Raw genomic sequence first — 72,089 nt, forward strand, 5'->3', positions numbered from 1 at the left:
TTCATTTTTCCTCATTTTTCCTCTATGGCTAGTGACGAAATTCTCATTCCGGGCCCTGCCGTCGATATTGGTGCTATCCTTGGTGAGGACATGGCGGTTGAGGGTGTTCTCTCTCTTGTCCCTGAGCTTGAGTTGCTTCCTCTTGCTGATAGACCTTTTGATGCGGCCACCTACCAGCCATGCACACACACCTTGACCCTTGGTGGAATTCTGAGATTGGAGGGCCTTATTCTCAGGACTAATGATGAGGTCATGTTGTGAGAGCCTATGAAAAACTTGTTTGTCGATGCCTCCATGGTAAGAAACCATTTTTCTCTGTTTTGAACATATTTTGAATATCGTAAGCACATCCTTTATTGTCCTTTAATGTAAATACTGACAACATTCCCACGCCATAGGTGATAGCCAGGAGGATAGGCAGCTACGGGACTATTTTTGGCCCCCGACATTGGTACGAAAGGCTCCTTGATGAGGTCCACACACTAATTGACACCGTCGGTTGTGGTCCCTTCTGCTCAGGACTCATATAGATGAGGGTCGAGCCATTACTATACGAGTCCCTAGTGGAGAGGTGGTGGGACCCCACCAACTCCTTCCATTCCTCTTTTGATCGAGGAGCTGACTCTGACCCTATATAACTTTTCGATGTTCACAGGCTTGCAGGTAGGGGTTGGCAACCGAATCCCATCCGATCCTGATATGATACAGTGAAGAGCTACACAGCTTCATCTTCTTAGGGCGACCCCAGATATTGCTAGCCACGAGATGGTACGCTACAGCTGGTTCTTGGACCACTTCTCCGGCCTTCAACCAGCTACCCTAGAGGAGGTCGCTCAGTACACTTACAGTTTCCTCATGTATCTCCTCAGTACTACCCTATTTGCGAACAGGGAAAATACCATGGGGTTATACATCTTGGGTGCACCAAAATACCACGGGGTTATACATTTTGGGTGCGCTGGTGCATTTACCACGAGTGGTGGAGTACGACTGGGGTGGCGCTAGCCGGGCCACCCTATATTTCTACATGAGTTCCGTATCTCACTGAAAGACGGATTCACTTGGCAGTTGCTGGAGAGTTTGGGAGGTACACCTCAAACTTCCTTTTCTATCTTGCTTTGCATTTCTTGTTTATATTTGCTTTATTTGTTCACTTGGTTCCTCAACTTATTCTCGTTTTGCAGCTGTGGGTTTACACAGCTACAAAAGACAGATTCACTTGGCGGTTACTGGAGAGTTTGGGAGGTACATCTCAAACTTCCTTTTCTGTCTTGCTTTGCATTTCTTGTTTGTATTTGCTTTATTTGTTCACTTGGTTCCTCAACTTATTCCCCTTCTGCAGCTGTGGGTTTACACAGCTGCAAAAGATAGATTCACTTGGCGGTTACTGAAAAGTTTGGGAGGTACACCTCGCACTTCCTTTTCTGTCTTGTTTGCATTTATTGTTTATATTTGCTTTATCTGTTCACTTGGTTCCTCAACTTATTCCCCTTTTGCAGTTGTGGGTTTACACATACTTCACTTCCCTTGCCCCAATCCTAGTGCGACCGATCAAGTTGTCTATACCCCGCTCTCGGCATTATAACTTCCGGTTTGAGTAGCGTCGACGCGTAGATCGTGACTTTCCTTACTTCCGTCGCTTCTTTGACATTGTCACCGCAAAGAGGATAACAAAACCTGATACTAGTCTTTCTCATTTACTGCTTTTACTGTTCCATACTGTTTAACCCTTGTGATCTGATACTTGCCTTACATCTTCTACTCGCAAATTGACTGGCACCCCTGGACAGGCATTCCTCAGGCATCGGGGATGACCTATGTAGCTGCATGGGAGGCTTCGTCTATGCGAATTCTGTTCGAGGGCCCCTTTGGCAGGGCATATCATTTAGGGGAGTGATTCATTCGTCAGACTCAAGGCCAAGCCGACCCTAATCTTCCATATCTCCCTCTTTTAGGTATAAGAATCGTTAATGATCTCAGGGCCCCTGATTCATCATCTTATGCAGGAAGAGGATAGTGATTAGTACCACAGAGCCGGTGATTTCATCACCTTCCTACAGACTCGTGTGATGGCTTCTCTTACTAGGGGTGTGGTCCGTGCACTTCTTGAGGTTGCTACTGCCGCTACTAGAGATGTTACTACTGTAGCTCCCATTCCTGGGCTTCCTACGATATCGACCAAGGTTGTATACATGCGACTAGATGGGGTGATTAAGTAGATCTCTCTTGAGCATATTGAGGAGAAAGACCGCAGGTCGGTAGTTGCTCCTGGCGTCGAGCAAGTATACACTTCCTCTGTATTTCTGCCCACTGTGCTTTACCATTTTGTTCCACATTCTCAAGTTATCTCTCTTTTGCAAGTGCTTGTAGGGTATGTGGATGACCTTTTTTGGACGGTTGACCCACTGCTTCTCACGGTGCGGAGGAGACAGACTGCTCTGGTCACTCACAGGATTGAGGTACACTTTGTCCAAAGTTTACTACTGTTGTGATCTTGTTCACCATGCTGTTGATTTATTCTATTATCTTTACTCTTTTTAGCTTGAGCCGACACCAGCTTCACCTGCAAGACCTCCTCCAGTTGGGAAAAGGAGAGAGAGACGGGCTCTGGAGAGAGGTAGAGGATGGGTTAATCGTGGGAGAGGCAGAGTGAGACAACAATCATCCTCCGAGTATACCTTTGACGAGTATGCGACCCTTGAGGATGAGGGGGATGATATTGACATCCAGTCCAGCAGTGTTAACAATGACAGTAATGCACCTCTCCTACGACTGAGGATGAAGAGGACCAAGTTGGGTTGATTTATTTCCTTTTCCCTCTTTTTTCATCGTAGTTAGTCACTATGCAGTTTCAAATAGACCTTTGTTTTGGTTTTTGGAAGACTTTTCTTTTGCTTTGTTTTTGTAAAACAATGATCTATGTTAGACCCACAAGTTTATGAAAAGAAAGATTTTGGATGGTTTCCTTTGCATAGCATGTGATGGATGGCATAACCTTTGTATAACAACACTTCACAAGATTTTAAAGCTGCGAATACTCGCTTTGAATTCATTCCTGAATCGAATAATAACCTACAGCTAGACAAAATGCAAAATACAACTCGATAACAGATAAATAAAATGAAAACAATCTAAAAACATGAAAAAACACTTACTGGAACTAAGACTAAACTCAAAACAAAACAACAAAATGCCTCACCAAAGCTGATCTTCCTTGCAAACACTGTTGTTTAAGCCATACAATGAGACACAACCAGGTCAAAAAGACACAACTAGGCCCTAATAAGGCACATCTGGGTCCAAAAATGACGTCGGAGTTCAATCTAGCTATCCTACACTGCACTTTCTCAAACTCTATAAAAGGTGTTCCCATGTGATTTTTTTGGCAGAATAGCAAGTCTTTGATATTTTGCTCTCAAGATGGAGATTTTACTTAACAATAGGCTCAAAGATTGGGTAGCCACTTTGGATGGCTCGGAAAAGGTGAATTTTTTGCGTTTTGGCATCAACGCCCTTTTTCCTTTAAGCCGTACTTAGCTTTGTTTTCCGTTCCTTCATGCCGCTGTTCAAAGCTGGAACTTGGTTACGCATGTATTTCTCTTCGGAGCACAAGAAATGTGTCCGACTCTTGAAGAGTTTCAAGCTTTAATGGATTCCTGACGTGATGAGGAGATTATGCCCCAGCCCAGCTTTGACCATGCGCGGGCGCTTAGACGAATGTGTGGGCTCACTTTACATGAGGCTCAATCCTTGGCTCATGACAAAGAGCTGGATATACCTAGCCTGATTCATCAATTTTCGATATTAGAGACAGAGGTGACCTTCTCTGGTGAGGTTGTTGTCAACATGCCCTCTACTTATGCCTACTCGCGTACTTCCTTCTTGCCCCTAGTTATGGTGAAGCTAGCATTAGGTTGATTGAAGTGGCCCAATGCTTGATGGAGGGTAAGAGTAGCATTGGTTTGGCACTGGTCGGGACTTTGATGGGTTTCGACACTTTCCATAGGCGGGAGACCACTTGGTTTACAAGGAGTCCATTGATTCTTCAGGTATTGTTTCCCATCCTTCTTTATTTATGATGCTCACATCACTCGGCACACATTCTCTATTTTTACGTGATGCCCTTTTCTTACTTTTCTCTCAATGCACATCTCTCTATTCTTTAATCTCTCTTATTTTTCATCATTTTCCAGGTGTGGTTGATGGATAAGCTAAAAGTGGTGAACCCTTGTCCTGCATATTTGGCCAGAGCCTACTTCTTCCACCAGTGGTTAATGGACTTCCCTTCAGAGGGATTTTGGTGCGACTGGATGTGTAGCAGATTTGCGAATGACATTACCTGGCGTTGCCTTTGGCTAAATTTGACTGAGATGAGCTACAACATGTCCTGACAGCCAGGTATACAGTTGATTGGCCTTACTCACTGCGTGTTCTATTTCCTATTTAGGTTCAGACTCTAGTTTGGATATGATTAGACCTACCCATAGGAAGGGGTGGAATACCCGGCTCCATTTCCCGCTCGTGGTTCACACTTGCCTCGGTACCTTACTGCTTAGAGGACGAGAGAATTTCTGGCCTCTGCCCCTAGCTTCAGTTACACCATTTCTAGCGAGTGCTTGGCTTGGCTTGAAGATGAGGCACAGGTTAGGCCATCTTTGGCTATAGAGACCTCCACGAGTGCGAGCAGAAGACATAGGACCACCTGACTTATCTGTGCCCCTAGTTTATTACTTTGTCTTTTTTTTTTTTTTTCAAGTTTGTAAAAGCAACTTTGATTTAATCAGAGAGTTAGAGAATGTACTTGTGTTGAAATTAATGGAATTAAAGTTGCGAGCACTGAAAATTTTCCTTTTTGGTCTAAAATGGTCTGTGTTGTAAAATGTAAAATTTTGAGAAAAATCAACTTTTATTAAAACTTTTCAAAACAATTTTTGAAAACGGTCACTACCTGACACACATGGAATCAATCCTCAAGATGTACAACCCTAGATCAAAAGATTATCACTGTTCAGAACTGCATGTAGCATCACTGCTTTCTCTTGTAACTGACCCTTCTGCCAAATAGAGGTAACACGACCCAGAGAACAAATGATGGAAAAAGATGGCCCAATCAAACAAATGAATAGGACAGTCGAGTTGGAGATGGTTATGGCCGAACTTCGCGATGAAGTTGCCTACATATCCCAAAGATGGGAATCAGGCCTTGCGTATTTCGGTTCGGGTTCACTCGAGTATTAACTCTCTCCTTTTGCACTCTAACTTTTGTCAAAGCCGCCATTTCGGGCTTTCAACCTTGCGAACTCATTTTTTCTTTGTTTCTAATTTTTCATGCTATAACTTTTTCCTAGGTTGCTCTTTTGGATTTTCGGCCTAGTGAGCCTCTTAGGGATAATATTTTTTCAACTTGTCCATGTTGATCGGCTGTGAAAACTCTAGGCTGTCTAAATCAATAAGAATAATCACTCCTCTTGACCAGATAAATTTGATAATATAAGGACCAGTCCAAATGGGTCTAAACTTGCCCCTAGAGTCATGGATGGGGGCTCGGTTGTCCTTGAACACCATCTCTCTTTTTTTGAGATTTCTAGATTTACTTTCTTGTTAAAGGCCCTGGCAATTTTGTGCTGATATCCTTGGATGTGATATAATGCCTTCAACTTCCTTTCGTCAAATAACATCAATTTTTCGAACCTGCTCTACTGCCAATCTGCCTCCCCTATTCGACACTTGGCCGTGAGGCTGTCTCCTCTAGTGATTGGTTTCAAAACTAGATTAAACAAGTCCTGGATGATGATGTATTAATTCATTTTGTCTCGTTGTTATGGGCAACTTGGATTCATCGTAAAAAAACAAACTTTTGTAATGACCTTCCTACTACGCAAACTATTTTGATGGCCTATAAACTTTGTCATTGGAATGTGATTCCTAATCTATGGTTATGAATCAACCTATAGCTCTAACTGCAATATCCTAATTGTGTTGAAAGTTGGATCAAGACTCTCGCATTCTTTCTTTACTTTTGATATTGCAGATTTACAGCTATGGACCTTGTGATTGATGGATCTTGGAAGCAGGAATCTTTACAAGCTGGTGTTGTGTGGGTCACCTTTGATCTCCACAGAAAAGAAACTATTCCAATTTGTGGAGGCCTTAAAGTTGTCCTCCCCAATAGTTGAGAAAGTCCAAGCATGCCTAGTTACTCTATATTTCCACACCGCTAAGACTTATAGTCAATTTTTTTTTTTTTTTTGGCTAAAAAATTGCCTTTCAATGAGAAATATATTTTTCCAACACATACTTCTTTAGAAGGGTGAACTTCTTTAGTAGAGCAAAATCACTATCAAGAATGCAAGCTTTAGATTGCAAAGATTGAGCTTACAAAACATTGAGGTTCCAATCAAATGAATTTTGCCATCCCTTCTTCAAATATTTATGATTTGAATGACGAATCATATTGTGCCTATGTTTGATGATTAGGTGTGGGCAAAAGGTCATGATTTATGAACATTTATATTAGACGGAGAGATGAACTTATCCAACTTAACTTTTAGCTTTTCTTTTAAGGCTCATTATATGTCCATAAAATCTTTGATGACTATGATGACAAATGGACATGTTTGAGTGGGTTTTAATTGGGTTAATTTAAATTGTTGCTTTTGGAAAGCCAAACCAAACCTGCACAACAAGTAATAGGGCTTAATTGAGTTGACTTGTCCTAGGGAAATTTGGCAAAGAAAAAACTAAACGAATAAAAGGCATAATTAATACAAATACAAACTAAAGAATTAAGTATAACAGACATTTTGTTCTTGGAGTTTATAATTGCATTTTGATTGAATATTGACATAAGTAAAAATGAAGAGTAAGGTAGACAAAGAAGAAGTCATTTTCTTTTGAATATATAGTATCAATCATTGAGAAACAAATCCTTGGAAATGTGGTAGATACTCAATTCTAAGCTTTTCGCATTGTGATACACATCAACGCTCTAATCTTTTTGCGGATGCTTCTCAATTCATACACGCTTTTAGTGGCATCAAGGCTTTCATATTGATTCTTAGCAATTCAATTGCAATTAAAAAATATATATATTTAGTGTCAAATTAAGGAAAAGTTAAAAATTTTAACATGCCTAGGGATTGTTTTAAGAATTATACATATGAATTAAGATACAATGTAACTAATTGCCTCTAATCTTATATAATAACAAGCAAGTGCATAAATTATTGGGAATTAAGCATTGTTTTCTTGCATTATATTCTCGATACAACTTCTCTACATGATAAGTTTCGATGCTCTATATTTGTTGTTCTCCCTCACATGATTAGCTTGAAACAAACTAATGTGATGATATTATTTTCTTTACAAATTTATTTGTCATTCCTCCATAGTTCGACAATCTTCAAAAGCCATTACAGTATACAACTAAGAGGTTATTTGGGATGTTCTAAATAAGTGTACTTTTTTACTTTTTATAAAAACATGTGTAGAAAAGTAGAGAGGAGATGTTAATTGACGTGACCCAAAAAAGATAACAAGATAAAAAGTGTGGACTAATTTGTCTTCCCAAACTTGGCCTAAATTGATAGCAGCAAAGACTTATTACCATGTTCACCCATAAAACATCTTATTAGCAAAACTTGTCTATATAATACTAAAGAGCATGAAGCTTGACTTGAACCCCATATTGCGGACGAACTGTTAAAACTTGAACTGGTGAGTGACTATAGGTTGGGGATAAAGTGAAGGCATAGCGTTGCAGAATCATTGACAAAGCAATTTTTGTTTCATTGATTGCAAAGCTCGTGCCAACACAACTTCGTTGTCCAAAACCAAATGGAAGAAACACTGCTGGGTTGTTGTTGGTAGCTTTAGCAACTCCTTCTGAAAATCGTCCTGGTTTGAAAAGATACACATCATCTCCCCATATTTGAGGATCACGATGAAGTGCCAATGTCAAAATAGTCACATTTATATTGGCCGGAAGAATGAATTGTCCCAGTTTGACTTTTCGTTGAACTTTCCTTGTAATGTTGATGATAGGAGGATATAGTCTCAGAGACTCATTAATGATCATGTTCATCTATACAAAAAGGAATAGAAAAGTCCAGTTAATGTTGAATGATATGTGTTCTTCAGTGTATTTGTACAAAAGGATAAATAATCTGATTTTGTGATCACTAGTGTTAATGTACCTTTTTCATTCTTGGAATGCCTTCTGCATGTGGATCTTGTTGGCCAAACAATTCAAGGACCTCCTTTCTTGCTTCCTCTTGCCAATCTGTATGGATTGCTAGAAGAAGAACAGACCATGCAAGCAAGGTGGTTGTAGTTTCCTGTCCAGCAATGTAAAAGGCCTTACACTCATCAACCACATTTTCCACTGTAATCCTCTAATTCTCATCTGCATCGTTACTTTGCCTTCACAAGTAGCCCAAGAAGATCAGCCCCATAGTTGTCTACTTCTATCATTGTGTTTTCTCTTTTCTTTATAATCTCTAAAATTGAATCTCGTGTCCCGTGTTCAAGTTTTTCTGATTCTATATCATCGGTACTTTTCTAAATTTGACTGCACAAATATAAAATGATCAATCAAAATTAGGATGAGAAAGACAACCCACGCTTCTTGTAAGGGAAATAGTTTAGTACAATTGAATAGATCAACTAATTATATTTTACAACATCAATTGTTAGATAATGTCTCAATGGGACCGCATAATTAAATGTGGTGTTATCATTTATAAGATGCCTACAATTTAAGTGATTCAATTTAGTTAATAGGCTTAAGGGTATATGTGTTATGGACCTAATGTGTAGATACAAGTTATATAATTTCTATTTTTATGAGGGGCAGAAATAGAAATTAAAACATATTGGTTAAAGTTGGTTTTCATTCTTTTTGAACTTCCACAACCTTTCAGTTTTGAAAACCAATAAATAGAAATTAAAACCAATAATGGTTAAAGTTGGTTTTCATTCCTTTTGAACTTCCACAACCTTTCAGTTTTGAAAACCAATTACAACCTTAAAAGGTTATGGTCCCTATTCCTTCCCAAGTGGGAAAAAAAAAAAAGAACACTGCCATTTTTCTTTCTAAATCCTCTCAAGGAGAAACATAAGGCACCAAAGGGGAAAGGATTAGAAGGCAATAACATAATCAATAACAAAGAGTTCATTGATAATCACGCTTCCGTTTAACCGTTCATCAATGGATTCAGGTATGTCATTTTGTCTTGATTTATTGATAATACACATGGTAAATTATCCAAAGTGTAAGGTTTATGTTCTGAAATTTATGTTGACAATTGGTATCAGAGCATGCATATCATGTGTCTTATCAGAATTGATATGCTTTATTTTCCTTGAATCAGATTCTGAATTTTCTTATGGATGTAAATTCTGTTTTTTCCTGTTTTGTTCTGTGAAAATGGCAATCTGTTTTCTGGAATTGTAAAATGATTCGGTGGGCAGTTTTTTTTTTCTCTCTCAAATGGATGAACATCATGTATTTATATATATATAGATATATCTTGCGATTTGATCGGTTTAATTTTGAACATCATAAAAAAAAAAAAAAAAAAAAAAACTATTTATTTTTTGGACCCGTCAATTCTATTTATATATGTATATATATAATTGGAATTGTTGCAGATTATATAACATATATGGGGTCACAAATTTAAAAATCTTTAAATTTAATGTAATTTCATACAACGTCTACAGAAATTTAATTTTCTAACACTCTCAATATTAGTCAATTCAAACAAGATGTCACAAAAGTGATCTCTCTTGTCTAGATTGTTTTATATGGAATGTTTTGAAGTTCATGTCTGTGTATCTCATGCGGCTATTTATCGGTCCAAAGACATGATTAAGACTTGGCAGAATTACACACACATTTTGTGGTGATAAACATGTGCCAATTGTCAAGAAAACCTAATATGAAAAATAAATCCATCAAAAGATAGATTTGTTATTTGACATAACTTATTGTCAATGTTTGATCATTACAACAAGAATACCACTTACAGTTAATATCACTACCCAAAGGCTTGGTATTAATGTTGTGCTAGGTATCTTAAGATGTTGTCATTAAATTAATTTATTTAGAGATTATCTGTTTGGTAACTTAATGTGAGCATAATTGTTTATTCCTTTTATTTTCTTTTCTATTCAGCTTTAATGTCGACTACTTCAGTCTCTGCCAACATGAACAATGTTCCAATGTTAAATGGAACAAACTTTAAGGACTGGAAAGAGAACATATTGATTGTTCTCGGCTGCCTGGACATAGACTTGGCATTAAGGATACCAAAACCGAATGCTCTCACTGCACAAAGTACTCTTGAGGAAACTGTGTACTTTGAAAAGTGGGATCGTTCTAACAGGCTAAGTCTTATGATCATGAAGCGTGGGATTCCAGAAGTTTTTCGGGGTGCAATAACAGAGGATGTTACCGTTGCCGGTGAATTTCTTTCAGAAATTCAAAAGCGTTTTGCTAAAAACGATAAAGCTGAAACAAGCACGCTTTTAGCAAGCTTGATTTCAATAAAATATAAATGCAAGGGTAATGTTCGCGAGTACATAATGGAAATGTCTCATCTTGCTTCAAAACTTAAGGCACTAAAGCTCGACCTATCTGATGATTTGCTCGTGCATTTAGTTCTCATCTCTCTTCCTGCACAATTTAACCAATTTAAGGTTAGTTATAACTGCCAGAAGGAGAAATGGACTCTCAATGAGCTCATTTCATTTGGTGTGCAAGAGGAAGAGAGATTGAAGTAAGAAAGGACTGAAAGTGCTCATCTGGAAAGCACCTCCAAGCATACGGGCAAAAGAAAGCATAAGGGAAAGGAAGTTGCTATTCCTCAGGGTCCGGAACCAAAGAAACAGAAAGTGCAGGATGGTTGTTTCTTTTGTGGCAAGCCCGGACACAGAAAGAAGGATTGTGCCAAATACGTCGCCTGGCGTGTAAAGAAAGGTACATTTCATGTTTTGGTCTGTTCTGAAATAAATTTAGCTTCAGTACCAAGAAACACTTGGTGGGTAGATTCTGGTGCTGCTACTCACATATGTGTTTCTATGCAGGGTTGCCTGAACTACCGAAAGCCAACTGATGCTGAAAGATACATCTTTGTGGGTGATGGCAAGTCAATAGAAGTGCAGGCAATAGCGCACTTTAGATTATTACTGAAAACTGGTTATTATTTGGATTTATTAGACACTTTTGTTGTACCGTCCTTTAGACGGAATTTAATTTCTGTTTCTGTATTGGACAAATTGGGATATTATTGTTCTTTTGGAAATATGAAGTTTAGTATGTCTATTAATTCCAATGTTGTTGGTACTGGTTTACTTAATGTGTTTGATAATCTATATTTGCTCGAAACTATTGCATCTTATAATGCAACCTTGCACGTGGAATCACGAGGTACAAACCGTAAATTAACTAAGGAAAATTCAGCCTCATTATGGCACAAACGCCTAGGTCACATCTCTAAATCTAGAGTTGAGCGCCTTGTGTCTGATGGAATTTTGGACTCTCTTGATTTTTCAGATTTTGATGTCTGTGTTGAGTGTATCAAGGGAAAACAGACCAAAATAAAAAATATGGTGTCCATAGGACTACAGATGTCTTAGAATTAATTCATACGGACATTTGTGGCCCATTCCCTATGGCGTCTTGGAATGGTCAACAATATTTTATCACATTCATAGACGACTATTCCAAATATGGGTATCTATTTCTTATCCATGAGAAATCACAGTCTTTAGACGTATTCAAAAAATTTAAGGCCGAAGTTGAGTTACAACTCAACAAACGGATTAAAAGTGTCAGGTCTGACCGTGGTGGTGAATACTATGGCAGATATGATGGATCAGGTGAACAACGTCCAGGACCGTTTGCAAAATACCTGAAGGAATGTGGAATCGTCCCACAATACACCATGCCAGGATCACCTAGCATGAACGGTGTATCTGAGAGACGAAACCGGACTCTTAAGGATATGGTAAGAAGTATGATCAGTCATTCTACTTTACCAGAGTCCCTCTGGGGTGAGGCTCTAAAGACAGCAACTTATATCTTAAATCGGGTGCCAACTAAAGCAGTTGTAAAAACACCTTATGAGCTTTGGGTTGGGAGAAAGCCTAGTCTAAAACATTTGCATGTGTGGGGGTGTCCTGCTGAGGCGAGGCCTTATAAACCTCATGAACGAAAATTGGACTCTAAAACCATTAGCAGCTACTTTATTGGCTATGCCGAACGATCACGGGGTTACAAGTTTTATGATCCCACAAATAGGTCAATATTTGAGACGGGAATTGCAACATTTTTTGAGGATGTTGAGTTTGGGAGGAGAAATCCAGTTAGAGACATTGTCTTTGAGGAGGAAGCAGGAGTAATCCCACTTCCTACTACTATTTTTGACCAATCATAGGTTCTTATACCTGTCATTGCTCGAGAAGTAATTTCGGATCCTCAACCAGACAATGTTGTTCAAGATAATATAGTTCAAACCCCCATTCAAGATGAGGTAATTGTTCCTGAGGAACAAACTCTACAACCTCAACCTCAAGAATCTGTGCCATTAAGGCGATCCACCAGAGAAAGGAGATTTGCATTTTCAGATGATTATATTGTATATCTCCAGGAACATGAGGTAGAAAATGGAATGTCGAAAGATGATCCAATCAACTTTCGTCAAGCCATGGAAAGTTCCAACTCTCATAAGTGGATAGAAGCCATGAATGAAGAATATAAGCACTGCAAGACCACTTAAGTTATATTGTGACAATAAGTCTGCAGTTTTATATTCCAATAACAACAGGAGCTCGACAAAATCAAAGCATATTGATATCAAGTTCCTAGTTGTAAAAGAAAGAGTGCAGAGTGGACAGATTTCCATAGAGCACATTGGGGCAAACTCCATGATAGCGGATCCACTTACGAAGGGACTACCACCCAAGGTCTTTCATGAGCACACTGCTCAGATGGGTGTTGTTCTATTTGAGAACATTCTGGTTTAGTGGGAGTTTGTATTTATATTACTGCTTTATGTCAGCCTTGAGTTTTATCTATGTAATTAGATTAATTTCTGTAGAAATGAAATATTCAGTTTATTACGCTCTGTTACGTATTGTGAAGTATTGATCTCAATAAAGTTAAGTAGGACCAGTTGGAAATAGGCATGTATGGATCACATCACATGTAATTTCCATGCTACGCATCCATGATTGATCTATGTCATTTAGCTGTATTAGTATACGTGACCATTGGTGGGTCGAGTTACGATTGATGTAACGAAGACCGCTTTGATCCTATATTAATATAGTTAATGGACAAGATTATTTGGATACCCTCAAGTTATGATAACAGATTTCTGAGCTCACTAAAGTTAAGCACATTTTTCAGGATACATATGTGGTCCAGTGGGAGATTGTTAGATAATGTCTCAATGGGACCACATAATTAAATGTGGTGTTATCATTTATAAGAAGCCTACAATTTAAGTTATTCAATTTAGTTAATAGGCTTAAGGGTATATGTGTTATGGACCTAATGTGTAGATACTAGTTGTATAATTTCTATTTCTATGAGGGGCAGAAATAGAAATTAAAACATATTGGTTAAAGTTGGTTTTCATTCCTTTTGAACTTCCACAACCTTTCAGTTTTGAAAACCAATTATAACTTTTAAAAGGTTATGGTCCCTATTCCTTCCCAAGTGGAAAAAAAAAAATAAGAACACTGCCATTTTTCTTTCTAAATCCTCTCAAGGAGAAACATAAGGCACCAAAGGGGAAAGGATTAGAAGGCAATAACATAATCAATAACAAAGAGTTCATTGATAATCACGCTTCCGTTTAACCGTTCATCAATGGATTCAGGTATGTCATTTTGTCTTGATTTCTTGATAATACACATGGTAAATGATCCAAAGTGTAAGGTTTATGTTCTGAAATTTATGTTTACACTACTATAGTGACATCTCTCTTACATTATATAAATTATTTGTTTTGATAGTATTAATGATTTTCTATTAAAACAAATTATAAATAAAATCAAATTTTAATAATTTAATAATGTAGCTACAAAAAAAAAACTAAAATTCATTTACAATTCGGATAATTCGGATTTAACTTGGGTCGGGCTTACACAGACAACCTCAGATTATAATTTAGACTTGGACAGATTTAGACAAATCTCAACATAACTTGGGTTGAATTTGGATAACTTCTCCACTCAACCGAATCACCTCCAGTTGCACCCCTCGTTTATTTTATGCTCCGGTTGACTGTTGCGTCATCTTTTAGAAATATTATTGTCGTAAATTCCAAAGATACCCCCTCGCCATTACTCCTGTAAATACCCACCGAACTAATCAGAAATCACAAAAAGGAAAAAAAGTACACCACCACCGCCAAACTTATCATATCAAACTTTAGCTACTTTTTAGCGTTGTCACAGTTGAGCCTGTTAACATATAATATACATATAATATATCCCCCACTATGTATAGCTGTAACCTTGCATCTGTAAAGGCTCCATGTGTAGCTGTAAAGAAGAGAACTTCACTTTAGCTTTAGTAAATTCCAGGCATCCGATGCTAATTGTCTCCCTCTCCTCTCTATAAAGAGAGGGAGCTTGCTCTCTTGTAATTACACTGAAACATAATATAATAACACCAACTTTCAGTCCCTCTCTTTTTCTCTCCCTCGTTACCAAAATCACATGGTATCAGAGCTTAGAAACACAATTCTGGCATCCCTCAATTTTAGGTCTTAGTTCCGTACACAGTGGACTATACCAAACAGCTCGGAATTTCCCTACGATCCCAACGGCACCAAGCCCATCACCAAACAAGCCTTCACGCGCTCTCACGCGCCGCTTCTTCTCTCGGCGCGTCTCTGCTTCCGTTGCCACTCTCACACGCGCTGCCACGCGCCTTCCATCCTGCCCTGTCGTGCGCCGTACCTGCTACCGTGCACCAGCGTGCGCCGTTCGACTACCGTGAGCCGCGCGTGCGCCGTTCCGCTATTGTGCACCCGCGTGCGCCATTCTGCTAACATACGCTGCCAGTCCCCTCTGCTACCGTGCGCCGCACGCCCTTCCTGCTAACGTGCGCCGCTGACCTCATTTTCCACCCTGCTGACATCATCCTTGCACAGCCCACCTTTCCTAGCTATTTTCGACCTTCCGGACTCACTGGTACACTCTGTTTTACCTAATTTTGCTCCTACAGGTCTCTCCCTATCCATTTAGCCCTCCTCCACTATTATTATGGATCGTCCTGATGCCTCCCATCCTATTTCCGTTATTTTGGATGGTTCCAACTATGTTCTATGGGCCCAAGCCATGTCTTCCTTCCTCAAAGGAAAGAAGCTCTGGCGAATTATCACCGGGGACATCACCCAACCGGTCAAAGACACTGCTGAAACCACTATTTCCCCTGCTACTCCTACATATGAAGATCGCCTTGAGGAATGGGACAGTAAGAATTACCAAATCATTACCTGGTTTCGGAATACGTCTGTTACCTCTATCAGTCTTCAGTTTGGCCGCTTTCAGCTTGACTCTGTCACCACTCCTGCCAAAGATATCTGGGATTTTTTGAAAGAATGCTACCAGACTACTGGTCTTGCTCATCAATATCAACTTCAGAGCCAACTTCATCGGATGCGCCAAGAATCTAGTCAGTCCATCAATGACTTCCTCTCTCAAATGTACTCCGTTTGGGACCAGCTTGCTCTTTCTGAACCAACTTGGCCTCACCAAGAAGATGCTGTTTTATTTACTGCTTATCGTAATCAGCAAAGGTTGGTGCACTTTCTTATGGCTCTCACTTCATCTTTTGAGCCTGTACGTGCCTCTCTTCTTCATCGCCATCCCTTGCCCACTCTGGAACAAGCTATTTCTGAGTTGCTATCAGAAGAGACTCGTCTTGGTACTCTCCAACCTCATCATGTGGACTCTGTTCTTGCCACTCCCCCGTTCCAACCATCATTCCCCCAGCGGACCACTGCCTGTCTCTACTGTCAGAATCGGGGCCTTCCTTCCACACATCTCCTGGTCAATTGCCCAGTCAGAACCTGCCGATATTGCAACAAACTTAGTCCTGGTCATCTGCAACAGGATTGTCTTCGCCATCCATCCCGCTCATCCTCCAACAACCACTCTTCTCGCGGTGGTTCTTCTCGGGGGGGCTTTCATCGTTCCAGGAACCAATCTCATCCTGGGAATCAGTTTCCTCACACCGCCACTGTTGCTGCTGCCGCTGAGGGTTTTTCTGAGTCTCCGGCTCCGTCTACCCCTCTCTTTTCTCCAACAGATGTCGAGGCCATGTTCAAACACCTTCTCTCCCCTTCTGGTACACCTCCTCCTACTGCTTTGTCTGTAATTCCAGGTAACTCTTCTTGGTATTTTGATTCTGCCTGTTGTAATCATATGACCTCCAGTTCAACTATATTTTCTTCTATCTCTTCCTCTCCTCATATTCCCTCAATTCAAACTGCTGATGGTTCTCTCATGACTGTCCGTCATCTTGGTACTGTTTCCACATCTTCCTTAACTTTACCTCAAGTTTATCATATCCCTGCTCTCACTTTAAACCTTATCTCTATTGGTCAATTATGTGAACTTGGTCTAACTGTCACCTTTTCTGCTACTCATTGTTTGGTGCAGGACCCTCAGACGAGGCAGACTATTGGGATCGGCCGTAAGCATGGACGTCTCTATGAGCTCATTCACCTTCATGTTCCTGCCTCTCCTCAGATTGCTGCTCCTGCCTCTGCTTCCTCATTATCTCCTTTTCAGCTTTGGCATTGTCGCTTAGGACATATTTCTATTACTCGCTTAAAGTCTTTGGTTTCTAGTGGACAATTGGGTCATGTAATTCCAGATACTTTCGATTGTATACCCTGTCAACTTGCCAAACAACCTGCTTTATCATTCAATAAAAGTACTTCTGTTTCCTGTGCACCTTTTGATCTTATACATTCGGATATTTGGGGCCCTTCCCCTACCACTACTATGGGGGGATCTCGTTATTTTGTTGTTTTCATTGATGATTTTTCACGGTTTACCTGGATTTTTCTCATGAAAACTCGGTCTGACCTCAAAACTCTTTATTATCGATTTGCCCAAATGATCCACACCCAATTTTCTAAAACCATCAAACTTTTTCGCTCCGACAATGCTATGGAATATCGGGATTCAGATTTCCTTTCTTTTCTTCAGAGTCATGGTACACTGCCTCATCGTTCCTGTGCTGGCACGTCCCAGCAAAATGGCCGTGCTGAACGGAAACATAGGCATATTCTTGACACTACTCGCGCTCTCCTTCTTTCTTCTTCCTGCCCTGAAAACTTTTGGGGGGAAGCTGCCCTCACTGCTGTCTACACTATCAATTGTGCTCCTTCCCCTGTCATCCATAATCAAACTCCATTTGAACGTCTGCATGGCACTCCCCCTCCCTATGCTAATCTTCGGGTTTTTGGCTCTGCCTGCTTTGTTCTCCTTCAATCTCATGAACGCACCAAGCTTGAACCGCGTTCTCGTCTTTGTTGCTTTCTTGGGTATGGAATTGAACATAAAGGCTTTCGCTGTTGGGACCCTCTCTCTAAACGTCTTCGTATCTCCCGCCATGTAGTTTTTTGGGAGCACCAAATGTTTTCCTCCCTATCCTCATTTCACTTACCTGCACTTTCCACTAATGTACTGTTTACTAATCCTTCCATCGATCTCTTCTCTGATGATTTTGATACAGGTCCCTCCGTCATTGAGACGCCCTTGCTCACTCCTGCTCCCCACCAGACTGCTCTCCCTGAAGGTCCACCTCTCCCTGCACCACCTCCTTCTCCACTGGTTCTTCCTCCCACCGATCCTCCTACGGGTCGACCACACCGGGTAACTCAACCTCCTATCCACCTTCGTGATTATATTGTTGGGTCTGCTGCCTTTTCTACTTATGAACCTACCTCCTATCGTGAGGCTTGTACTAATCCTCTTTGGCAGCAAGCTATGACTGATGAACTTCAGGCTTTGGACAAAACTCATACTTGGGATCTTGTTGACCTTCCTCCTGGCAAAACTGCGATTGGCTGCAAATGGGTTTACAAAATCAAGACTCATTCTGATGGCTCGATTGAACGCTACAAAGCTCGTCTTGTTGCCAAGGGTTTCAACCAGGAATATGGGATTGATTATGAGGAAACCTTCGCTCCTGTTGCTCGGCTTACCTCTGTTCGCAGTTTACTGGCTGTTGCTGCTGCTCGCCACTGGGAGCTTTTTCAAATGGATGTCAAAAATGCCTTCCTCAATGGTAATCTTCTTGAGGAGGTCTACATGCAACCTCCCCCTGGGTCTACTTTTCCCCCTCATAAGGTTTGCAAACTACAGCGTGCCCTCTATGGCCTCAAGCAAGCACCCCGTGCCTGGTTTGCTAAGTTCAGTTCTACCATTCATGACTTTGGGTTCACCTCCAGCTCCTATGACTCTGCTCTTTTTATCCGGACTACTCCTCATGGTACCACTCTTCTCCTTCTGTATGTGGATGATATGATTATCACTGGTAATGATGCAGCTGGTATTCTCCACCTCAAACGCTTTCTCCACCGACAGTTTGAGATGAAGGACCTTGGTACTCTCAACTACTTTTTAGGCCTTGAAGTCTCTCATGATCCTACTGGCTCTTACTTATCTCAGGCCAAATATGCATCCGATCTTCTGGCTCGTGCTGGTCTTACTGATTGCAAAACTACATCTACTCCAGTTGATCCTCAGATTCGTCTCACTCCTCTCGACGGGGCTCTCCTCCCTGATGCTACTCTCTATCGTCAGCTCGTCGGCAGTCTTGTCTATCTCACAGTAACTCGTCCTGACATTGCCTATGCTGTTCACATTGTTAGTCAGTACATGTCGGCTCCTCGCACTCCCCACTATACTGCTCTCCTTCACATCCTTCGGTACATCAAAGGCACCCTGTTCCATGGCCTTCACTACTCTGCTTCCTCATCTCTGGAACTGCGTGCCTTCTCTGATGCTGATTGGGCTGGGGATCCTACGGATCGACGCTCCACCACGGGCTTCTGTTTCTTCTTAGGGGATTCTCTTCTTACTTGGCGTAGCAAAAAACAATCCCTCACTGCCCGTTCTAGCACCGAAGCTGAATACCGAGCTCTTGCCGATACTACTCAGGAACTTCTCTGGCTTCGCTGGCTCCTCACTGATATGGGTATTTCCTCTTCTGGCGCTACCACTCTTTATTGTGACAATCAGAGTGCTATTCAGATTGCTCACAATGATGTTTTCCATGATCGCACCAAGCATATTGAGATTGATTGCCATTTCATTCGACAACATGTTACACGTGGTACTGTTCATCTTCTCCCAATTGCTTCTGCCGATCAACCTGCTGATATCTTCACCAAGGCTCATTCTCCTGGGCGCTTTCGTGATCTTGTTTCCAAACTCAACTTGGTCGATGCCTACCCTCCTTGAGTTTGCGGGGGGCTGTTAACATATAATATACATATAATATATCCCCCACTATGTATAGCTGTAACCTTGCATTTGTAAAGGCTCCATGTGTAGCTGTAAAGAAGAGAACTTCACTTTAGCTTTAGTAAATTCCAGGCATCCGATGCTAATTGTCTCCCTCTCCTCTCTATAAAGAGAGGGAGCTTGCTCTCTTGTAATTACACTGAAACATAATATAATAACACCAACTTTCAGTCCCTCTCTTTTTCTCTCCCTCGTTACCAAAATCACAGAGCCGATTCAATGTGGGTGTGCTGGGAAGCATAGCAATCCTTGTTTCGAGCTTTGTGTGTCTTTACGTGTTCTTGGTTCTGATCAAGCTCTTTCACAAACTATGGTTGAATCCAATTCACATACAACGTGTGTTGGCTTCACAAGGAATCAGAGGCCCTGCTTACAAATTCATCCATGGAAACACCGAAGAAATGCTGAGGATGAGAACCGAATCCATGAGCAGACCCATGGATTTATCCCATCAAATATTTGCTAGACTCCAGCCTCATTTACACTCTTGGCTCAAGATTTACGGTACTGATCATTTTATTTTTATTTCTTTTCAGTCTTAGTTTCATTCATGTAGTTTTAAATCATGGTATTTGAGCGTCTAATATCTAATAGTATCACAAATAATATGTATCACAACTGATCGTGATTTTTCTTTTTTTTAAAGAAAAAAAAAAAATCTTAAACAACTCGTCTAACACTCAAGGGTCTTTTTAAAGCTTAACACTCAAGGGTCTTTTTAAAGCTTATTATGGATCTCGTTTCGATAATTCGAACTGTTCTTATGAAATTCTAAATATATATCATTCATGAAAAATTTAGGTCAATTTAATAATCGTAATATTTATATGTTATTATATTATTCACTAATAAATGAATGGTCAATTTAAAAAATATATTTGTCATTTATTTTTTGGAGACAAATGAGATGAAATAAAAATATTATGATTATTGGATCAAAGTAAATTTTTTCAGTGATTATATACATTGAGAGCCTTATAAAATGAACGGTTCAAATTATCAAAATGTAACCACCCTTTAGCCCCTCAAACTCTCCCATGTTGAGATATTAATATGAGAGAAGCCGAATTCAATGCTAAATGTAATTTCCAAAATGAATTATTTGTAAATTGTTAATAAATCGTTTTAAAAATATTAATTTGGTGGGTGTTTGAGGTTTTTATTTATTTATTTATTTATTTTTGGGCTTTTTTGTTATTTTATTTTTTTAATTTATATTTTATTTTTGTCTTTAATGAATCTTTTTTTTAAAAACAAAAACTTTACACTTTTGGATTCTATTCGATTAGATGGACCAAAAAAATAAAAAGTTTTGCATTTAAAAGAAAAAAAGAAAGGACAAAAAAAAAGAGAAAACAAGTTTTTTTATTTTTTTGTATTTAAAAATATATTTTTTAAATTCTTCTATGCAAGGCAGACAGAGAAACAAACATAATTCTGAGAAAATATTATTAATGACTAAAATATTAAAAAACTAATATAACTTTTATTTATTTATTATTATAGATGGAATGACAATTTTTTTTTTTTTTTTTTTTTTTTTTTTTTTTTTTTTTTAACATAATTGTTGAGCCAGTTTGCATTTTGACAATCCCACATCAGCCAAGTTGAGACCAGTTGGATAAAATGCTTCACGTGTTGTGTCATTGTGCCCGGTGTAACTTATTTTAAGTTAAAATTTGTTAATGGGAAAGTAAAAATTAAAAACATTGCTTTTTTAATTTTTAAATAATTAATTTTTTTAACATATTTAAATTATTTATGCCTAATAAATTGTAAGTAGAAATTCTAGCAAACAGTTTAGCATAAACTTCTAAATTAAAATAAGTTACAAAGTAGCTTAATCTGCACCCATTGCCAATTAGCCGGAGTCAAATTTCAAAATAATTAATCTGTTGAAATAGATGGATTCTGTTAAAAATTGAAGTCAATATTCAATTCATAGTGATACACAATGCAAATCAGACAGTTTCCTTATGAAATTACCGAGTTATTGGGTTCAAAAACTGATTCAAACCCAACCGATTTGCTATGTAGTAGCTGGCTTTTACTTCCATGGTTTCATTACACTATGATTTAAAGTTAAATTTTTGTTAATTAATTAATTAATTAATTTTTTGGTGTGAAATAGGAAAGAATTTTCTTACATGGAATGGTCCAAAAGGTCAGTTAGTTATTACAGAATCAAAATTTGCCAAAGAAATACTTCAAAATAAAGAAAAAGCTTATCCACAAATGAAAACTGAAGGCTCCTTAAAGAAGTTGTTAGGTAACAGCCTTGTGACATCGGAAGGTGAAAAATGCTCAAAGTTATGGAAACTAGCCAACCATGCTCTCTATGCAGAGAGCTTGAAAGTATGCTTCTACTAAACTTGTTGTTTTATTATTATTATTATTATTAAAATGCATATAAGAAAATATTATAAAAGTATAAAATGGATAAATTAATCGTAAATTAGTGGAGTGCAAGTTGATGTATAATGTGAATCATGTCCACTTACAAAGAGGGTATTGGTGTCATATGCACTTCAGTGAGTTATAGTTAATTTTCTCATTTCTAATTTTTATGATAGTTCTCCAATAAAGATTTCATAATGCATCATTGTTACCAAATAATTTTTAATTTTGGAGAAATTACATCTATAGAAATAAGAATTTTTGTGAATATTGAGTTGATAATACAAAAAAAAAAAAAAAAAAAAAAAAATGATGTATATGTATTGTGTAGAATATGGTTCCAGCAATGATCTCCAGTGTAGAGATGATGCTAGAAAGGTGGAAGCAACATGAATGTGAAGAAATTGAGGTATTGAAGAGTTTAGAGTATTAACATCACAAGTTATTTCAATGACAGCTTTTGGGAGTAGTAATTTGGAAGGGAAAGACATATTTGAGATGTTGACAAAGTTGGGTATTATAACTTCCAGAAATGTTTTCAAAATCAAGCTTCCTATCTTCAGGTAAATTTATTTTGTCAAATTTCAATCTTATTAATAGTAATCCCAAGGTGATCATATTTTGATACGATTTAATGTGGCATTGTACACGGATTAGCAATTTCATTTGATGGGGCTACTTCCTAAATAAAGGTGGGATCAATCATATGATGCGGCCAATAAAATGCAAGGCATCACATTGAACGATACCTAAATTTATTAATCATAATATTACTTATAAATTAATAATTAGGGAATATTTCCCTATAAAGTTTTCCTTGATTTATTTTTTGTCTAATTGATATAACATAATTTCATCCAGATAAAAAATAAAAAATCTTATAATAGAATACGAATCATCAACAAGGGAACTTTTGGCAAAAAAAGCAAAAAGACAAAAAAAAAAAGAAAAAGAAAAAAAAATTAGAGTAGAGAATTCCAAAATCATAAACATGTTGGGTTTCTATTATTTGACTGATTAGCTTTAGCTTTTCTTTCAATTAAGCGGGGATGACAATTAAATGTAGATGATTAGTCATTATCCTTTCCTCTTTTTTTTTGTGTGTGTTTTTTGTGTTTTTTGTTTTTTTTTTTTTTTTAACCTTTTCATTAAATTGACCATTTCATGGAAGTAGAGCTTTTAGGCCACTGCCTGATGGTTTAGAAAATACAACATCCACCTCCTAGAAAAGAAAACTTCTATTTGTAATGGTAGTTCAATATTAAAATAACGAATGGTATTGATATCAACATAAATTTCAGAACATAAACCTTACACTTTGGATCATTTACCATGTGTATTATCAAGAAATCAAGACAAAATGACATACCTGAATCCATTGATGAACGGTTAAACGGAAGCGTGATTATCAATGAACTCTTTGTTATTGATTATGTTATTGCCTTCTAATCTTTTCCCCTTTGGTGCCTTATGTTTCTCCTTGAGAGGATTTAGAAAGAAAAATGACAGTGTTCTTATTTTTTTTTTCCCACTTGGGAAGGAATAGGGACCATAACCTTTTAAAAGTTGTAATTGGTTTTCAAAACTGAAAGGTTATGGAAGTTCAAAATGAATGAAAACCAACTTTAACCATTATTGGTTTTAATTTCTATTTATTGGTTTTCAAAACTGAAAGGTTGTGGAAGTTCAAAAGGAATGAAAACCAACTTTAACCAATATGTTTTAATTTCTATTTCTGCCCCTCATAGAAATAGAAATTATACAACTAGTATCTACACATTAGGTCCATAACACATATACCCTTAAGCCTATTAACTAAATTGAATCACTTAAATTGTAGGCTTCTTATAAATGATAACACCACATTTAATTATGTGGTCCCATTGAGACATTATCTAACAATCTCCCACTGGACCACATATGTATCCTGAAAAATGTGCTTAACTTTAGTGAGCTCAGAAATTTGTTATCATAACTTGAGGGTATCCAAACAATTTTGTCCATTAACTATATTAATATAGGATCAAAGCGGTCTTCGTTACATCAATCGTAACTCGACCCACCAATGGTCACGTATACTAATACAGCTAAATGACATAGATCAATCATGGATGCGTAGCATGGAAATTACATGTGATGTGATCCATACATGCCTATTTCCAACTGGTCCTACTTAACTTTATTGAGATCAATACTTCACAATACGTAACAGAGCGTAATAAACTGAATATTTCATTTCTGCAGAAATTAATCTAATTACATAGATAAAACTCAAGGCTGACATAAAGCAGTAATATAAATACAAATTCCCACTAAACCAGAATGTTCTCAAATAGAACAACACCCATCTGAGCAGTGTGCTCATGAAAGACCTTGGGTGGTAGTCCCTTCGTAAGTGGATCCACTATCATGGAGTTTGTCCCAATGTGCTCTATGGAAATCTGTCCACTCTGCACTCTTTCTTTTACAACTAGGAACTTGATATCAATATGCTTTGATTTTGTCGAGCTCCTGTTGTTATTGGAATATAAAACTGCAGACTTATTGTCACAATATAACTTAAGTGGTCTTGTAGTGCCTTCCAAAATACGCAACCCAGTGACAAAATTCCGCAGCCATATCCCTTGGTTTGATGCCTCATAACATGCTACAAATTCTGCGGCCATGGTGGCTGAAGATATGAGCGTCTGCTTTGCAGACCTCCAAGAAATTGCTCCGCCAGTTAACAGATAAATATAGCCTGATGTGGATTTCCTACTGTCTTGGCATCCAGCAAAATCGGAGTCGGAATATCCAATGACCTCTAACTTATCCGATCTCCTATATGTGAGCATATATTCCTTTGTTCTCTGTAAATATCGCATAACACGCTTGACTGCTTTCCAATGATCCATGCCAGGATTACTTAAATATCTGCCTAACATGCCAACTATAAACGCAATATCCGGACGCGTACATACTTGAGCATACATTAGACTCCCTACAGCCGAGGCATAAGGAATCTTCTGCATTTCTTGAATTTCAAGACTGCTCTTCGGGCATTGGTTGAGACTAAACTTGCCTCCCTTAGCAACCGGGATTTCACCTGATTTACAATTTTGCATGCCAAATCTATTGAGTACTTTTTCGATATAGTTCCTTTGTGATAATCCCAGAATACCCTGAGAACGATCTCGGAGTATTTCGATTCCTAATACAAAGGAAGCATCACCAAGATCTTTCATTTCAAAATTCTTAGATAGAAATCTCTTGGTGTCATGCAATAAGTTTATATCGTTTGTGGCAAGCAATATGTCGTCAACATATAAAACCAAAAATATGTGTTTACTCCCACTGAACTTGTGATACACACATTCATCAACAACATTAGTTTCAAAACCATACGAAGTGAGAATTTGATGAAATTTGAAGTACCACTAACGAGAAGCTTGTTTGAGTCCATAGATGGATTTAGTCAATTTGCAAACCATATTCTTTGGGTCTCCTGACACAAAGTTTTCTGGCTGTACCGTAAAAATTGTTTCTTTAATGCCACCATTAAGAAAAGCTGTTTTGACATTCATCTGATGCAACTCAAGATCAAAATATGCAACAAGCGCCATAATTGTCCTAAAAGAATCTTTCGAAGAAACTGGAGAGAAAGTTTCTTTAAAGTCAATTCCTTCTTTTTTGAGTAAAGCCTTTGGCTACAAGACGTGCCTTATACCTCTCCACATTACCATTTGAATCCCTTTTGGTTTTAAATATCCATTTACAACCTACGGGCTTCGCACCAACTGGTAATGAGACAAGTTCCCAAACTTTATTGTCTTGCATAGACTTATATTCTTCATTCATGGCTTCTATCCACTTATGAGAGTTGGAACTTTCCATGGCTTGACGAAAGTTGATTGGATCATCTTTCGACATTCCATTTTCTACCTCATGTTCCTGGAGATATACAATATAATCATCTAAAAATGCAAATAACCAGAGAAAGGAGATTTGCATTTTTAGATGATTATATTGTATATCTCCAGGAACATGAGGTAGAAAATGGAATGTCGAAAGATGATCCAATCAACTTTCGTCAAGCCATGGAAAGTTCCAACTCTCATAAGTGGATAGAAGCCATGAATGAAGAATATAAGTCTATGCAAGACAATAAAGTTTGGGAACTTGTCTCATTACCAGTTGGTGCGAAGCCCGTAGGTTGTAAATGGATATTTAAAACCAAAAGGGATTCAAATGGTAATGTGGAGAGGTATAAGGCACGTCTTGTAGCCAAAGGCTTTACTCAAAAAAGAAGGAATTGACTTTAAAGAAACTTTCTCTCCAGTTTCTTCGAAAGATTCTTTTAGGACAATTATGGCGCTTGTTGCATATTTTGATCTTGAGTTGCATCAGATGAATGTCAAAACAGCTTTTCTTAATGGTGGCATTAAAGAAACAATTTTTACGGTACAGCCAGAAAACTTTGTGTCAGGAGACCCAAAGAATATGGTTTGCAAATTGACTAAATCCATCTATGGACTCAAACAAGCTTCTCGTTAGTGGTACTTCAAATTTCATCAAATTCTCACTTCGTATGGTTTTGAAACTAATGTTGTTGATGAATGTGTGTATCACAAGTTCAGTGGGAGTAAACACATATTTTTGGTTTTATATGTTGACGACATATTGCTTGCCACAAACGATATAAACTTATTGCATGACACCAAGAGATTTCTATCTAAGAATTTTGAAATGAAAGATCTTGGTGATGCTTCCTTTGTATTAGGAATTGAAATACTCCGAGATCGTTCTCAGGGTATTCTGGGATTATCACAAAGGAACTATATCGAAAAAGTACTCAATAGATTTGGCATGCAAAATTGTAAATCAGGTGAAATCCCGGTTGCTAAGGGAGGCAAGTTTAGTCTCAACCAATGCCCGAAGAGCAGTCTTGAAATTCAAGAAATGCAGAAGATTCCTTATGCCTCGGCTGTAGGGAGTCTAATGTATGCTCAAGTATGTACGCGTCCGGATATTGCGTTTATAGTTGGCATGTTAGGCAGATATTTAAGTAATCCTGGCATGGATCATTGGAAAGCAGTCAAGCGTGTTATGCGATATTTACAGAGAACAAAGGAATATATGCTCACATATAGGAGATCGGATAAGTTAGAGGTCATTGGATATTCCGACTCCGATTTTGTTGGATGCCAAGACAGTAGGAAATCCACATCAGGCTATATTTATCTGTTAACTGGCGGAGCAATTTCTTGGAGGTCTGCAAAGCAGACGCTCATAGCTTCAGCCACCATGGCCGCAGAATTTGTAGCATGTTATGAGGCATCAAACCAAGGGATATGGCTGCGGAATTTTGTCACTGGGTTGCGTATTTTGGAAGGCACTACAAGACCACTTAAGTTATATTGTGACAATAAGTCTGCAGTTTTATATTCCAATAACAACAGGAGCTCGACAAAATCAAAGCATATTGATATCAAGTTCCTAGTTGTAAAAGAAAGAGTGCAGAGTGGACAGATTTCCATAGAGCACATTGGGACAAACTCCATGATAGTGGATCCACTTACGAAGGGACTACCACCCAAGGTCTTTCATGAGCTCACTGCTCAGATGGGTGTTGTTCTATTTGAGAACATTCTGGTTTAGTGGGAATTTGTATTTATATTACTGCTTTATGTCAGCCTTGAGTTTTATCTATGTAATTAGATTAATTTCTGCAGAAATGAAATATTCAGTTTATTACGCTCTGTTACGTATTGTGAAGTATTGATCTCAATAAAGTTAAGTAGGACCAGTTGGAAATAGGCATGTATGGATCACATCACATGTAATTTCCATGCTACGCATCCATGATTGATCTATGTCATTTAGCTGTATTAGTATACGTGACCATTGGTGGGTCGAGTTACGATTGATGTAACGAAGACCGCTTTGATCCTATATTAATATAGTTAATGGACAAAATTGTTTGGATACCCTCAAGTTATGATAACAAATTTCTGAGCTCACTAAAGTTAAGCACATTTTTCAGGATACATATGTGGTCCAGTGGGAGATTGTTAGATAATGTCTCAATGGGACCACATAATTAAATGTGGTGTTATCATTTATAAGAAGCCTACAATTTAAGTGATTCAATTTAGTTAATAGGCTTAAGGGTATATGTGTTATGGACCTAATGTGTAGATACTAGTTGTATAATTTCTATTTCTATGAGGGGCAGAAATAGAAATTAAAACATATTGGTTAAAGTTGGTTTTCATTCCTTTTGAACTTCCACAACCTTTCAGTTTTGAAAACCAATAAATAGAAATTAAAACCAATAATGGTTAAAGTTGGTTTTCATTCATTTTGAACTTCCATAACCTTTCAGTTTTGAAAACCAATTACAACTTTTAAAAGGTTATGGTCCCTATTCCTTCCCAAGTGGGAAAAAAAAAATAAGAACACTGTCATTTTTCTTTCTAAATCCTCTCAAGGAGAAACATAAGGCACCAAAGGGGAAAAGATTAGAAGGCAATAACATAATCAATAACAAAGAGTTCATTGATAATCACGCTTCCGTTTAACCGTTCATCAATGGATTCAGGTATGTCATTTTGTCTTGATTTCTTGATAATACACATGGTAAATGATCCAAAGTGTAAGGTTTATGTTCTGAAATTTATGTTGATATCAATACCATTCGTTATTTTAATATTGAACTACCATTACAAATAGAAGTTTTCTTTTCTAGGAGGTGGATGTTGTATTTTCTAAACCATCAGGCAGTGGCCTAAAAGCTCTACTTCCATGAAATGGTCAATTTAATGAAAAGGTTAAAAAAAAAAAAAAAACAAAAAACACAAAAAACACACACAAAAAAAAAGAGGAAAGGATAATGACTAATCATCTACATTTAATTGTCATCCCCGCTTAATTGAAAGAAAAGCTAAAGCTAATCAGTCAAATAATAGAAACCCAACATGTTTATGATTTTGGAATTCTCTACTCTAATTTTTTTTTCTTTTTCTTTTTTTTTTTGTCTTTTTGCTTTTTTTGCCAAAAGTTCCCTTGTTGATGATTCGTATTCTATTATAAGATTTTTTATTTTTTATCTGGATGAAATTATGTTATATCAATTAGACAAAAAATAAATCAAGGAAAACTTTATAGGGAAATATTCCCTAATTATTAATTTATAAGTAATATTATGATTAATAAATTTAGGTATCGTTCAATGTGATGCCTTGCATTTTATTGGCCGCATCATATGATTGATCCCACCTTTATTTAGGAAGTAGCCCCATCAAATGAAATTGCTAATCCGTGTACAATGCCACATTAAATCGTATCAAAATATGATCACCTTGGGATTACTATTAATAAGATTGAAATTTGACAAAATAAATTTACCTGAAGATAGGAAGCTTGATTTTGAAAACATTTCTGGAAGTTATAATACCCAACTTTGTCAACATCTCAAATATGTCTTTCCCTTCCAAATTACTACTCCCAAAAGCTGTCATTGAAATAACTTGTGATGTTAATACTCTAAACTCTTCAATACCTCAATTTCTTCACATTCATGTTGCTTCCACCTTTCTAGCATCATCTCTACACTGGGGATCATTGCTGGAACCATATTCTACACAATACATATACATCATTTTTTTTTTTTTTTTTTTTTTGTATTATCAACTCAATATTCACAAAAATTCTTATTTCTATAGATGTAATTTCTCCAAAATTAAAAATTATTTGGTAACAATGATGCATTATGAAATCTTTATTGGAGAACTATCATAAAAATTAGAAATGAGAAAATTAACTATAACTCACTGAAGTGCATATGACACCAATACCCTCTTTGTAAGTGGACATGATTCACATTATACATCAACTTGCACTCCACTAATTTACGATTAATTTATCCATTTTATACTTTTATAATATTTTCTTATATGCATTTTAATAATAATAATAATAATAAAACAACAAGTTTAGTAGAAGCATACTTTCAAGCCCTCTGCATAGAGAGCATGGTTGGCTAGTTTCCATAACTTTGAGCATTTTTCACCTTCCGATGTCACAAGGCTGTTACCTAACAACTTCTTTAAGGAGCCTTCAGTTTTCATTTGTGGATAAGCTTTTTCTTTATTTTGAAGTATTTCTTTGGCAAATTTTGATTCTGTAATAACTAACTGACCTTTTGGACCATTCCATGTAAGAAAATTCTTTCCTATTTCACACCAAAAAATTAATTAATTAATTAATTAACAAAAATTTAACTTTAAATCATAGTGTAATGAAACCATGGAAGTAAAAGCCAGCTACTACATAGCAAATCGGTTGGGTTTGAATCAGTTTTTGAACCCAATAACTCGGTAATTTCATAAGGAAACTGTCTGATTTGCATTGTGTATCACTATGAATTGAATATTGACTTCAATTTTTAACAGAATCCATCTATTTCAACAGATTAATTATTTTGAAATTTGACTCCGGCTAATTGGCAATGGGTGCAGATTAAGCTACTTTGTAACTTATTTTAATTTAGAAGTTTATGCTAAACTGTTTGCTAGAATTTCTACTTACAATTTATTAGGCATAAATAATTTAAATATGTTAAAAAAATTAATTATTTAAAAATTAAAAAAGCAATGTTTTTAATTTTTACTTTCCCATTAACAAATTTTAACTTAAAATAAGTTACACCGGGCACAATGACACAACACGTGAAGCATTTTATCCAACTGGTCTCAACTTGGCTGATGTGGGATTGTCAAAATGCAAACTGGCTCAACAATTATGTTAAAAAAAAAAAAAAAAAAAAAAAAAAAAAAAAAATTGTCATTCCATCTATAATAATAAATAAATAAAAGTTATATTAGTTTTTTAATATTTTAGTCATTAATAATATTTTCTCAGAATTATGTTTGTTTCTCTGTCTGCCTTGCATAGAAGAATTTAAAAAATATATTTTTAAATACAAAAAAATAAAAAAACTTGTTTTCTCTTTTTTTTTGTCCTTTCTTTTTTTCTTTTAAATGCAAAACTTTTTATTTTTTTGGTCCATCTAATCGAATAGAATCCAAAAGTGTAAAGTTTTTGTTTTTAAAAAAAAAATTCATTAAAGACAAAAATAAAATATAAATTAAAAAAATAAAATAACAAAAAAGCCCAAAAATAAATAAATAAATAAATAAAAACCTCAAACACCCACCAAATTAATATTTTTAAAACGATTTATTAACAATTTACAAATAATTCATTTTGGAAATTACATTTAGCATTGAATTCGGCTTCTCTCATATTAATATCTCAACATGGGAGAGTTTGAGGGGCTAAAGGGTGGTTACATTTTGATAATTTGAACCGTTCATTTTATAAGGCTCTCAATGTATATAATCACTGAAAAAATTTACTTTGATCCAATAATCATAATATTTTTATTTCATCTCATTTGTCTCCAAAAAATAAATGACAAATATATTTTTTAAATTGACCATTCATTTATTAGTGAATAATATAATAACATATAAATATTACGATTATTAAATTGACCTAAATTTTTCATGAATGATATATATTTAGAATTTCATAAGAACAGTTCGAATTATCGAAACGAGATCCATAATAAGCTTTAAAAAGACCCTTGAGTGTTAAGCTTTAAAAAGACCCTTGAGTGTTAGACGAGTTGTTTAAGATTTTTTTTTTTTCTTTAAAAAAAAGAAAAATCACGATCAGTTGTGATACATATTATTTGTGATACTATTAGATATTAGACGCTCAAATACCATGATTTAAAACTACATGAATGAAACTAAGACTGAAAAGAAATAAAAATAAAATGATCAGTACCGTAAATCTTGAGCCAAGAGTGTAAATGAGGCTGGAGTCTAGCAAATATTTGATGGGATAAATCCATGGGTCTGCTCATGGATTCGGTTCTCATCCTCAGCATTTCTTCGGTGTTTCCATGGATGAATTTGTAAGCAGGGCCTCTGATTCCTTGTGAAGCCAACACACGTTGTATGTGAATTGGATTCAACCATAGTTTGTGAAAGAGCTTGATCAGAACCAAGAACACGTAAAGACACACAAAGCTCGAAACAAGGATTGCTATGCTTCCCAGCACACCCACATTGAATCGGCTCTGTGATTTTGGTAACGAGGGAGAGAAAAAGAGAGGGACTGAAAGTTGGTGTTATTATATTATGTTTCAGTGTAATTACAAGAGAGCAAGCTCCCTCTCTTTATAGAGAGGAGAGGGAGACAATTAGCATCGGATGCCTGGAATTTACTAAAGCTAAAGTGAAGTTCTCTTCTTTACAGCTACACATGGAGCCTTTACAGATGCAAGGTTACAGCTATACATAGTGGGGGATATATTATATGTATATTATATGTTAACAGCCCCCCGCAAACTCAAGGAGGGTAGGCATCGACCAAGTTGAGTTTGGAAACAAGATCACGAAAGCGCCCAGGAGAATGAGCCTTGGTGAAGATATCAGCAGGTTGATCGGCAGAAGCAATTGGGAGAAGATGAACAGTACCACGTGTAACATGTTGTCGAATGAAATGGCAATCAATCTCAATATGCTTGGTGCGATCATGGAAAACATCATTGTGAGCAATCTGAATAGCACTCTGATTGTCACAATAAAGAGTGGTAGCGCCAGAAGAGGAAATACCCATATCAGTGAGGAGCCAGCGAAGCCAGAGAAGTTCCTGAGTAGTATCGGCAAGAGCTCGGTATTCAGCTTCGGTGCTAGAACGGGCAGTGAGGGATTGTTTTTTGCTACGCCAAGTAAGAAGAGAATCCCCTAAGAAGAAACAGAAGCCCGTGGTGGAGCGTCGATCCGTAGGATCCCCAGCCCAATCAGCATCAGAGAAGGCACGCAGTTCCAGAGATGAGGAAGCAGAGTAGTGAAGGCCATGGAACAGGGTGCCTTTGATGTACCGAAGGATGTGAAGGAGAGCAGTATAGTGGGGAGTGCGAGGAGCCGACATGTACTGACTAACAATGTGAACAGCATAGGCAATGTCAGGACGAGTTACTGTGAGATAGACAAGACTGCCGACGAGCTGACGATAGAGAGTAGCATCAGGGAGGAGAGCCCCGTCGAGAGGAGTGAGACGAATCTGAGGATCAACTGGAGTAGATGTAGTTTTGCAATCAGTAAGACCAGCACGAGCCAGAAGATCGGATGCATATTTGGCCTGAGATAAGTAAGAGCCAGTAGGATCATGAGAGACTTCAAGGCCTAAAAAGTAGTTGAGAGTACCAAGGTCCTTCATCTCAAACTGTCGGTGGAGAAAGCGTTTGAGGTGGAGAATACCAGCTGCATCATTACCAGTGATAATCATATCATCCACATACAGAAGGAGAAGAGTGGTACCATGAGGAGTAGTCCGGATAAAAAGAGCAGAGTCATAGGAGCTGGAGGTGAACCCAAAGTCATGAATGGTAGAACTGAACTTAGCAAACCAGGCACGGGGTGCTTGCTTGAGGCCATAGAGGGCACGCTGTAGTTTGCAAACCTTATGAGGGGGAAAAGTAGACCCAGGGGGAGGTTGCATGTAGACCTCCTCAAGAAGATTACCATTGAGGAAGGCATTTTTGACATCCATTTGAAAAAGCTCCCAGTGGCGAGCAGCAGCAACAGCCAGTAAACTGCGAACAGAGGTAAGCCGAGCAACAGGAGCGAAGGTTTCCTCATAATCAATCCCATATTCCTGGTTGAAACCCTTGGCAACAAGACGAGCTTTGTAGCGTTCAATCGAGCCATCAGAATGAGTCTTGATTTTGTAAACCCATTTGCAGCCAATCGCAGTTTTGCCAGGAGGAAGGTCAACAAGATCCCAAGTATGAGTTTTGTCCAAAGCCTGAAGTTCATCAGTCATAGCTTGCTGCCAAAGAGGATTAGTACAAGCCTCACGATAGGAGGTAGGTTCATAAGTAGAAAAGGCAGCAGACCCAACAATATAATCACGAAGGTGGATAGGAGGTTGAGTTACCCGGTGTGGTCGACCCGTAGGAGGATCGGTGGGAGGAAGAACCAGTGGAGAAGAAGGTGGTGCAGGGAGAGGTGGACCTTCAGGGAGAGCAGTCTGGTGGGGAGCAGGAGTGAGCAAGGGCGTCTCAATGACGGAGGGACCTGTATCAAAATCATCAGAGAAGAGATCGATGGAAGGATTAGTAAACAGTACATTAGTGGAAAGTGCAGGTAAGTGAAATGAGGATAGGGAGGAAAACATTTGGTGCTCCCAAAAAACTACATGGCGGGAGATACGAAGACGTTTAGAGAGAGGGTCCCAACAGCGAAAGCCTTTATGTTCAATTCCATACCCAAGAAAGCAACAAAGACGAGAACGCGGTTCAAGCTTGGTGCGTTCATGAGATTGAAGGAGAACAAAGCAGGCAGAGCCAAAAACCCGAAGATTAGCATAGGGAGGGGGAGTGCCATGCAGACGTTCAAATGGAGTTTGATTATGGATGACAGGGGAAGGAGCACAATTGATAGTGTAGACAGCAGTGAGGGCAGCTTCCCCCCAAAAGTTTTCAGGGCAGGAAGAAGAAAGAAGGAGAGCGCGAGTAGTGTCAAGAATATGCCTATGTTTCCGTTCAGCACGGCCATTTTGCTGGGACGTGCCAGCACAGGAACGATGAGGCAGTGTACCATGACTCTGAAGAAAAGAAAGGAAATCTGAATCCCGATATTCCATAGCATTGTCGGAGCGAAAAAGTTTGATGGTTTTAGAAAATTGGGTGTGGATCATTTGGGCAAATCGATAATAAAGAGTTTTGAGGTCAGACCGAGTTTTCATGAGAAAAATCCAGGTAAACCGTGAAAAATCATCAATGAAAACAATAAAATAACGAGATCCCCCCATAGTAGTGGTAGGGGAAGGGCCCCAAATATCCGAATGTATAAGATCAAAAGGTGCACAGGAAACAGAAGTACTTTTATTGAATGATAAAGCAGGTTGTTTGGCAAGTTGACAGGGTATACAATCGAAAGTATCTGGAATTACATGACCCAATTGTCCACTAGAAACCAAAGACTTTAAGCGAGTAATAGAAATATGTCCTAAGCGACAATGCCAAAGCTGAAAAGGAGATAATGAGGAAGCAGAGGCAGGAGCAGCAATCTGAGGAGAGGCAGGAACATGAAGGTGAATGAGCTCATAGAGACGTCCATGCTTACGGCCGATCCCAATAGTCTGCCTCGTCTGAGGGTCCTGCACCAAACAATGAGTAGCAGAAAAGGTGACAGTTAGACCAAGTTCACATAATTGACCAATAGAGATAAGGTTTAAAGTGAGAGCAGGGATATGATAAACTTGAGGTAAAGTTAAGGAAGATGTGGAAACAGTACCAAGATGACGGACAGTCATGAGAGAACCATCAGCAGTTTGAATTGAGGGAATATGAGGAGAGGAAGAGATAGAAGAAAATATAGTTGAACTGGAGGTCATATGATTACAACAGGCAGAATCAAAATACCAAGAAGAGTTACCTGGAATTACAGACAAAGCAGTAGGAGGAGGTGTACCAGAAGGGGAGAGAAGGTGTTTGAACATGGCCTCGACATCTGTTGGAGAAAAGAGAGGGGTAGACGGAGCCGGAGACTCAGAAAAACCCTCAGCGGCAGCAGCAGCAGTGGCGGTGTGAGGAAACTGATTCCCAGGATGAGATTGGTTCCTGGAACGATGAAAGCCCCCCCGAGAAGAACCACCGCGAGAAGAGTGGTTGTTGGAGGATGAGCGGGATGGATGGCGAAGACAATCCTGTTGCAGATGACCAGGACTAAGTTTGTTGCAATATCGGCAGGTTCTGACTGGGCAATTGACCAGGAGATGTGTGGAAGGAAGGCCCCGATTCTGACAGTAGAGACAGGCAGTGGTCCGCTGGGGGAATGATGGTTGGAACGGGGGAGTGGCAAGAACAGAGTCCACATGATGAGGTTGGAGAGTACCAAGACGAGTCTCTTCTGATAGCAACTCAGAAATAGCTTGTTCCAGAGTGGGCAAGGGATGGCGATGAAGAAGAGAGGCACGTACAGGCTCAAAAGATGAAGTGAGAGCCATAAGAAAGTGCACCAACCTTTGCTGATTACGATAAGCAGTAAATAAAACAGCATCTTCTTGGTGAGGCCAAGTTGGTTCAGAAAGAGCAAGCTGGTCCCAAACGGAGTACATTTGAGAGAGGAAGTCATTGATGGACTGACTAGATTCTTGGCGCATCCGATGAAGTTGGCTCTGAAGTTGATATTGATGAGCAAGACCAGTAGTCTGGTAGCGTTCTTTCAAAAAATCCCAGATATCTTTGGCAGGAGTGGTGACAGAGTCAAGCTGAAAGCGGCCAAACTGAAGACTGATAGAGGTAACAGACGTATTCCGAAACCAGGTAATGATTTGGTAATTCTTACTGTCCCATTCCTCAAGGCGATCTTCATATGTAGGAGTAGCAGGGGAAATAGTGGTTTCAGCAGTGTCTTTGACCGGTTGGGTGATGTCCCCGGTGATAATTCGCCAGAGCTTCTTTCCTTTGAGGAAGGAAGACATGGCTTGGGCCCATAGAACATAGTTGGAACCATCCAAAATAACGGAAATAGGATGGGAGGCATCAGGACGATCCATAATAATAGTGGAGGAGGGCTAAATGGATAGGGAGAGACCTGTAGGAGCAAAATTAGGTAAAACAGAGTGTACCAGTGAGTCCGGAAGGTCGAAAATAGCTAGGAAAGGTGGGCTGTGCAAGGATGATGTCAGCAGGGTGGAAAATGAGGTCAGCGGCGCACGTTAGCAGGAAGGGCGTGCGGCGCACGGTAGCAGAGGGGACTGGCAGCGTATGTTAGCAGAATGGCGCACGCGGGTGCACAATAGCGGAACGGCGCACGCGCGGCTTACGGTAGTCGAACGGCGCACGCTGGTGCACGGTAGCAGGTACGGCGCACGACAGGGCAGGATGGAAGGCGCGTGGCAGCGCGTGTGAGAGTGGCAACGGAAGTAGAGACGCGCCGAGAGAAGAAGCGGCGCGTGAGAGCGCGTGAAGGCTTGTTTGGTGATGGGCTTGGTGCCGTTGGGATCGTAGGGAAATTCCGAGCTGTTTGGTATAGTCCACTGTGTACGGAACTAAGACCTAAAATTGAGGGATGCCAGAATTGTGTTTCTAAGCTCTGATACCATGTGATTTTGGTAACGAGGGAGAGAAAAAGAGAGGGACTGAAAGTTGGTGTTATTATATTATGTTTCAGTGTAATTACAAGAGAGCAAGCTCCCTCTCTTTATAGAGAGGAGAGGGAGACAATTAGCATCGGATGCCTGGAATTTACTAAAGCTAAAGTGAAGTTCTCTTCTTTACAGCTACACATGGAGCCTTTACAGATGCAAGGTTACAGCTATACATAGTGGGGGATATATTATATGTATATTATATGTTAACAGGCTCAACTGTGACAACGCTAAAAAGTAGCTAAAGTTTGATATGATAAGTTTGGCGGTGGTGGTGTACTTTTTTTCCTTTTTGTGATTTCTGATTAGTTCGGTGGGTATTTACAGGAGTAATGGCGAGGGGGTATCTTTGGAATTTACGACAATAATATTTCTAAAAGATGACGCAACAGTCAACCGGAGCATAAAATAAACGAGGGGTGCAACTGGAGGTGATTCGGTTGAGTGGAGAAGTTATCCAAATTCAACCCAAGTTATGTTGAGATTTGTCTAAATCTGTCCAAGTCTAAATTATAATCTGAGGTTGTCTGTGTAAGCCCGACCCAAGTTAAATCCGAATTATCCGAATTGTAAATGAATTTTAGTTTTTTTTTTTTGTAGCTACATTATTAAATTATTAAAATTTGATTTTATTTATAATTTGTTTTAATAGAAAATCATTAATACTATCAAAACAAATAATTTATATAATGTAAGAGAGATGTCACTATAGTAGTGTAAACATAAATTTCAGAACATAAACCTTACACTTTGGATCATTTACCATGTGTATTATCAAGAAATCAAGACAAAATGACATACCTGAATCCATTGATGAACGGTTAAACGGAAGCGTGATTATCAATGAACTCTTTGTTATTGATTATGTTATTGCCTTCTAATCCTTTCCCCTTTGGTGCCTTATGTTTCTCCTTGAGAGGATTTAGAAAGAAAAATGGCAGTGTTCTTATTTTTTTTTTTCCACTTGGGAAGGAATAGGGACCATAACCTTTTAAAAGTTATAATTGGTTTTCAAAACTGAAAGGTTGTGGAAGTTCAAAAGGAATGAAAACCAACTTTAACCAATATGTTTTAATTTCTATTTCTGCCCCTCATAGAAATAGAAATTATACAACTAGTATCTACACATTAGGTCCATAACACATATACCCTTAAGCCTATTAACTAAATTGAATAACTTAAATTGTAGGCTTCTTATAAATGATAACACCACATTTAATTATGTGGTCCCATTGAGACATTATCTAACAATCTCCCACTGGACCACATATGTATCCTGAAAAATGTGCTTAACTTTAGTGAGCTCAGAAATCTGTTATCATAACTTGAGGGTATCCAAATAATCTTGTCCATTAACTATATTAATATAGGATCAAAGCGGTCTTCGTTACATCAATCGTAACTCGACCCACCAATGGTCACGTATACTAATACAGCTAAATGACATAGATCAATCATGGATGCGTAGCATGGAAATTACATGTGATGTGATCCATACATGCCTATTTCCAACTGGTCCTACTTAACTTTATTGAGATCAATACTTCACAATACGTAACAGAGCGTAATAAACTGAATATTTCATTTCTGCAGAAATTAATCTAATTACATAGATAAAACTCAAGGCTGACATAAAGCAGTAATATAAATACAAACTCCCACTAAACCAGAATGTTCTCAAATAGAACAACACCCATCTGAGCAGTGTGCTCATGAAAGACCTTGGGTGGTAGTCCCTTCGTAAGTGGATCCGCTATCATGGAGTTTGCCCCAATGTGCTCTATGGAAATCTGTCCACTCTGCACTCTTTCTTTTACAACTAGGAACTTGATATCAATATGCTTTGATTTTGTCGAGCTCCTGTTGTTATTGGAATATAAAACTGCAGACTTATTGTCACAATATAACTTAAGTGGTCTTGCAGTGCTTATATTCTTCATTCATGGCTTCTATCCACTTATGAGAGTTGGAACTTTCCATGGCTTGACGAAAGTTGATTGGATCATCTTTCGACATTCCATTTTCTACCTCATGTTCCTGGAGATATACAATATAATCATCTGAAAATGCAAATCTCCTTTCTCTGGTGGATCGCCTTAATGGCACAGATTCTTGAGGTTGAGGTTGTAGAGTTTGTTCCTCAGGAACAATTACCTCATCTTGAATGGGGGTTTGAACTATATTATCTTGAACAACATTGTCTGGTTGAGGATCCGAAATTACTTCTCGAGCAATGACAGGTATAAGAACCTATGATTGGTCAAAAATAGTAGTAGGAAGTGGGATTACTCCTGCTTCCTCCTCAAAGACAATGTCTCTAACTGGATTTTTCCCCCCAAACTCAACATCCTCAAAAAATGTTGCAATTACCTCATGTTCACATTAAGTTACCAAACAGATAATCTCTAAATAAATTAATTTAATGACAACATCTCAAGATACCTAGCACAACATTAATACTAAGCCTTTGGGTAGTGATATTAACTGTAAGTGGTATTCTTGTTGTAATGATCAAACATTGACAATAAGTTATGTCAAATAACAAATCTATCTTTTGATGGATTTATTATTCACATTAGGTTTTCTTGACAATTGGCACATGTTTATTACCACAAAATGTGTGTGTAATTCTGCCAAGTCTTAATCATGTCTTTGGACCGATAAATACCCGCATGAGATACACAGACATGAACTTCAAAACATTCCATATAAAACAATCTAGACAAGAGAGATCACTTTTGTGACATCTTGTTTGAATTGACTTATATTGAGAGTGTTAGAAAATTAAATTTCTGTAGACGTTGTATGAAATTACATTAAATTTAAAGATTTCTAAATTTGTGACCCCGTATATGTTATATAATCTGCAGCAATTCCAATTATACATATACATATACATATATAAATAGAATTGACGGGTCGAAAAACCAAATAGTTTTTTTTTTTTTTTATGATGTTCAAAATTAAACCGATCAAATCGCAAGATATATCTATATATATATAAATACATGATGTTCATCCATTTGAGAGAAAAAAAAAGAAACTGCCTACCGAATCATTTTACAATTCCAGAAAACAGATTGCCGTTTTCACAGAACAAAACAGGAAAAAACAGAATTTACATCCATAAGAAAATTCAGAATCTGATTCCAGGAAACTAAATAGAATGAATAAAGCATATCAATTCTGATAAGACACATGATATGCTGGCTCTGATACCAATTGTAAACATAAATTTCAGAACATAAACCTTACACTTTGGATCATTTACCATGTGTATTATCAAGAAATCAAGACAAAATGACATACCTGAATCCATTGATGAACAGTTAAACGGAAGCGTGATTATCAATGAACTCTTTGTTATTGATTATGTTATTGCCTTCTAATCCTTTCCCCTTTGGTGCCTTATGTTTCTCCTTGAGAGGATTTAGAAAGAAAAATGGCAGTGTTCTTATTTTTTTTTCCACTTGGGAAGGAATATGGACTATAACCTTTTAAAGGTTGTAATTGGTTTTCAAAACTGAAAGGTTGTGGAAGTTCAAAAGGAATGAAAACCAACTTTAACCATTATTGGTTTTAATTTCTATTTATCGGTTTTCAAAACTGAAAGGTTGTGGAAGTTCAAAAGGAATGAAAACCAACTTTAACCAATATGTTTTAATTTCTATTTCTGCCCCTCATAGAAATAGAAATTATACAACTAGTATCTACACATTAGGTCCATAACACATATACCCTTAAGCCTATTAACTAAATTGAATCACTTAAATTGTAGGCTTCTTATAAATGATAACACCACATTTAATTATGCGGTCCCATTGAGACATTATCTAACAAGTAGTCCTTACAATTTATGAGTGAAAATAAAAAGAAAAAGAAAGAGTAAGATTTTATGTTATTTGTATATATAATATATATTTAATATAATTTAATAATATAAAGGGCAAAACACCAATAAATCTCAAATTTTAATTTGTTAAACTATTTGGTCCTGCCTTTATTTTGTAGACTAATAAGTCCTATTTTAATGTGAATTACGTATATACCCATTTATTTAACACGTAATTTTTTTTATGGAGGGCAAATGTAAGTTTTTACTGATGTTGTAACGACAAAAATACCCAAAAAGCTTACTATAGGCCTTTTTTAGATTTCACTCATTTTTGAACATCAGCAACATCATCAAACATTAACAGCATCATCAAAAATCAATAAACATCATCAACATTGTGAACATTAGCAACATCAACTACATCTCAACATCATCAAACATCATCAACATCTTCAAGATAATCAACATCATCAAACATCAACAACATCATCAAACAGCACAACATCATCAATATTGTGAACATCATCAACATCATCAAACATTAACTACATCTTCAACATCATCAACATCATCAAACATCATCAAACATAAACAAAATCATCAAACAACACAACATCATCAACATGGAATCCAATCAATGGGCAACGTGTACTGCTCGGACTGCAAGCGAGCGACGGTGATGGTGTTCGATCATTCCGCCGGAGACACAGCATCAACTACATCAGCATCATCTACATCGGCATCATCAACATCATCAACATCTCCAATCCTCTGCATCAAATCCCATCTTAGATCTATCCAGGAATCCAATCAATGGGCAATGTGTACTACTCGGACTACAAGTGAGTGACGGTGGTGGTGTTCGATCATTCTACCGGAAACACAGTGTACTCGGAATGCGGTCTGATGTTGGAATCACACTCGATCGATGAGACCTCTGAGTGGAGGACCTTTGCCAATGACAGTGGTGGTGTTCGATTATTCTGCCGGAGACACAGTGTGCTCGGAGTGCGGTCTGATGTTGAAATCACATTCGATCGATGAGACCTCTGAGTGGAGGACCTTTGCCAATGACGGTGGTGGTGTTCGATCATTCTGCCGAAGACACAATGTGCTCGAAGTGCGACTTCTCACCGACGGAGGCCTTTTCACCATCTTTTCGAAGCCTAATGGCGTCACCTCCAATAGTTCTGGGTGTGTTTCAGTGTTGATGAAGAGGAGGAGAGAGAGAGATTAGGGTTGTGATGGCTGCCATGGTTGGCGAGGTTGGGAGACCCACAAAATAAAATCAATAGGGGTAAAAATGTAAACTCTGTATATAATATACCAAAAACATATATCATACCAAAAATAAAAAGGACTCAATAGTTTAAGAAAAAATACTCAGGACTAACTAGAGCAATATTTACCAAAATGGAATTTATGAGTAATTTTTCCTAATATAAATTACTTTAATATCATATAATGAGTAATAATTTATATGTATATTTAATATTTTTGTATATCTATATATGTATAATTCGAGTTTTGGGTTACTTGGGTTGTTTGACGTCTTTACCCAAGCCTGCCCAAATTTAATTCGGGCTTCTGAATTTTTGCCCAAGCCCGTACCGAATTTGAAAATATTTTGTCCAAGCCCTACAAAAATTCAGGTTGAACTCGGGTTGCTCAGATTGAGCCCACTCAAGTTGCACCCTTACAATAAACTAATGGAACGGCTAGGAGCACGTGCACAACTCTCGAAATGATCTACACTATTTATAATGTGGGCCTCATATATATATATATATATATATATAAGTGAGCTTCATACATTATAAGTGGTGTAATTATCAAATAAAAAATTAAATGATTAACAGAAAAATAATTAGTTAATTCAAGCATATCTCTATGACCTTGTTGCAGAAGATGATTTTTTAGTTAAAATAATTATTAAAAAAATTAAAGAGTCAAAAACTAAGCATATTTGGCATGTATCTAAAATGGTTTTCTTCTACCCATATAAAAAATTAACATACCCGCATATTAATTTTTTTCATGCAACTAAAACATGGGTAAACGAAAAATTGTAGACAATTAGTCAAAATATCACACCAGCCTTTCCTATTTTGTTGTATGACTAAAAAACTTATAAAAAAAGTTAAATTATACCGACAGTTTTTATATTTTGATTATTATATCATTTTAATTCTTGTAATTTGAATTGGCAAAATTTTTATCCTAAATTCATAATTAAATATTACTTGTTAGCAGTGGCGGAGCCAAGAATTTAATGTAAGGGGGCACCTATTAATTATAATCTCAATTTTTTTTTCCAATCAATAATAATAACATAATAATAATTTTTTGAGCTAATATTAAATATTAAAAAATTAATATTCGTTGATTAGATTGTTTGAAAAAAATAGTTTGAATATGTTGATTTTAGTTTAACAAGTCTTGACATTTACTCGAAACTTGATTATGAGCACTATTGAGACCTCCAACATGAGTCTGAATTTTTTTTTTTCTTCCAATTTGAGAAACCCTCACCAACAAAAGAATCACCATTAGTTTGATCTCCAATATCGGGTTTGAAAAGATAACAACATAAACAAAATGCATCATCTTTTGCTACGTTATACTCCAACCAATTAGGAAATTCACTAAACCAAGCCTGATTAAATCGCCAAAATTTTTGTCCAAATGATTTTTGTGGAAAATTATGATCACGAGGTTGACGAGGATCTTTTTATAGATATGCCCTACGAATTTGGTCTCGATCATTAGTATTATAGTCAATAATCCGAGGCCGTAGTCCTGGATCTGCAGGAAAGTCTACTAAGTTGATTTCTATGTGACTTTGTTTTGTGGAAGAATAATTATAATCTTCTTCTTGATGAAGAGATGACTCCAATTTTAATTTTCTTTTGAAATATTTCTCTATGACTGTTTTAAAAAATAAAAATAAAAATAAAAATTCATAATCAAAATCACAAACCCCCACAAATTAAAATCTCTAATTTTAATACAAATCAAAAAATTTAAATTTAGCACAAATCACAACAAATAAAATTTCGAATATATCAATATTATAACAAATGAATGTCCCAAATTAAAATAACAAATCCTAGAAATTAATATTTTTAATTGTAGCACAAATCAAATTCTTAATTTTAGCACAAACAACAACAAACCAAAATCCCTATTTTTACTAATTAAGATTCATAATTTTAACATATCAAAATCTCTTATTTTAACATAAATAATAACAAATTAAAACTTAATAAATAACTATAAATTAATACTCATAATTTTTATTTAAAAATAAAAAATCATAAATAAAGTTACTTGTAAACAATATAGATAAAATATTAAGATTGTAGTGTGATCCCAAATTTATATTGTGTGATCTTAATCTGATAAATTGCGAGTGGATAAATTATAAAGTAACAAAGAGAGATAAAGAAGAAAAAAAGAACTCTTACTGCGGTTTTTCCATGAATAAAAAAAAAATTAATTGGATTGATGGTGTGTTTGGAAATTGTGGCGTGTGTCAGTTGGTGCCAAATTGGGCTGCTGCATGTATATAAAGCACTTCGTTAAAAATATATATATATATCTATATAATAAGGCAAGACACTTTTTGAAAATGTCTTAAAATGTATGAGAAATACATTTTGAATCAAGAGTTGAGATTATTCTTGGCAAGTATCTAAGGGTCAAGATAATTTCTTTGTTTTTGCTTTTCCCCCCAAAATGTGTCTTTTCACATATCTCTCTCTGGTTTTAGCTCCAGCAACTCTCCATTTTCCTCACTGGTTTTAGCTTCAATTTCTCTCTTGGTTTCGGTTCTGCAATCTCTTCACAGGTGACATTCCTATTCTCCTTTGCCCTTTCACTCTTCTAACTTATGAAATGGGTTTCTATTTCTGTAAATATTGAAATGGGTTGCAAATACGATGGGTTTTGATATCATTTCTATTTCTCAGTTTCTATTTCTATTTCTGAAATGTGATGGGTTGAAAATTTGATGGATTTCATAAAATTCCATCAAATGAGTTGATGGGTTTATGTATTTCTGTTTCATTGATGGGTTTTATCAATTGTATTTTGGTTTTGATTTCTATAAAATTGTATTTTGGTTTTGTATTTTGAAATGGGTTATATTTCGATTTTGGTTTCATATTTGAGGATTTCAGAAAATTATTGCGTAAGATTTCTATGAGTAAATGGGTGATACCTCATCTATGTGTAGTTGACTGTTTAAACTTCTGTTCCTTTAGCGGTTGATTCTCATCTTTTTGATGGTTTTTGGATTGCAAAAATAATTCTAGAGGGTTTATATAAATTTGTTTCAATACTTAGTTCTTACATTCCCTTGGTTAAACTGGGTAGTACCTGATAGTTGAAGAGCTTTATGAGTAAGACTTGCGATTTTTTTTCAATTGGATGGTGTGCTTTTTAGAAGGAAAATTGCTTCATCTGGTGGAGGGTGTTGCATCTAAACAGGTTTTTCTAGTAGCTGCCAACGTTTACAATTTTTTGATTGGATGTGCTTCTAAAGCATGATGAGTATTTCAATTTGAATAACTTGCTATATATATACATATATACATTTGGGATTGATTATCGGTGTTGCCTAGAAAATTTGGATGTGTCAATGGCTGATGAAGTGAGTTTCTATTTTGGGATTGAAACATTAGCATACTATTTTTGGTTTGATTTTGTTGTATTGTGACTATTTGCAAGAACTGTTTACAGAATTAAGTCCATTTAATTTTGCACCCTGTTTTTGGTGATAATTTCTGGTCAACCAATTTCTGTTTTTTTTTTTTGGGGGGGGGGTAAATTTTCCTAAATTTTAATGATACCTAAAATTATTCAAAGCAGATTGGCTTATGTGTGTTGGTAGCATACAATTTTTCTAATACATTCATGTTTCCCATGATTAATTAAATGTTGAGGATACATGAAATTAATTAATTAATTGATTAGATATAAATCAGATAAAAAACAATTTATGGTGAACATTTTCCTAAATCATATAAAAAATAGAGGAATTTCATTGGCATGCTGATTAGGCCACTAACAGCAAAAGCTGCCGGAGTTTTTTCACATGCCCCAAACCATGGCATCCCAACATGATTATTTTTTTAATTAATTAGCTTTGATTAATAATTAATTATCATCTTGCCAGCCTGAATAAATTAATGATTAAGATTTTTAATACATGTTTTACACAAAAAAAAAAAAAAACTATTTTAGATGTTAGGTTATCCTTTTCTTGGTGAAATTTAACTGTGAAAGTAGTATAATATATATAGGACTTTCCAACATAGCAGGGGGCATGGCCCCTGATGGTCTCACAGTAGGTCCGTTCCTGATTGTCATTACATAGCTAGGAAAGTTGATTGAAAAACAGTTATAAAGGTCTTTACAATTTCAGAGTCAGAAACGAAAAAAATAAGATTTTGTGTTGGGTTACTTTTATATATAATGTATATTCAATATGATCTAACAATCTAAATTATTTTAACATCATTCAATAGCTAATTATTTATATGTGTTCAGTATCTTTGTTCATGCTCATCCAAATTTAATTCAAACTTATGAATTTTTGCTTAAATCCGCACACAAGTTCAAAACTATTAGAGAATTTGACAAACCAACAATGTGACAGACACAACAGACAGTTAAAAACCTTAAACCCAATGGAATTGTTGTTTATAGGCTTGGATAGCCAAATTTGCTGGTTTTTGGATTTTTCCTATCATTATATATATATATTTTTTTTGTGTGACTTTTCTGGGCGTCTGATTATTGAAAAAAAATAGAGAAAAATTTCATAGCTTCTAGAATTGTGAGGTTGGGGTGGTTGAGTTTGATTTGAATAAATTATTTGTTGGTTGTTTAGAGTTTGATTTTGTTGGTTGTTTAGCCACGCTTGGATGGGTTTAACTCTTTGTAGAGTTCAGTTAATTGCCAATTTAGACAACTTATGTTCAAGCAATGCCTTGATGATAGAGTTAATTACAATCTAAAGTACCTTTCTTACCTGAAAACAAAAAATTAAAAAAAAAAAACACTTCAAAAATAAATTTTGGTTCTTTAACTCTAACTTGGAACTTAGTCCTAAATAGATTTGCTTCTTTCTACATCTCCTATATTTTATTTTTGCAATTGGATATAGCTTTTTCATATGTAACGTTTTCTTCTTACAATGTAACCTCTCTCCTACAAGATGTGCCTAGCCAAAACAATTAGCGCCAAAAGCGGCAGACTTTGGACCAAAACTCATCCAACAACCAACTGTATGTACAACATCACTAGATTCAAAGGAATTTTGCATATTTAGATTAGCTTAGAATTTGGACTTGCAGTGCCTTCAATTGATGATTGATTAGGAGAAGCGAAAAGGTTGTTTTACTTCCATACTATTTATTTGGCAGTTTGATTGACTTTCTTCCCCTGTTTTCCTTTCCCCTATGTTTTAATCTTCTGGAATAAAATGTCACATGAAACTCTAAGGTAGTCTTTGGTTCACTGTAATAAAGTGCAAAGATTCCTTGCACTTCTCATATTTGGTTGACTAAAAGAATAATGAAAAATTCATTGCAATGGGAATCATCATTTACCTCATTCCAATGAATCAAATAAAGTATCAATGAGATTGAAGTGTTTCAAATATGATTAGTGTTCTGATAAATGATTTGGGTTACTTTGCAAAGTAATGTTCTGTGATCTTTTGTTTTTATTTGATTGTTAAAAATTAGAATTATAGTGAGAAAGAAATAGCCCATTGTACTTAAATTATGGCACAATTAAGTAATCAAATAGTCATTGTACAACCCAGTGGTATTTAAACCCAATCTATTTATAGCACTATTAAATGAGTTATTTCTTCACTACAGGTCTTTGGTGTTTCAACCTCTTCAACAACCTTGGAGTTCATTTTAATTCATATCATAGACAACATTCATATTTTTGATTATGTATGTTTACTTTATAGTTTATGAATCGAGGCTTAATTTCTCACTTATTATTTATATTTTTTCTCATAATCAAATGCTTTTGTATTATTTTTTACAGGTGGATGATATGTTAGAGGAAACAGTAATATTAGATCTCTATACTCATTTTTTTATTTAATCTTCATTCCTTATTATAATTTTTCTTTGACCTTTCAAATGCATTTCTATACATACACAGGTTCAATTTCTTCAAAACAGAAATGTCAGTGTTGTGATCCATAATGAACGGGACTTTAATGTCCTCTGTGTTCATGGGGTCAGCCCACTAATCAAATTTATTTGCTTCTCATATTTTTTTTCTTAATAATTTTTGCTTATTTTCTTAAAGGCAAAGGCAAAGGTAAAGGCGAAGGAAAATGAGAAGTTTAAAGGAAAATGAAAGAAAAACTACTCAAGAAAGGGAATAAAAAATACACAAATGGTATGGTTGTTTTCAAGTTTGTTTTGGAACATGTATAAAGAAAATCATGGGGGGAATGTGATATTTTGGAGGATGCATAATCTCTGTGTTATTTCTTTTTTATTGTAAAGTTGTGAAGATGGACATAGTGCTTTTAATGATGTTCAAACTAAATTATGCCTCCTTAAAAAATTATAAAGGATCTTTTACAAAGATATATAAAATTTTGCAAATAGAAGAGGGAAGTAACTAAAGTTTAAAAAAGATCACAAATGATGAAAGAAGGAAATAAATTGAGAGTGTATTTTAATTAAAATTGTGTTTAAATTATGATCAAGTCAAACTTTTGTAGGATTGGGTTGAAAAAGTTAGAGCTCAAGAGGATAAATAAGACTACATTGCTCCGATGGAATTGTAATAAGGTATCTTTGGTCCATATTGTTTCAATATTTATTTTTTGTATTGTTTCAATATGCTAATGTTATTGCTTTTTAAATATTAGATTGTTGTGCATGCTCTTCATTGAAAAAAGTACACATAAGTTGATACATGGACATTTCAGAATGTGATGGAGAACAAGTTTGAAGGTGTCGAAGCGCTTTAGAGGCGGCCAAGTACTTTTTGTAAAAGAACAAGTTTGAAGACATTATACGGCTTACATTTTGTAAAGTTGACAAATATTTTGTAAAGTATATCCTTGATGTTAACCATTTTTGTAAAGCTTCCTACTAATATGTACTTCATTGAATTTCTAATATTTTTGTAAAGTGCCTTATCAATGTAAAAGATTGGACCTTATGGATGGTTATTGAGTGTGGATAGTAAAGTGCCCTTGAAAATTCACTAAATTTAGTATCTTTGCATATTTTGGTGGAAGTCACATATGCTTGACATGGATTTTTGTGAAAATTTAGTGTCTATTGTGCAAGAATAATTTATTAGTGGGTTGAAGGAGGATGTTATAGTATTATTACCTCTTAATTTTTATATACTTTAGTTTAGGGCTGAGCAAGGAATCCGTGAAATCCGTAATCCGATCCAGTCCAGTCCAATCCGATAGGTTTGGATTGGTGTTTTGAATCCGCGGTTCGGTTCCAGATTGAAGAATTAAAAATCCGTAGTCCACGGATTGGTTCCGGATTGAACCCCACGGTTCCGGATTAGAGCTGATCCGGACCGTATACAAATAGTCTATATTTTTATTATACATCCTCCCCCATAGTATCTTCTCTTATTCTATATAAAATCTAAACTCAAACCTAAAACCGTATAATATCTTATTTTATTACTTTTGTTTGTATTTTTTTATGGTTGTTTAAATTCAAGAACAATATGTCACTATTATAGAAAAACATGTTGCTATTATGGAACTGATATAGTGCTATGTTTATATTTTTATGAAATTAAAGTGTTATATATATATATATATTTTTTTGTTATTTAATTATGTGAATCCGTGGTCCTAAACCGATCCAATCCGTATTTAAATGGATTGGTTCGGATTGGTTCCATGATTTAAACGGATTGGATTGGTTCCAATTTTTCAGGAACCGTAGATAACGGATTGGTTCTGGTTTTACCCCAATCCGGTTCAATCCGAACCATGCTCACCCCTACTTTAGTTCCCCCTCCCTCCTATCATGGTTATGAATTTTCATGGTTTGTTTCTGAATTCATTTTTCTTTTCAAGACCTCTGACTTTCCAACACAGTTGGTTGTGAAATTAGCTTGAATTTGTTGTATCATCCATGATATTCTGGTATTAACAATAAGGTTAGTCTTTAAAGTAACTTGGGTTAGTTTTATTTCATTTATTTATAAGTAGTTAGTTGAAACTGTGAAAAAGTTTGAAGGATTTGAAGTATTCCTATTGATTTGATGTTTTATTTGATTGATTTGAATTATTTCTTAAATAGGGCTGATTTTGAAAATATGTTAGAGAATGAGGTGGGAGCTTTTGAAGACATCACCCCAATTATGTGAATGAGGTGGGAAGCCTACAATCATGATAAATTCAATAGAAAATAAAAAAATTGAAATTTATTAGTTATTTATTTCAATTTTCTTTATATTTTTTGTTTCTGTTTTATGTGAAATTTTAAATTGAAGTGATATTGTCATTTTAAATTAATTTATTATAATTGAATTTTGTAGCACGTATCAAACAAAAATTGTTCACAGTGCCTTCAGGCACGGGTTATCCCTAGTATATATATATGAAAAGTCGGGGGGGGGGGGGACGTGACCCCTAGTGCCCATGTCCCTTCGCCCCTGCTTGTTAGTACGTAATTAGTCTAATGGATTACAATTGTTAATACTTTTTTTTATGAAATACACATATGAACGACTTGTGTCAAGCTTTTAGAGATAAAATTATAAATTTAATCAACTCTATTAATCTCAACAAATACTGATTTTTCTTGTTAAGAATTCTAACGACGTTATTAATTGGATTAAATTGACACAAAATATAAAATTAAATATTAAAATTGAACTAATTGAGAGTGTATAAATCAAAATGACATAAGAGGCAAAATGTTGGGATTACCAACGTAATTTATCTCCCCCCCAAAAAAAAAAATCATTCACAACTACGGCTCTTTGAATTTTCAAAAATATTTTTTTGAGTTTTCAATCTATTTTTTTATTTTTTTTATTTATATTTTAATTATTTTTTTATTTTTTTTTCAGATCCACGAATTTTCAAAAATATTTTTTTTGAGTTTTCAATCTATTTTTTTTATTGATTTTATTTATATTTTATTCATTTATTTATTTATTTTTTTCCAGATCCACTTAATGTGAATATACTTTAAAAGTAAATTATCTCTGAACAAATGTTTTAGAAATTCAATAAATGCAACAACAATAACAAAAAGTACTGAATTTATATATATATATATATATATTGTATTAGCGAATTTAAATTTTTTTTTTATAATTTTGTACTTTTTAAGTACATTTAAATTAAGTGAATTTAAAATATCTTTAAAAATGACTAAAATATTAAAAAAATAGTAAAAACAAATAATTAAAAACTCTCAAAACTTTTTTTGAAACTCAAAATCAAACATACTTTTATAAAAAATGAAAAATAATATATATAAAAAAAAAAGGGTCAAAAAATCAAAAACCACTAAAAATAGCCTCTTTCCAAATAAGACCTAAATATGAATTTGACATTATGCTAATTTTTTATGCTACCATCAAATCAAAATGAGTTAAATTGAATTTCGATCCTTACTAATATTTCAACTCATAGTTGTCTCTTCTAAACCAATTGGCTATGGGCTGAGGCTATTAATATCCAAAAATATTAATTTTTGGCTATTAATAAATACAAAAATTGGCCATGCCCTATAAAATAAAATAAAATACACACAAGTTCAGCGGGTTTGCCTATAAAACTATAAAAGCAAAACAAAATAAAGGCATATAACAAGTTTATTTGAAAAAAAAAATTACAAATATACCTTTAGATTTGCTTAAAAAATAAATTATCCCATACAGTTCTTGAAATTACAGCCCACCTCCTGAAATTTCTAATTTCATAACTAATGCCCCTTTTATCAATAAATTCTCAAGTCAATTAATATTTTTTTAATGATGTCAAAAACTTATTTCAATTAATAATTCAAATAATTTTATTATTATATAGGAGAACAGTTAAAATTTTATTTTGTAGATTAGACGATACTGTTGGGTTCATAGGGCCTACCACGAGTCTCATTTTGATTATCTGAACTGCTCAATGTGTAAAGTTCGTCGAGTATTTCATCTATACAAAAAATCATATTGATTAAATATCGATAACCCTCTGATCAAGCCATATTTTTGTCAATAATATATATGATTTTAAAAGTAAATTATTGACAAAACTATATTATGATCAAGTGCCTATCGATATCCAATCAACGTGATTTTAAGTATTCGATGAACTTTACACATTGAACGATTCAAATCATCGAAATAAAACTCGTGGTGAGTCTCATGAGTCTAATAGTATTGTCCAGTCCACAAAATGGATTGAACAAAATTTGAACCCTATCTAATATAATTTGATGGAGAGATTCTTTTGTATATATATATATATTTTTAAATTGTTTTGACAATAATTTTTAATTTTATATGATATCTATCTATTTATCTATTTGCCTATCTATATTATTACCGATTTATTACACTTTATATCCCTAAACTATTATCAAATTATCTATTTAATCCCTGAATTATTGATTGAGTCTACTAAATTCTTAAAATATATAAATCAAAGTTTATTTAGTCTCTTAACCATCGATTGAATATATCAATTTTTTAAAATATTTAATTCAAATCTATTTAGTTCCTAAAAGGATTACAAAAATAAAAATAAACACGTAAGTATTATAAATTAGTAAAAACCTTATATCTAGTTAAAATTTTATTTCAAAAAAATCTTAAATTGTTGTTCTAATTTTGAAAAGTGGGTATTAGCTCTTCTAGTGAATTTCCTTTATAAAAGTAAGGGTAATTATCTATATGTTTATTTACTTATCTTCTACAATGGTTACGTGCTTGTTTTTATCTAGTATTATGTGGGGAGTGGTTCTTCAATATTCCTTCATCCCAAATAGTCCTTACTTGATCCTCGCTTCGATGCCTGAAACATAAAACACTCCAATCGGGGGTGTCAAAATTAATATTCCGATAGTTAGATTAGATTGTGCATGGGAGGGAATGAATATGATATTCTAGAGACAAAGTTAAGTTGATTGATAATGCATACCTTTCTTCTTCTATCTACCTTCTTTATATAGCTATTTGGTGTAGATATTTTTTATGTAATTTGACTTATTTATCATTATATTACTTGAATGTCATGGCCCAGTTTCCTACTACACCTTTGGAAAGGGACAACCTAGGCCCATTTTAGTGCTTGGCACATGTGTCAGCCGATTCTACCGGTATCACTTATTTAGCATATCGCTTGGTCGGCAAATATACTTTTCAACGTTTTTTTTTCGGCAACCCAATGGGCCTGATTAAGTTTAGGCCTATGATGGATAGGCCCAGATGTCTTGTTTGTCATTTGTGTAAATATTTTACTTGGCTCACACAATTGCCCCCAAACTCCTGGCCACTCCAAATTGCCAAGTAGTCAGTGTGCTAAGCTCTTATGGGACTATTTACTTGCCTCGAAATTTGGGCACGTGATAGATACGCTACTTCAACTCTGACGCGTACACTTCATTTATTACTTTTTCAAAGCCCCAACTTCTCACCGCCCTTTCGCTTCCAAAAAGTCAATCTATTTCCTGCGATTTCCCATTTCTGTGTTCTTCATCTATAGTGTACTTCACATATTCCCCCTCTAAGTAATCCAAAAAAAAAAAAAGAAATTGTAAGTTCTCTATCTCTCTTTCTTTTTACATTTTTATTGTTGTCCCCTCTTTCCTTCTACCTTTATTTTTTGATTTCTACCCGTGAGGCTTTATGGCAAACTATCTAAAGCACCTCCTCTCTGAGTTGAAGGTCTCTGCTTTTCGTCGTCACTTCGAAATCACAAGTGATGTTCAGTTAGAACTCATTGAGGATGACATTCTTAATCTAGAAATTACAGATACAAGCACCATCGTTCTATCATTATTGGCCATTGCTAAGAGGGGGAGTTCAATTTCCTCTTCATCCTTTACTATGAACCGCCTTCGTTTCTAGGGCTTAATCCTTTCCCAACCAAACATTAACTTCTTTTAGGTAATAATGGGAATTGCCAAACTCAATGACATTCTAGGCATCAACCTTAACATCCCTGCTATTCAGCACTACTACTCCTTAGGCAAGTCTTTTGGTTGGCTAAGAAGATTTTTCCTAAAAGCCAAGGGCACAGACCATCAACTAGTAACTATGTTAGCTAGTTCGAGTAAAAGCATTGATGACGTTATGTCTTGGTCTGTCGTAACTGGGAGTTCGGCACCAAGGAGGATCGCTCAGAACCCATCTCTAGACTTAAGGGTGACCCAAGTGGGCGAATAGATTGTATTGTTTTTTCTTTTCAAAAATGCCTTGTGAATTGCCTCTAATCGGGCTTAATTTTACAGGTGCCGACATCAAAAAGATCGTTAAATCAAGGGACGCCGAGGTGTTTGCCCAAGTTCTGTCACGCCCTCAAAATAATAACATTAAACCCATCCATATAGAGACATGCATAGATACATAAAAGGTCCACATTCATCTATTCATCAGAGTATTTCATTACAAAAGTATTATATGTTTACAACAAAAGCAAATGCCCTACGGGCTTACAGCTTTTCAAATTAACACTTGGTTACAAAAGAGAGTGCTAACTTAATTTATACATTAAGTCCTTGGCTTGAATCTATATGTAAAACAATCAAGGAAAAAATAAGATAACAAAAGTATGTCTGCCTCTAGTCTCCCAAGCTATGTTCTCAGGGGTGGCATGCTACCTGTACCTGAAAATGATGTTCCCATATAGGGTGAGCCACAGCCCAGTAGAAATATACTAAACCGACTATGAACAATGCCTAAAATATCAACAACTGACAGGTGGTCAATACTTACACTTCCATTTACATCTTATTACAATTCCATGACAGCCCAGTCTACATTACAATTCAATTTCCATTTCCTATTCAACTTTGAGTTTGAAAACAAGGCTCAGTACTCTGGCCAAAACATTTGATGCGATTATAGTTCATGACTAGAACACCTTCAAAATTCAAGACGGATACACATTTTGGTGTTGTACCAATAACACATAGACCACTTCCATACTTTGCAAACGATGATGATATACATTTTAGTGCTATATCAAATCAAACAAACATTTCAATAGATAAGCACATAAGCCATGTCACACTACCACAAATAAGCATATGAGCTATATCAACATTTCAACAGATAAGCATATGAGCTATATCAACACTTTAACAGATAAGCATATGAGCTGTATCAACACTTCAACAGATAAGCATATGAGCTGTATCATCACTTCAATGGGAGAGCATATGAGCTGCAACCCTGGGTCCATCCCCCATCTTCCCTTAACCATTAACCGGTTTAGAGGTACATCCCCCATCTTCCCCTAAACCGTGGAGTACATCTCCCATCTCTTCCCATACACAAGTAATGCATATAAACACAGAATCACATACGCAATCAATCAATACATAAAGTTAATGTATTCTATCAACTGTCTACACATAATGCATATAAACACATTGGCCATATGCACAATCAACCAACACATAAAGTTAATGTATTCTATCAACCGTCATACTCTATGACACATCCAATTGATTAGTTTTAGTTTGCCTAATCATCATGCATTGTCTACAACAATCAATGCTACCCTCCACCGGTAGCCCAAAACAACTATTTCTAAACAGGAAATAAATGCACAAATGGATAATATATCAACATTTCAATTAGGTGAGCAATAAATGATCTAACTACACCCTTTAGTCTCATACATTCCCAATTTCAACATTTTCAATTCAATTCCTCATTTCCTTTAATTAATTATATGCATTAATTAATTAAAACAATTAGGGCAAATTACCTTAATTAACAAAAGAACTATAAGGTCCCATTTTCATCCACAACCCATCATCCAACTCATTTTTTTACACCAAACGTGCATATAGGTTTATTTCAAACAAAACCCCAACTTTTGTAAAATTTCACAAAGGCTCAAAATTTCTTGAATCTACCCAACAACACCCAACATATCAAAATGCTAAAATTTAAAGACAAAATTCATAAAGAGGAGTAGGATATCCCTACCTCAAATTCGGAGTCCAACAGAAGAGGATGAAGAAAACCAAAATGCTCCAAACTCCAAGATTCACGGATCAAAACGAAACCCTCGATGATCAACACAACTTTTACAAAGGCCAAAGGTAAGGAGAACACCCTAGCTAGATCAAACCCTAGAGAGAAAGGAGATTCTAGATAGGGGAGCTCTCAAAAAAAAGTTTTAGAAAAGTAAGAGAGAGAGTGTGGATGTAAAAAGTGATTTAAAATAGCCTAGCTGTCAACTGATATACGACTCTCCCGCTCGAGCGGAGAACACAATGCTCGAGCGTCAAGGACAAAAAGCTAGGTACGCTCGAGCGCAAGAAGTCCCGCTCTAGCGCCAAGACACAAGAATAAAGTACATCCGCTCGAGCGCGAAAACCAGTCTGCTCGAGCGTAGATTTCTCCCTCCCAGAACTTACGCCAAAAAGTACCACCCGCTCGAGCGCTAACAGGTCCGCTCGAGCGCGACCTGCTCGAGCACAAGAAACCCGCTCGAGCGTAGAAAACACATCTGCAGAAGTTTTGCAGAGGCATGAAATACTGAAACTGTGAAAACGCCGCTCGAGCCCAAGAAGACCCGCTCGAGCGAACAGTTCAAAAACTAGACAACAACAATGGGAGCTAAGGCTCTACCAACCTGAAACAACCGAGCCCAACACATTTTAAAACTCAAACTAAAGAGTTTAAAGGTTGACAACACGATAGGTACAACTACCAACTCCACGGAACCGCATCCGGAAAACAACAGAATAGTAAAGAGATAACTGGGATTGCTATAAGTTCGGAAGGCTATGGACTACACTGGCTGAAGAGATTGTGAAGATTAAGGTCATGTAGCCCACATCCTCCTAAATTACGATCCCACATACACCACGTTTGCACTGCCAACAACGTGTCAATCCCTAAGGGGAGAATCGTCAGGTCGCTCACACTTATGACGATGCCATCAGCATCAGAGACTTAAGAGCTAATTCGACTTTAAATAGCGATGAAAGTGTCAAAGTAATGAAAGTTGAGTATAGGGTTTTGGCAAATCATGCTCAAGAAGAGGTTCTTTAAATCATGACGTAGTTTATCCACTGAGCTTGAGATCTTCTTTGATCGAGCAGATCTTAAGGCGTTTACTCAAGACGACTCTGACTTCATCTTTCAAGACTTGGGAGATCTGACAGGCTCTGTCGAAGACATGGGAGTTGAAAAAATGTCTCTCTCCTAAATTTCCAAGCAGAGAAACGTTGAAAAGATGGCGGCAAAGAACAAAGCAATAGTTGCCAAGAAGAGTCGGGCTCCTAAACCCTTGCCTACAGTGCCTATGGCCGAGAATGCTGATTAGGTCCCCAGGAGTTTGTGGCGGAAATAGCCCTCGCCGAAGCGACGAGAGAAGAGGCTGACCAAAAGGGTTCCAAGCGCCCCGCTAAGTCAACTAAGCTTGCCAAGAAGAGGGCTCGCACCTCCCCCTCCATGGACATCTTGACCCCTTTATCATCCAACCAAAGGTGAAGGGTGCCATCTTGCCAGGGGCCTTGAAAAGAATCGGGGGTTGGCTTGGCCTGGCCATGGCTAAGGCCATAATGTTATGTAGACAATCATGGTACTTGTATTTTCCAATAAAGTTTTCCTTAAGGTGGCAACTTCAATTGCTAACATCATTTTTTGTTATTATTTATTTAGGCTATCGAGGGGACTGTCCACATCTGGCGCCAGCATCGTAATGCAGCAACCTTAGTCGATGAACTGAAGGGTCAAATGGCGACCAAGGAAAAAAAGGCCCAAGTGGCAGCTACTGAATTGGCGTTAGGATCCTCTAGAGTAATATATCTAGAGTGATCTCCTAAAGTGAAGAGAGGGAGAGAGACACGTGTCCCACTCAGTCTTCCAAAGGTTGAGATTCAATCTCACCAAAACGACGTCGTTTTGGTGGGCAAATTGAAAAATAATAATAATAATAATTAAATTTTCCTTCTCCTGGGTTTCTTTCTTTTCATCGTTCCTGGGAAAGTTGTGAGAGAAGGGCTGAGAATAAAACAAATGGGTGATGAGAATTTCAAAGAAAAAACAAGGATAATGAAAAGAAATTGCAAGAAAATCAGATTCAGAAATGGGTAAGAACCCACCTAAAGATTCCAAATAATTTAGAAAAGAAAAAAGAAAAAAAAAATTAATAATAAAAAGTACACAATAACTCTAAGACTCCCCCAAGAACCCAATAATCAACAATCGTAAAAGCAAATTATGAAGAGAAATCTTCCAAGAAACCCAAAATCAAACAATCATATACAAACACATACCCATCAAGATTGAATTTTCAGAATCTAACATAGAACCCAAAATCAAGCAATCATAAAACATAAATGAATACATATATACCTATCAAGATTGCATTTTCCCGAATCAAACATAAAACCCACAATCAAACAACACATACCCATGAACAAAGTTCGACGGAGGAGATTGGACATACCGGCGACGGAGGGAGGAGATCGGCCACCGGAGTTCGACAAAGGAGATCGGCCATGCCTCCTCTTCTCTCCTCTCAGTCCTTCTCTCACTAACTCTCCCAAGAATGATGAATAGAAACCCAGAACAAGAAAATTTTGATTTTTTTTTCAATTTACCCACCAAAACGGCGTCGTCGTTTTGGTGAGGTTGAATCTCAGCCCTTGGAAGGCATAGTGGGACGCGTGTCTTTCTCCCTAACTTCACTTTAGGAGATCACTCTAGATATATTACTCTAGAGGATTCTAATGCGCTGAATTGGTGGCAACTAATGAAAAGGTTTTCACCGAACACGCTAAAGCCAAATTGAGCGCGCACGCGCTGAAGAAATGGACAAGTTGCTCCTGGCTGTCGAAGAAAAAATAGCTATGTTCGAATCAGCTTACAAGGCAGCTAACGCCGAGCTGGCGAAGGTGAGTTAATTATTGTTAACATCTACCCGGATGACATATGACTTGTCGGCATTGAGACATAATTCAAAATTGAAATAATTTATTTATCACATAAAATACATATAATCTATTTTTCCATACATCGCACGAGTTATCGCCAGTTCCATTATATACTAAAGGTGTATACAAATTTGTGGCATTACTCTGTGACTAAACAAGTAGCCTGGTGGCCTAATGGTTAAGCAGCTGCCAAAATGGAATCAGATCAAGAAAATAAAGTAGCAATGAATGTTATGAAATGTGGAGCCAATTTTTTTTTAATTAGTTGAGAAAACTTGTTACATTTTTCTTTTTTCTTTTCTTAAATGTTATACACTTTTATATTAAATATTATGCAATTTGTTGGTAAAATTAGGATAATTTGTAAATTTTCAAATCAAATTACAATAATTTGTGCTATAATTACATATTTTTATGATGTGTTAAATTTAACACTACTTATAAAACATGTAAATTGTAACTATATTAAAAATTATTATAACTTAATTTTAAAAATTCCAAATTATTCTAACATTATAAAAGATATGCACTTTTAAGAGATGTATATTGTAGCATGTAACATTTCGGATCTTAAATCTGACTTGTTTTGTGAATTGATAATCATTACCTTGTACTTGTATTATTTTCTAATACTTGGAAATGATAGGTTTACATTTCACCTTTTAATTATTATAACTGGAACCATCTAAATGTTTACAGCCTTGATTTATATGTTAACATGATGGTTGGGCAAGATTGGACTGAAAATTCTAAATTTGGATATTTGTTAATGACTAGTCGTTACTCTTTTGCTCTTTTCTCTCTCCATATTTTGAATCTTAATGTGATTCTAGAACCATTAGAAAAATTACTTTCAGGGCGTCGATTTAGACATAATAACTTCTAAAAACAAAGTTTGGACAAAGGAGTTATGTCTGTTCAAAGTTTGGACACCAAAGCTATCAACATAGTTCACTTGAGTGAATTTTGACAGCTCGAGCGGTCTGTAGACCTGGAAAAATCTAAATTTCAAAAATAAAGATCCCGCCAGCACCTATTCACCACTCAAGCGAACATTTGACTATTCAAACAGTCTGTTTCAAAAACAAAGATATGGTAAGCATTAATTCATTGCTCGAGTGAACCATTGGCTGCACGAGTGCGTGAAAAGCTATATTTTTAGTTAGATTTGTGCAATCAAAGTTACCTTTATGTCTATACTATATATAGAGACTCTAGATGTTTTCATACCACTCTTTCTCTCTCTATTTCCTCTCTATCTTCAGGATCTCTTCTTCTCTCTCCACTTCTCTCTCTAAATCCTACATTCAATCCGTGATTTCATCTACTCAGAGGAGGATTTTCACAAAATCCATTTATTCAAGTCGTATGGCACACTAAGGGCTACATTCAAACACCCCCCCCCCCCCAAAAAAAAAAAATTCATTTTTGAACAACTTTAAAAATCTAGGATTTTCTCCATTGTCGTTGAGATAGGAATTTTTTACTTTTACTTAAATATGGGTTATAATGTGAATGTGTGTTATTACCTTTATATGAAAAATTAAAGTTTTAGCACGTCTTGTGCGAGAGATTGGATTTTGTTGCAAATTTAGAAATTGCCTATTCATATTTCCCTAAAACTACAATTTGAGCAATGTATATCTTGTTTATTTGTAATTGAAGGAAAAGCCCTAATTTACATTTATTCATAAGTTTTGGGAAAAATTGAAATGAAAGCTTTATATGTGAAATTGATGATGAAAATGGATAATTAAATTCATTTTGAGAATGTGGATACGAATAATTAAGTTCGGTTATGTGATACCCCTATTCCGTAATATGCTAATTGGTCCTTAATTTGAATATGATTATGTGTTTAACATGATTTTGTATGCCATTATGTGAATGTATGTGATTTTGGATTTCTATCTATTCACCGTAGGAATATCTATTTGATTTCTTCGCTTTGGAGATTAAATTGAGGGCCTTATCAGCCACAGAACCCGAAATTGATTACGCTATTGTGATTAGCGTAATTTTTAGAGCCTACGGTGAAATTTAATTGAAATTTTATTCGGGTCAGATTAAACTGATTAAATTGATGAATTGAGTGTCCAATTATTTTATATTAAAATAATATGTTAATGGGGCTTGTTGTATGTTAGCACTACACTCTCCTTTAACTTTATTGAACTCAAAATCTGAGTTATACAATTGAGATTGAGAGAGAGACGATTGTTAGAGAGAGAGAGAGATGAGAGAATTGTGCATTTGTGGTTCAAGATTTGGACCTTTTGGAGATTAAGCTCAAGTATTGCTAAATTGGGGAGATTAAAGCTCCTTGGTGAGTGATTCATGCATTTCTAGTCATCATCTTGTGAATTCAAGTTTAATAGATGGTCAAGAGCATGAATTAGTTTGAATGTAATGGAATTGAGTTGTATATGTTGGATTTCCAGTTAATAGAAGCATGCATGTAAAGAATTGCTATAGATTTCCATGTTTGAGCTTAATTTGTGTAATCTATGTTGAAGTTGAATGAAATCCATGTGTATGACCATTTCTTCACCAAATAAGTTGTGAATAATGTGTATTCTTACATGCAAGAGTAGATCATGAAAGAGTAAGCTTTGCATGTTGGAATTTGATATGTTGGTGATGAATTTGGATTAATTTGAGACATGCATGTAAATGATATAACAAAATTGAGCTTCCTAATATTGTAATCTTGTATTGGTATCATGTTAATATGTGTATATTTGAGAATTGAGCCATAACATGCATGATTTATTGGCTGGAAAATCGAATTGGAGCTCAAGAACTTAATCTGGAAAATCCAGATTTTTGATGTCCGCTCGAGCGGGGTTACTGCCGCTCGAGCGGGAAAATCATGCTCCCAGCACTTTTTGCAGAGTTGGCTGTCCGCTCGAGCGGGATATTTCACGCTCGAGCGGGGAGCTTTTGTAGACAGGCCTTCCGCTCGAGCGCCTTAACTCACGCTCGAGCGTAATTTTGAGGTAACCAGTACTTTTGCAGGTCTCTTGGGTCCGCTCGAGCGGGGAAGTCCACGCTCAAGTAGGGACCCTGTTTTCTGAAATTCTGAAAATGCATTCTGTGTTTTGTTTCTCCGTTTTCTTTCACTTGTAAGCACTCTTAGGCATATGTTAAGCGCTGTAAATGAGTTAATGAGATAAAAATAAAGCCTAAAGAGGAATATGTGAATTACGGAACGGATTGAATTGTTAGTGACCCTTTTGTGTTCATGAAATGTGTAGGGTCAAGCTCTAGGGCAAATCTACAAGCTGATCATTGTGAGTAATATCGATATTTGAAAGCTTGTCAATGTCCAATTGTTTATTTCTCTTATAAGCTTTATGAGTTGTTAATTGGGATTGTGGACAAAAGTTTGACATGATTGAAATGAATGGACCAAAGGTCGTTTTGATAGAAATGAATGGATCGAAGGTCGTTTTGATAGAAATGAATGGACCGAAGGTCGTTTGATAGAAATGAAAGGACCAAAGGTCTCTTTGACATGAATGAGTGGGGCGAAGGCCGTTTTGACATAATTGAATGGACCTAAGGTCATTTTGACACGAATGTATGGGCCGAAGGCCGTTTTGACGTAAATGAATGGGCCGAAGGCTGTTTTGACAAAAATGAATGGGCCGAAGGCCGTTTTGACATAAATGAATGGGCCGAAGGCCGTTTTGACATGAATGGAAATCTGATTAGGCCAAAGACCAGTATGTTTGGAACTACAGTCATTTGATCTGAATTTTGTATAAGCGTATATATGTTAAGCAAAAATATGCATTGGGCCCAAGGCTGTTCGGAGCATGTTGTTCTTCATATTGCTTATGTAACTTATGTATTCGATATTATTCACTGGGCTATCGCTCACGCTCATTCATGTGTTTGTAGGTGAGCCGAGGGAAGTCTAAACCCTACCCCAGTGAAGTCTGCCAGGAACAACATGAGTTTCGAAGAGTCAGCCTTGTGTCTCACGTACGAGACCCATCCTTGCCATTTTGTTATGTATTTATATTTTGTCTTGTTGGCAAGGACTTTGTGTACATCTGTATAAAGTTTTGATATGGGTTGACTCAGTTTGGATGATCCTGTCTGTAAAGGATTTTGTGATACTGTACTTGTTATGGGTTATTAACGTGTATGTGCATCGTTTGTTTTGAGTGCGTATAAGCATGGCTCTATGGTCAAAGTTTTAAATTTGTGCTTCCGTTTGGCCCCTTTACTCTGTTGAGTTACGTTTGTTTTAGTTTAAGGCCGTAGGTAATCTTAGGATTACTGGCCGGTTATGTCCTTAACCCATGGGGGCGGGTTCGGGTCATGACAGAGTGGTATCAGAGCACGAGTTAATAACTCACACACTCGTCCAAAAAGAGCACTAAGCATCTAGATAAGATCTAGGATGCATTCATGTGATAAATATGAATTTGGAAGCATTGATTATATGCTTAAACGTTTTGATATGAACAATTATATGTGTATAAATGTTTTGATATGAACAATTATATGTGTAAGTTGTGAACTACTTGCATTGCAAATTATCTGGGAATATGTGCTTCCAAGTGTATGCATATTTGTGTATCTTTTGTATGAAATATAATGCAAGTTTAATCAGATGGTGAGAACAAAAGGAGATGAAATAGAAGAATCCTCAACTGCCAGAATTGACAGGATGGAAAGACTGATCCAAGAAATGGCAGAAGCTTTGAGACAGCAACAGGAGTGACAACAACAGTGGCAGCAACCACACCCGCAACCTCTACCTCCGGTACTACCCGTGCCAGATAATCAGAATGATGACCGGATTATAGCTCTCACCAAGGAATTCAAGAAAATGAAACCACCACAGTTTCACGGGGGATTAGATCCGTTGAAAGCCGAAGCGTGGGTCCTTGGCATTGAGAAATTATTTGAAGTGTTCCCCTGTTCAGAGACTCAGAAAGTGCTTCTAGCCACTTTTATGCTAGAATACGAAGCAAGAAGATGGTGGATGTTGATGCAAGAAAATCATAAGGATGTTGACTGGGTAAAGTTTCTAGAAATATTCTATGACAAGTACTTCCCGCGGTGTGTCCGGGATAGGAAAGTGGCAGAGTTCATGGAACTCAAGCAAGACAGCATGACTGTAGCTGAGTATGAGGCCAAATTTACTGAGTTGGCCAGGTTTGCACCACACATAATTGACACTGATTATAAGAAGGCAAGACATTTTGAAGGAGGGCTCTAAAGTGACATCCTAGAGAGAGTGAATGTCTTGAAGTTGGAGACCTAAATTGGGGTGCTTGACAGGGACATCATATCAAAGACTAATATAGCTAGACAGGCTAAGCCAGTAACAGAATGGAAAGGCAACAAAAGACAAGGCTTCTTTTCGAAGAAGAAATTTCTAAAAAAGCAAAACACGGGCTCCTCAAATACTTCGAGTTTTTCCCAAGACACAGCTCCCATGTACAACATTTGTAGCAAAAGGCACCGTGGAGTCTGTTATCGTGCATCGGGAGCCTATTTTAAGTGTGGGAAACAAGGGCATATAGCCCGAGATTGTAATCAGAATGGTGGAAAAATTGCTGCTAGTTCCACTACATCGATCCCGAAGCTGGGAAATACTTTGAAATCTGCTACTACTGGGGATACAGTGAGATGGGGGAGAGTTTTTGCACTTGTTTCGGGCGATACACGGAATGCCAATGCCATTGTCTCAGGTACTATTTCAATATGTAATCAGAATGCCTTTGTATTAATTGATTCTGGATCAACGCACTCATTTGTGACATATACATTTGCATCTAGACTGAATAGACCCCTAGAGTTATTGCCATATTTGTTATGTGTGTCTGCTCCATCGGGGGAATCTATGTTATGTGATTATATATATCAGTTTTGTGACATGCATATCGAGGATGCTACCCTATATGTAGATTTGTTGCCCTTGAACTTTAGACATTTCAATGTAATTTTGGGCATGGATTGGTTGACCAAGTATTGTGCCACCATAGACTGTGTGACAAAAAGGGTTGTATTTAACCCACCAGAACAGAAAGAGATTGTGTTTGTGGGTAATGAGGTAGTGCCTCCACCTTATTTGATATCTGCAATGAAAGCCTGTAAACTGATCAGGAAAGGGTGCCAGGGTTATTTGTGCTATGTGTTGTCTGAACAATTTGAGAATGTTGAATTGAATAATATTCCTATTATTAGAGAATTTCCGGATGTGTTCCCGAATGAATTACCAAGGGAATTGGTAGACAGGGAGATATAGTTTACTATTGAGACTGTGCCAGGCACCCAGCCTATTTCTAAAACTCCTTACAGAATGGCTACTACTGAAATGAAAGAATTAAAGGAACAGATGCAAGACCTTTTTGATTAAGGGTTTATCCGGCCTAGCACTTTGCCTTGGGGTGCACCAGTGTTATTTGTAAAGAAGAAGGATGGTACTTTGCGCCTGTGCATTGATTACCGGGAATTGAACAAGGTAACAATAAAGAACAAATATCCCTTACCCCGTATTGATGACTTATTTGACCAGTTGCAGGGATCACAGGTGTTTTCTAAGATTGATTTGAGATCCGGGTATCATCAGCTGAAAGTTAAGGCAGAGGATGTTGAGAAAACCGCATTCAGAACGAGGTATGGTCATTTTGAGATTCTTGTTATGCCGTTTGGAGTGACTAATGCTCCCGCAACATTTATGGACTTAATGAATAGAATTTTTAAAACCTACCTTGATGAGTTTGTTGTAGTCTTCATCGATGATATTTTGATATACTCTAAAGATAGACTTGAACATGAGCATCATTTGAGGACTGTTTTACAAATACTTCGGGAAAGAAAATTATTTGCTAAACTAAAGAAATGTGAGTTTTGGTTGGATGAAGTTGTTTTTGCTTTGAAAATCTGGCGGCATTATTTGTATGGGGCAAAGTGTGAAGTCTACAAGGATCATAAGAGCCTGAAATACTTCTTCACGCAGAAAGAGTTGAATATGCGTCAGAGAAGATGGCTAGAACTGATAAAAGACTACGATCTAGAGATTCAGTATCACCCTGGGAAAGCTAATACAGTGGCTGATGCTTTGAGCAGAAAATCAACAGGGAGTATGGCTTGTTTACTTACTGAACAAATGGAGATTTTGCAAGACTTTGAGAAGTTTGAAATTAAAGTAATAGTAAGTGAACAGGGCGGATTGATAGCCGCTATTATAGCCGAGCCGGCAATTGTTGATGAAATCAAGTAGAAACAGAAAGAGGATGAGTTCCTCAGAAAGGTGATTGATGAGTTTGAGACAAGTCCAAAACCAGAATTTAGCATTGGAAATGAAATGTTGAAATTCTGGAACCGAATATGTGTCCCTGACATTCCAGAACTAAAGAAGAGGGTCTTAGATGAAGCCCACAGATCCGTATTTGCTATGCATCCGGGCAACAATAAAATGTACCAGGATTTGAAACAGACCTATTGGTGGCCTAAAATGAAGAAAGAGATTGCAGAATATGTGTCCAAGTGCCTTCAGTGTCAGCAAGTTAAGGCTGAACATCAGAAACCAGGTGGTCTACTTCAGCCTCTCCCTATTCCTGAATGGAAGTGGGAACATGTAACTATGGATTTCATTGTTGGCCTACCTTGGACTTCTCGAGGTATGGATTCTGTTTGGGTTATAGTTGATAGACTGACTAAATCTGCACATTTTCTGCCTGTCAAAACTACATTTACTGCTTATAGGTTGGCTACTATTTATGTTGATGAAATTGTCCGTTTACACGGAGTTCCGGTATCTATTGTGTCGGATAGAGATCCGAAATTTGTATCTAGATTGTGGAAGAGTTTGCAAGAAGCTATGGGAACAGAACTAAGGTTCAGTACTGCATTCCACCCACAGACAGATGGGCAGTCAGAACGAACGATACAGGCATTGGAAGATATGCTTCGCATGTGTGCTTTGAAATTTTAGGGGAGTTGGGAAGATTATTTGTCACTTGCAGAATTTGCTTATAATAACAACTTCCACTCTAGCATCGGTATGGCACCATACGAGGCTTTGTATGGTAGGAGGTGTAGATCACCTATCTGTTAGACAGAGGTCGGGGATAGAGCTTTGCTTGGGCCAGAAATTATACAAGACACTTCTGAGAAAATCAAGACTATTCGTCAAAGGCTCAAAACAGCTCAAGACCGACAAAAGAATTATACAGACGTTCGGAGAAGACCTCTTGAGTATGAGGTTGGTGACCATGTGCTCATCCGTGTTTCTCCGATGAAAGGCCAAGTCAGATTTGGAAAAAAGGGCAAGTTGTCGCCCCATTACATTGGGCCATTCCAGATTTTGGAGAGACTCGGTCCAGTTGCTTATAGAGTTGCTTTGCCACCAGGATTCGAGCAAATCCATAATGTGTTTCATGTGTCAATGTTGAGGGGTTACCTCCGAGACCCGTTACATGTGATTGACCATCACCGGGTTGCTATTGATGAAAATATGGAATATGCTGAATGGCCAAAAAGAATTGTTGACCGACAAATGAAAGAATTGAGAAACAAATCCATCCCAATGGTGAAAGTGGAATGGAAGGAACACTATGGGACAGATGCTACATGGGAAAAAGAGGAGGAAATGCGACTTCGTTATCCATATTTGTTTTTCGACGAAGGTAACTTAAGTTTGGAGGACCAAACTTCCTAAAAGAGGGAAGACTGTGATACCCCTGTTCTGTAATATTTTAATTGGTCCTTAATTTGAATATGATTATGTGTTTAACATGATTTTGTATGCCATTATGTGAATATATGTGATTTTGGGTTTCTATCTGTTCACCGTAGGAATATCTGTTTGATTTCTCCGCTTTGGAGATTAAATTGAGGGCCTTATCGGCCACAGAACCCGAAATTGATTATGCCATTGTGATTAGCATAATTTTTAGAGCCTACGATGAAATTTAATTGAAAATTTATTCGGGTCAGATTAAACTGATTAAATTGATGAATTGAGTGCCCAATTATTTTATATTAAAATAATATGTTAATGGGGCTTGTTGTATGTTAGCATTACACTCTCCTTTAACTCTATTGAACTCAAAATCTGAGTTATACAATTGAGATTGAGAGAGAGACGGCTGTTAAAGAGAGAGAGATGAGAGAATTGTACATTTGTGGTTCAAGGCTTGGACCTTTTGGAGATTAAGCTCAAGTATTGCTAAATTGGGAAGATTAAAGCTCCTTGGTGAGTGATTCATGCATTTCTAGTCATCATCTTGTGAATTCAAGTTTAATAGATGGTCAAGAGCATGAATTAGTTTGAATGTAATGGAATTGAGTTGTATATGTTGGATTTCCAGTTAATAGAAGCATGCATGTAAAGAATTGCTATAGATTTCCATGTTTGAGCTTAATTTGTGTAATCTATGTTGAAGTTGAATGAAATCCATGTGTATGACCATTTCTTCACCAAATAAGTTGTGAATAATGTGTATTCTTACATGCAAGAGTAGATCATGAAAGAGTAAGCTTTACATGTTGGAATTTGATATGTTGGTGATGAATTTGGATTAATTTGAGACATGCATATAAATGATATAAGAAATTGAGCTTCCTAATATTGTAATCTTGTATTGGTATCATGTTAATATGTGTATATTTGAGAATTGAGCCATAACATGCATGATTTATTAGCTGGAAAATTGAATTGGAGCTCAAGAACTTAATCTGGAAAACCCAGATTTTTGATGTCTGCTCAAGCGGGGTTACTGCCGCTCGAGCGGGAAAATCGTGCTCCCAGCACTTTTTGCAGAGTTGGCTATTCGCTCGAGCAGGATATTTCATGCTTGAGCGGGGAGCTTTTGTAGACGGGCCTTTCGCTCGAGCGCCTTAACTTATGCTCGAGCGTAATTTTGAGGTAACCAGTACTTTTGCAGGCCTCTTGGGTCCGCTCGAGCGGGGAAGTCCACGCCCGAGTGGGGACCCTGTTTTCTAAAATTCTGAAAATGCATTCTGTGTTCTGTTTCTCCGTTCTCTTTCACTTGTAAGCACTCTTAGGCATATGTTAAGCACTGTAAATGAGTTAATGAGATAAGAATAAAGCCTAAAGAGGAATATGTGAATTAAGGAACAGATTGAATTGTTAGTGACCCTTTTGTGTTCATGAAATGTGTAGGGTCAAGCTTCAGGGCAAATCCACAAGCCGATCACTGTGAGTAATATCGATATTTGAAAGCTTGTCAATGTCCAATTGTTTATTTCCCTTTTAAGCTTTATGAGTTGTTAATTGGGATTGTGGACAAAAGTTTGACATGATAACAACGAATGGACCAAAGGTCGTTTTGATAGAAATAAATGGACCGAAGGTCGTTTTGATATAAATGAATGGACCGAAGGTCGTTTGATAGAAATGAATGGACCGAAGGTCGTTTTGACATGAATGAGTGGGGCGAAGGTCGTTTTGACATAAGTGAATGGACCTAAGGTCATTTTGACATGAATGTATGGGCCGAAGGCCGTTTTGACGTAAATGAATGGGCCGAAGGCCGTTTTGACAAAAATTAATGGGCCGAAGGCCGTTCTGACATAAATGAATGGGTCGAAGGCTGTTTTGACATGAATGGAAATCTGATTGGGCCAAAGGCCAGTATGTTTGGAACTACAGTCATTTGATCTAAATTTTGTATAAGCGTATATATGTTAAGTAGAAATATGCATTGGACCCAAGGCCGTTTGGAGCATGTTGTTCTTTATATTGCTTATGTAACTTATGTATTCGATATTATTCACTGGGCTATCGCTCACGCTCATTCATGGGTTTATAGGTGAGCCGAGGGAAGTCCAAACCCAGCCCCAGTGAAGTCTGCCAGGAACAACATGAGTTTTGGAGAGTCAGCCTTGTGTCTTACGTACGAGACCCATCCTTGCCATTTTGTTATGTATTTATATTTTGTCTTGTTGGCAAGGACTTTATGTACATCTGTATATAGTTTTGATATGGGTTGACTCAGTTTGGATGATCCTGTCTGTAAAGGATTTTGTGATACTGTACTTGTTGTGGGTTATTAGCGTATATGTGCATGGTTTGTTTTGAGTGCGTATAAGCACAGCTCTATAGACAAAGTTTTAAATTTGTGCTTCCGTTTGGCCCCTTTACTCTGTTGAGTTACGTTTGTTTTAGTTTGAGGTCGTAGGTAATCTCAGGATTACTGGCCGGTTATGTCCTTAACCCATGGGGGCGGCTTCGGGTCATGACAGGTTATGTATTGCACTTTAAGGGTTGAACTTGATTGAGATATTTCTTATGTTGTTAACAATCTGTGGAGGATTTGCATAATTGTAAATTGAGTTATTGTAAATCATATTTTGATAATTGGTTTGAATAATGAATTCGAGTAGTATAGTTTGATAAATTAGGCTAGTGAGAATGTCTACAGTGAAAGATCTAAAACCTGCATAGGAGTAGGTACTACGTTCCTTCCGGCTAATAACGAGTAAAGTGAGGGTGTTATTGGTGGTTCATGCATTTTATGACCACTGGAAGATACTAGCCTAGGGATTCATTATTATGATGTCATAATTGGAATTCAATTATGAAAGTTATTTTGATTAATCATTATAGTTGCAAATGACGAGACTTTTGAAATTTATATTATGTATCACTTGCATCACTATCGTATTCCATTGTTAAACATATTTCTTAAGTATAGAAATTTCTACTGGACTTCGGTTCACTCTTTCGTGGTTAACATTTTTTTAGGATTGAATGGTGCGCTGCAACCTCAAGCTTGATGGCTAGCGGATTACTAGGCACATGAACCTCTTTTGTTTATTTTGTATAAAGGCCTAAGGTCATAGTTATGTTTTGTAATTAACCAAGTACTCTTATTTGATAGAGGAGATGTCCTTTCTATTTTGTGTAAGCCTTAAGGCAAAATGATACTTATTTTGTTATCTTGGTAGAATTGTGCACATCCCATATATTCATCTCATTTAGAATTATGAATCTAGGTTGGAATTGTCCTTCGTAAAGTTCATGCTTTATATGAAATATATATTTCAGAGAGAGAATTAAATTACTATATCGATCTTATTATCGCATATTGATTTCATTTTTCTGTTAGCTTTTCAGTAGTTTGAAGGTTAAGATTGTAAATTTGCACATGCCAGCAAGGCATTATCATCATCCCTATGTGAAAAATCATTTTCAAATATTGATGGTGTGCCTCTGCTGAGATGATGCCACGGAGGATCTTGGGAGCTTAACGCCCATCTTTTGTTTATTTTTGTAAAGCCTAGGACTTATTGCATATTTGGGTTGAGACTTTTTTGTTGTAGTAGGGAAATGTCCCTTGAAATATGTAAGTCATTAGGGCATTTCAATTAGGTATTTATTAGACCTTGTACTAGTTTATTACATGCTATAGATTTAGATTTAGGGTTATGAATATATATGATTGCATGTAATCACCCTCTGTAAAATCTCTAGAAATATTAGGAAAGAAGTATAACGAGAAGCAGGGGCGGAGCCAAAGAAAGCCTAGGGGGGTCACTTGCCCCCCTCAATTTTGAACTTTTTTTGTTTTTGTTTTGTGGTCATATACGTATTCTTTTTTTTTTTTCTTAACATGTTCTTTGGCTAAAGATTTATTGTATTGTTCACAATAAGTAGTTATTTGATACTTTGAGAGTATTATGTGGTATTGTTTATGTAGTAGTTTAAATCAATAGTGTAGTGAAAAATCTTATAGATTGAATATAATTAACTCATTATTTTCAAGTAGTTGACAAATTATTTAGTGTGATTTGTGATATCTCATGCTTTGAGCATCACATAGGCAACACCATATGGTATTCTAAGATTATTTAATAATTTATTCAAAATACATCATTTATAAGCAATATCATCTCTTGAATATTTTCTGTCAAATAAAAATTAA

The 72,089-nt window shown here is 36.5% G+C and overlaps 1 long non-coding RNA gene and 1 pseudogene across 2 annotated transcripts; one reads left to right on the plus strand and one right to left on the minus strand.

Moving 5' to 3' along the window:
- Window positions 1–7,226: 7,226 nt before the first annotated feature.
- Window positions 7,227–41,550, minus strand: LOC114271298 (cytochrome P450 CYP749A22-like; annotated as a pseudogene). The gene is made up of 10 exons (XR_014344591.1): window positions 41,485–41,550; window positions 35,493–35,727; window positions 34,032–34,094; window positions 33,193–33,278; window positions 33,007–33,078; window positions 31,795–32,089; window positions 29,949–30,172; window positions 29,347–29,578; window positions 8,196–8,569; window positions 7,227–8,083 (listed from the first exon to the last, which is right to left on the minus strand). The product of XR_014344591.1 is annotated as a cytochrome P450 CYP749A22-like (transcript).
- Window positions 10,830–11,336, plus strand: LOC114314822 (uncharacterized). The gene is made up of 2 exons (XR_014345317.1): window positions 10,830–10,981; window positions 11,089–11,336. It is a non-coding gene; the product is annotated as an uncharacterized LOC114314822 (long non-coding RNA).
- Window positions 41,551–72,089: the final 30,539 nt, after the last annotated feature.

The sequence above is a fragment of the Camellia sinensis genome, chromosome 11 (genome assembly GCF_055761805.1).
Source record: "Camellia sinensis isolate YWXY chromosome 11, ASM5576180v1, whole genome shotgun sequence".
Classification (NCBI taxonomy): domain Eukaryota; kingdom Viridiplantae; phylum Streptophyta; class Magnoliopsida; order Ericales; family Theaceae; genus Camellia; species Camellia sinensis.